This window comes from Lytechinus variegatus, chromosome 1 (genome assembly GCF_018143015.1).
Source record: "Lytechinus variegatus isolate NC3 chromosome 1, Lvar_3.0, whole genome shotgun sequence".
NCBI lineage: Eukaryota > Metazoa > Echinodermata > Echinoidea > Temnopleuroida > Toxopneustidae > Lytechinus > Lytechinus variegatus.
The window spans coordinates 44,637,275-44,709,363 of record NC_054740.1 but is presented as its reverse complement, the minus strand read 5'-3'; the positions used below and the strand labels follow the sequence as shown (position 1 = coordinate 44,709,363).

Genomic DNA, 72,089 nt, shown 5'->3' with positions numbered 1-72,089 from the left:
GAGGTAAAAATGGCAAAGATAAAAATGGCAGAGGTAAAAATGGCAAAGGTACAAATGGCAAGAGGTAAAAATGGCAGAGGTAAAAATGGCAAAGGCAAAAATGGCAGAGGTAAAAATGGCAGAGGTAAAAATGGCAGAGGTAAAAATGGCAAAGGTACAAATGGCAAGAGGTAAAAATGGCAGAGGTAAAAATGGCAAAGGCAAAAATGGCAGAGGTAAAAATGGCAGAGGTAAAAATGGCAGAGATAAAAATGGCAGAGGTAAAAATGGCAGAGGTAAAAATGGCAAAGGTAAAAATGGCAGAGGTAATAATGGCAGAGGTAAAAAGGATAACACTTGAGTTGGTATTGTTTTTCCTGGAATTCTTTTCCTGACGTCACAGATCAAAAACTCAAACTTCTAATAACTTTCTTAATCTTTGATGGGTTTTCTGCAAACCTTCACCAAAATATTTTTCTGCTATTTTTACAGTAAACCATTTGTCAGGGTGAATTTCCCCTTTAAAACAGGTCGATAGAATGGTACCTAAGAAATACCTAGAAATTTAAATCCCTGATTCGCTACACATTTCAAAATTCATGCGGTACCCGTTACCATAGAAACTAGTTAAGGAACCTGGTATCCACTTGGACTAGCTGCAATGAGGTATTACTCTGAAAAATGAGCACTAGTTGCTATTATTATATAATTTACATTGAACTAAAATACGTATCACATCAATATCTATTCGGATCCATTATGATGTTGAATTATGAAAAATTACTTTTATTACAGAACGTTTTGTTATTTTTCTGTTATCAAAGTTATGCAAGTGGTTCAAAGAAATCTCGAACTCGTTCATTTCACTGTGTTAATGATAGCGCACAATGGTTGGTGTTTACATTTCAATTTGGTATGTTTGGTATGTTTGGTATGTGTGTTTAAGTGCTGTTCCACTATACGAACTGGCCAAGATAAATCCTTTCACTCACTATGGAAATCATTTTGGCATGAACATTTTTAATAATATCAACGATATAAAGTATAGACCTATAGTGATGAAAAAAATTTTGAAAAAATATCTAATCAGTTCATAATACTCATTTTGTCGATAGGAGTCCATTCAAGGTGAATAATTACGACTGATATTAACTGGAAAGGCTCTATTTTTGTCCTTGCTGATCTAGCATGTCATGATCTTTACCTCTGTCATTTTTGCCTCTGCCAATATTACCTCTGCCATTTTTACCTCTGCCATTTTTACCTCTGCCATTTTTACCTTTGCCATTTTTACCTCTGCCATTTTTACCTCTGCCATTTTTACGTTCGCCATTTTTACCTCTGCCATTTTTACCTTTGCCATTTTTACCTCTGCCATTTTTACCCGGCACCGGTTTCGCTTCGCAGTTTTCCAGCTGCTTGTATATTCATTTATATGTTGTTTAATACTGTTCAATTTTTATTCATTTTTTGATTGATATCAAATGTTAAATGATGATTGAATTAATTGTTAATTGTTCACATAATGTTTATTATTTCATGTTTGTAACTGTTAGTGTTACTGTTAGATCCGTATTAGTATTACTACCGGTAACTAATTTTTACAGTTTTCCATCAAATTCAATAGCTCAAGGAAGAATAAAGTTGATCAAATTTGAACAGAATCGGCCAGGGTGACCAGATTACACAAAATGAAATACGGGACAATCGACAAAATAAGATCAACAAAGAAGGCTACAGTGTTAGACTTGTGAAAAAAACATAAATTGGAAGGGAGGGTGAACAAAAGAATAAAGGAGAGAGAAAAAAAGATGAATTGAGAAGAAAGAAAAAAACGAAGGGGAAATGAAGGATAAAAGAAAAGAAAGTTAGAATGAAAGAAGGATGAAAGAAAGGATAAAAGAGAAAAAAGGCCATTCTTTGAGTTGAATATAGAAAGAAAGGAAGAGAAGTTAAATAAATGTGTGAATTCAAAGACAAAATGAAGGAGAGAAAAACAGCAAGAAAAAAGGAGGAAAGAAAATAAAGGAAAGTCATGTTTCCTTCATTCTTTGAAATTAAGAAACAAAGAAAGAAGTAAAACAGGAAGGAAGGGAAAGAAAGAATAAGGGAAATAAAGGAAAAGAATAAGCGAAAAATAAAATAATTTATGAAAGAAAGGAGGAAAGAGAGGGAGGAGAGAATGAAAAAAGAAGAAAATAATGGAAGGAGAGAAAGAACGAAAAGTAAAGGGAGAGAGAGGGAGAAGCTAGGAAGCAAAGAAAAGTTTAAGGAAAAAAATTAAGAAAATTAAAAAAAAAGGAGAGAAAAACAGTAAGAAAAAAGGAGGAAAGAAAAATCAAGGAAAGTCATGTTTCCTAATTCATTCTTTGAAAGTAAGAAACAAAGAAAGAAGTAAAACAGGAAGGAAGGAGGGGAAAGAATAAGGGAAAAGAATAAGCGAAAAATAAAATAAAAAATGAAAGAAAGGAGGAAAGAATGAAGGGAGGAGAGAATGAAAAAAAGAAGAAAATAATGGAAGGAGAAAGAACGAAAAGAAAAGGAGAGAGAGCTAGGGAGAAGGAAGCAAAGAAAGAGGAAAAAATCAAGGAAATTTAAAGAAATGAAATTTGATAAAGAAGGCAGGTAAAAAAAGAAGGATAGAAAGAAAAATGAACAGAGAGAGAGAAAAAAGGATCAGGAAATAAAGATAGATGGAACAAAAAGGGCAAGCAGGAAGAATGAAGATAGAAGGATAGAAAAGAAAGAAAAGATCGAACAAAAACAATCCGATCATCTAATAAAAAATCATATTTGGTGTTTTTTAGTACATTTAAAAAAAATGTTTCAGAATTGAATAAAATTTCGAAGTGAGGCATTGTCAACTTAACAATTTGATGACATCGCGGCATGATACACAACGAAAGCTTAAACAACTTGATCTAGTTATGAAAACTCATAACTTGTTTCTCCGATTACATCTCCAAATCAGTAACCTGAGAATCAATAATATACTTATATAAATTTCCCGCCGATTTTTTTATTATTTTGGTCATTACGCGAATCCTGTGTTTAACCCCACCAGCTTACAACACAGGAACTCCATTGCCTTGCATGTTGTGTCAATGGGAGCTCAGGTGGGGTATTTGAAACCCCAATTTCAGATTTTGGGAGAGCTCCCGTTTAAACTGGGGTGGGGTTCATCTGACTGCTGATAATGCCTTGCGTGTTAGTCAATGGGATCTCAAGTGGGGTATTGACACCCCAATTTCAGTTTTTTGGGAAACATATCAATTTGTTGTGTACAAAAAACGCTCCTTTTATAAGGCATAGAAATGGGACGTTTAACGCACAGTCACTAATACGCGCCGCTGTCTTCGCATCGTGCAGGCAATCTACGTGTATAGTGGCGGGCTGCTACATTGCGGTGCAGGGGTGTTCAACTTACATATCGTGAGCGCACTCAGCTGCGTGTTTTCACTTCTTCTCCTTTCTCTCCTTTTCTTATCATTTTTCCTCGCATTACTTGTTTTCATAAATTTCCTTCTCACTTTCCTTGTTTTCTCACTCCCTTCAGTTTTGTAACTCTTCTTGATCACTTGCATTCATTGGCACACCCCCGGTCAAAAATGGTACGGTCCTATCCAACATACACTCAAGTCGTCGCTATACGAATAATGAAAACGTGCAAAATTCTTCACGCGTTGCGTTGCCTAGCTATGCGTGTGTACTGTGTACACACAATGCCATCGGCTGAACCCGCCAAACTATAGTGACCAATTATTGCAAAAGCTTTTGCAAATGTGAAAAGTGACAGAGGTTTTTTTTATCCAATCAAAATAATTCTTAGGTATTCGCAATCTACAGCATTTTCTGCAAAATGTCTTTTTTTGATAGGGTCTATTGTGACGTATATATTTTTTTACAACAATGTGAAGTCGCACCAAACGTTTCGTTTCCTGCACTTGCCCATTGGCTCATGTACAAATGGATTTCCAAAATCATCAAGAAAGGTTCCAAAAACCTCAAAAGTAACAAAAAGTGACAGAACTTAATTTGACTAAAATTAAATGAAAATCATATCATGTTCAAGGTGAGAATCTGCTCTATTCTATTCTGTTTTGATAGATCACCTTGTTGACTCGTTTGGGAGATATCTTAGCAAATCCGTCAAAAAGGCGTATTTTTCTATTATTCTCCATAGGGAAATAATTTAACACGCTACGCACTGCAAAAAAGGAGCGCAAACAAATTGATATGGTTGCATTTCTCGCGTTTAAACTGGGGTGGGGTCGATTTAGTGACTGCTGCTGCTGATAAGAGCCGATAACACCAATGCCTGCCACCACAACAGGCTGATGAACAGCATGGAGTGGGATTGCAGCTGTCCTTGTTACGTAATAGTATAAACAAACTCTTCAGAGCTTCCTGGCTGACATTAATCTTGAAAGAATGAATTTGTATTCTATTTGTTTTAGGACATTAGCATATCTAAAAACGATTTGGAATTTAGATGAAGATCGACATGAAATTTTGAACGATGCAAAATGACCTACAATTGCCGAAATAACGATAAGTTTAAAAAAATCAACCCCTCTCTCTCTCTCTCCCCCTCTGCCAGGCCTTATGAAGGTCACTTTTCCTTGGGGGAAGGTGGATTATCTGGGAGAGTGCGTGGTTGTTTACTTAAGGATGAACATTCCTTGTTGATATCGGGGGATGGGAGGGGGGGAGGGCGAGTGAAAGTAGCTTGGAATTTGAAATTGGGGTGTCAGATGAGATCCATTTTTAAACACAAATTTTCGTAATGGTGGAAAAACTGTTTATCATATCATTGTTTGCACCATTGAGAATCTGCTCCGATCCTAATTGCATTGCCAGTTCAGAGGCAGGAGGCCAGTTTGCAATGTATTGGGTACAATTTAGCAATAAATTCACCGAAGAACTTGCAAAGGTTTAGTTATCGATTTTATTGTTGTCTCTGCTTCGTCATATGTTGGTTACTTAAAGAAAATTCGGTCACCCTGGAATCGGCACTTCTTGGAATCCCATTAATGATTTTCAATCTTGATAAAGAATAACCCACTTGAAATTATTTTGTTGAATATTCAATGCACTGCCTGCTGACGTTCAGTTAGGCTCGTCAGAAAATCCAATTCATTTCACAAATTCACATGTTGCGCCAGCACAGTCAATAACATCCATCTAAGCGCAAGTCATGCATTACCCAACAGAATCACAAGAACAGTCAATCACCGTAACACACATCGAAGTACAGGCCCGGGGGGGGGGCACTCAGTATATAATGCATAATGGGTATGTGCCGCGGAGGGGACCCCCATTTTTACACTCAAATTTCCGTTCCTAGGCATAGCATTTTTGCCTTGTTGAGAAAAAGAACACAGAAAGCCGCTCCAAGGCATAGCATTTTCTTCTTATCGAGAAAAAAGAAGAGAGAAATCCGCTCCAAAGCTTCGCATATTTTTCGTTACGCCGCTCCGATCGCGTTGAATGAGCTGCAATTTTGGTGAAAAGCGGCCGCAGAGCTCCCCGGCGGAGGCCGCGCTAGCTGCATCATGCACGCATGACCGTTCCTTAGGGAGGCATACGCGCTCACACGCTATGGCGATCCGTTCCAAGGACCCCCGTTTTCACAAACATTTGTCGTTCCGAAGCCCGTTCCGAGGACCCTCCTTTTTACAATAAGCCCGCTCCAAGGCCCCCGTTTTTTGTCTCGCCCGCGGCACACCCCCACCACTTTTTTGGTCGAGTGCCCCCCCCCCCGGAGTACAGGTGCTATCACTCACCCAAAAAACCCGCCGAAATACAAATTTACGTCATTAAAATTGATTTTTCTGCGCCATATTTCCAAAGCACGCGACGGATTAGTTCAGATTCAGGAAGCGGGGTCCCCGAAAATGCACTAAAAATGAAGAAATCTGTGATCTTTGCAAACTTATTTGCAAACTTATTTTTTCTCGCTAATTTATGATGGTATCTTCAAAATTCCAATAGAAAACCAAATCAGATTTTTTTTTCTTGCAGTTACGGCGATATTGCAATTGTTTTTGAAGTTACGAGAGAGATCCCAAAGCACGTCATAAGAGCAAATCGCTTGCCAATTTTGTGATTTTTTTTGCGCTATTCAGCAGCCATAAAGATAGTAAATATCAAGAAAATTGATGCTGCAATGAAAAAGGGACATCACAATTTTTTTCTTTAGCCATGCAATTTTTTTAAAATAGTATATAAACAGCAAAAATTTCCATGTGGCGGCCAAAATAGATTCTTTTTTTTTTACTTGGCCTAAAATGCAAAGACAAAAAAAAATCATACACTTTTCCATTAAAAATCTGACAATCCCCCCAAAAAAGTTTTCAAGAGAAAACAGAGTTCATTTCTTCGGCTGTAATTATTATTATTTTTTACAAATTAAAGGTCCTCACTTTCAAGGGAGGGGGGGGGGGCACACTTGAGCAAAAGCAGTTATATTACAAATTTTGATTATGGCTATCAAAAGGGGGAGGGGGCACGGGACGGCCGTCCCCCCCCCCTGGATCGGCCAGTGTAACTAGTAGTCAATTTGGACTTGGGCCACATATTTGAGGCCTCTATCACCAACAATTTACCCTAAAGGTAACCCGACACATGCTCTGGCGACGATTGCTCCGATGACAAATGCTCCCCAAAATGCGACAATTGCTCCGCGACATTTGCTCCTCGACATTTGCTCCGCCGACATTTGCTCCGCCGATATTTGCTCCGCCGACTGTTGCTCCGCCGACAGTTGCTCCGCCGACTGTTGCTCCGCCGACAGTTGCTCCGCCGAATGTTGCTCCGCTGACAAGGCTCCGCCGACAGTATAACTCCGCCGACAGTTGCTCCGCCGACAGTTGCTCCACCGACAATTGCTCCACATTAAGCGACAAATGCTACCCGAACAACACATACTCCGGCGACAATTGCTCCTCCAATATTTGCTCCGCCGAAATTTGCTCCGCATGTACGGACAAATGCTCCGCTGATAATGGCTCCGCCGAAAATGCCATCCACCGAAAAATTATTTTATTTTTTTTTGGAAAACTTCTCCACTGAGCTGTGTGGTCATTATCATTATTCTATATATTTTTAACATTCCTAATTGAACTGTTCAGCGGAAAGAAATAGTTTGGCTCAAATTAAATTTCCCTCAGCGCTTTTATTTTATCTCGATTATTTCTCCCTTTCTTTTCTTGAAAACCACTTTCTTCCCCGTCCCTCTCGATCTCCTCCTGTTTTAATTTTTTTCTCTCTCCCTCTCTGCATTCCTAGTAACTTCTGGTCCTATTTTTTTACAACCTCTCCCTTCTCCTTTCTCGCTCTAATGCTATTTTGGCCTGTTTTCACTGTTTATTCTTTTAACTTTTTCCTACCCCCTCTAACGGAATTGAAAACTAATAAAGTTTTACAATCTTGTTAGAAGTGCAGTGTGAAAACAACTCTCCTCTTGAAGGACATGTCCACCCCAAGAAAAAGTTGATTTGAATAAAAAGAGAAAATCAAACAAGCGTAACACTGAAAATTTCATCGAAATCGGATGTAAAATAAGAAAGTTATATTTTTAAGTTTCGCTTAATTTCACAAAATAGTTATATGCATATCCTGGTCGGTATTCAAATGAGAGAAATGATGACATCACTCACTCACTATTTCTTTTTTATTTCATTATAAAAAATATACAAAATTCAAATTATCTCCTCATTTTCCTGTGAAAAAAGTTTTATTTCTCCCTGAACATGTGGAATTATCATTGTCTAACATTTCTTTGAAGAGGTAGTCTTAATAGTCATTTCTTAGCTTATAAATCAACATAATATATCATAATCCTTATTTGAATGTGTCCTCCTTTCCAGTATCTATCGGTACAATATGTATAATTTACCTTTATTCTGTAATCATTATGTATTTTCATAATTTCAAATAATTGCAAGTAAGTCAAGACTTTTTTTTCTTTCTTTCTTTCAATGGTATAGAACTCTGGGTCATTTGAAATGTTCGAATTGTACTGAACGTATACCAAATCCACTCATGTATTTCTTACTGTTCTGTTAATTTGTACCCTATAGCCTGTGTCATCCTGCCTGAGGAACTTATACTTTTATTTGTAAACATCGATCGGTCCTGGGTTATATATGTTCTTCTTTATCTATGGATGTTGAATGGTTTTTACAATAAAGATGAATTAATAATAATCGCGAGAGCGAACAATTTTTATTTTTTTATGTGTTTTGCCCTATATTTGAACATTCTGGACAATGATACCATGAAAAGATGTGTATGCAACTGGATAAAAACTACGAACGCGAAGCGCGAGCAGAAATTGTTAATATACGCTTTGAACTGATAAAAAAGGTACCTAACATATCAATTTGTTTGCGCTCCTTTTTTGCAGTGCGTAGCGTGTTAAATTATTTCCCTCTGGAGAATAATAGAAAATACGCAGTTTTTGAGGGATTTGCTAAGATATCTCCCAAACGCGTCAACAAGGAGATCTATCAAAACAGAATAGAGTAGAGCAGATTCTCACCTTGAACATATGATTTTAATTTAATTTTAGTCAAATTAAGTTCTGTCACTTTTGAGGTTTTTGGAACCTTTCTTAATGATTTTGGAAATCCATTTGTACATGAGCCAATGGGCAAGTGCGGGAAACGAAACGTTTGGTGCGACTTCACATTCTTGTAAAAAAAAATATATACGTCACAATAGACCCTATCAAAAAAAGACATTTTGCAGAAAATGCTGTAGATTGCGAATACCTAAGAATGATTTTGATTGGGTAAAAAAAACCTCTTTCACTCACATTTGCAAAAGCTTTTGCAATTGGTGACTATAGTTTGGCGGGTTCAGCCGATGGCATTGTGTGTACACAGTATAGTACACAGTACACACGCATAGCTAGGCAACGCAGTGCGTGTATTCGTACAGCGACGACTCGAGTGTATGTTGGATATGACCGTACCATTTTTGACCGGGGGGGGGGTGTGCCAATGAATGCAAGTGATCAAGAAGAGTTACAAAACTGAAGGGAGTGAGAAAACAAGGAAAGTGAGAGGGAAATTCATGAAAACAAGTAATGCGAGGAAAAATGACAAGAAAATGAGAGAAAGGAGAAGTGAAAACACGCAGCTGAGTGCGCTCACGATATGTAAGTTAAACACCCCTGCACCGCAATGTAGCAGCCCGCCACTATACACATAGACTGCTTGCACGATGCGAAGACAGCGGCGCGTATTAGTGACTGTGCATTAAACGTCCCATTTCTATGCCTTAGAAGAGGAGCGTTTTTTGTACACAACAAATTTATATATAAAAAGTTTGCCTGCAGTTAGCTATGGAGTTACATGTTTTATCATGCAAATAACGCAAGCGCGAGCTGCAGGCAAACTTTTCGAGATTAAGACTTAAAACGAGATACTCTATTCACGTTTTGTAAATTATGTAAAGGATGAGTAATTGGGATCTTCTTAACACTGATAATGCGATCGAGCGCAAAGCGCGAGCAAATTTTTTTTTATATACCTTTTGAACTGATCGAAAAGGTACCTGTTAAGGACTGCTTGCAGTTAGCCATGAAGACTACATATTTCAGCAATCAAATAATGCGAGCGCGAAGCGCGAGCTGAACATTTTTACCTTTCTACATGAAGAATGAAAAAAATCAATCAATTTCTTTAATCATGAACAGGATAGCTATAAAACTAAACGATTGATGCCAGCGCGAAGCGCTAGCGACAAAATTTAGTCCTAAAAACGGGACACTCTATTCATGTTTTATAAATCATGAATAGGATGAGTTATAGGGGATCTTCCTGTATTAATAATGCAAGAACAGAGTACGAGCAGAAAATTGTTGATATTGTAATCTGAAACTGGATAATGATTCAAATAGAGAACAAGTTGCGTATCTGATGAAACATGCTCGCGTGTGTTTCATATTTAGACCTAGAAACTTGGCATTCTAAATATATCTTTTATCATGAAAATAAAAAAAAGGTGCATTTCAGCTCTATATTTCGAGCACTTTGTAGGAAAATTGTGAGGTGTATATGGATCGTACTTAAAAAAAAACACCTAATATTTTTCATTATTATTACTTTAGGTTTTGACAAGAGACCGGGACATCATTAGGACAAGTCATCACATGATCTTCCTATTCCTCTTGCTAAGTGCGAGATGAAACAAAAGGGACAATTTAATTATAAAATTATTTATCTTATTTATTAAGCTAACATGCTTAAGTAGGGCACGAAATTATTGCCTGAAAACTGGACATTTCAATAACTTTGGTAATTATGAATGAGATGCATGAGTAAATACATTTTTAGCGCAAATCGCGAGCCGAAACTTTTAAAGGTGTCACGAAATGTGGATTTTAAGAAGTTTGATGTATAATCGATATTGAGACATACATCATTTGCCAATCAAAATGCGAGCGTGCAGCGCTAGCTGATACGTTTTGACAATCAGATCTGCAAAAGGATATTTTGAAAACACTATGGAATACACGAAAATAATAAAGGTAACTGATAAGTTAACATTTGCAAGCGTGTAGCACGAGCAGAAAATATTAATGTTCAGATCGTAAAACATTTTTAAAAATCACTTTAAAACAATCAATTTGTAAATCAAACAAAATAATGAAAGTTCGATTTCCGTGGCGAAATATATTTGGCATATTGACCTCCAAACTTGATATTTAAGCTCCATATTAAACAAGATATGTAAATCAACTAACAGGCAATTCGAGCACGAAGTGCGAACGAAAATTTTATATAGTGAAATATGAGAGATTCTTTTTATTTCCAAGTCTTTCACTTGTCTTCCTCTTCTTTTTTCTCTCCTTTCCCTGTTTTTTTTCTCTTTTTTTTTGCTCCGCCAATAAGGGGGGACCCGGGCCCCCCGCCCCCTGGATCTGCATATGATATAAAGTGGCACAACATCTTGAATGGTAAAACAAAACAATACAAAAGGAATGTAACGCAAAAGGATATAACAAATATTTTCGTCATGGCAAGTGTCTTGCCTTCTAGTTTTAGGCCTAGTAACTGTCGGTAGAACAATCGTGAGCAGAGCAATTGTTATTCGAGGAGCATTTGTCGCACGTATTTTATTTGGGTCTTATATTATTTTTTTAAGCAATATGCCGAGAAACTGTCGATGGAGAAATTTGTGGACGGAGCAACTATTGGCGGAGCATTCGTCCGTACATGCGGAGCAAATGTCCCTACATGCGGAGCAAATATTGGCGGAGCAATTGTTGCCGGAGCATGTGTCGTTCGGGTAGCATTTGTCGCCGGAGCATTTATCGCTAAATGTGGAGCAATTGTCGGTGGAGCAACTGTCGGCGGAGTAACTGTCGTCGGAGCAACTGTCGTCGGAGCAACTGTCGGCGGAGCAAATTTCGGTGGAGCAATATACAGTCGGCGGAGCAAATTTCGGCGGAACAATAGTTGGCGGAGCAAATATCGACAGAGCAAATGTCGGCGGAGCAAATGTCGGCGGAGCAAATGTCGAGGTGCAAATGTCGCGGAGCAAATGTCGCATTTTGGGGAGCATTTGTCATCGGGGCAATCGTAGCCGGAGCATGTGTCATGGATTCACCCTTACACCTTCAACTTTCCAAGTTGAAGGACTCGTCTCTCAAAAACTTAAAGAAGCTGGAAGGCAATTTCCTTCCACCCAAATTTTCATACCCTTTATTTCAATAGGCATTGTTCACTCATGCATGAATAGTTCTCCAACTTTTTGGTATCATTTGAAAGTCGACTCTATTGGCTTTCTATACATACATATATATGTATATATATATACAAGCCTTGCCCCCAAAACGGATATATCTTTATTTGGCAGCCATTTCAAAAAGTGTATAGTTTTTTTTTAAACGCGCTGTATAATACTGTCCTCTCTTTCAAATGAGATTGAATTCATGCTATTCAATTTTGAGCAGAGAATACAACATGATACAGCCGATAATGATGAACATTTCTGTGTTAGGAGTGAGCAGAAAAGTCCCTCCAGAGAGTGTGATCACCCCTATTTTGTGAGAATGTATCTTTCTAAACTTGTAAACATAGTCAGCTGATCACACAAGGTCCCTCTGTGACCTGTGTGTGTTCGAAATGAGTGGATTTTGTAAAAACAAACGATTGCATCCAATCAAGATCATGATTATCAGATAAAGCCGGTGATTGCATTCAAGTCATGATGATTACCAGAACAGACAGGTTATTGCATCCAATCCAAATCATGATTTCCAGATAAAGCAGGAGATTGCATTCAAGTCATCGATTATCAGAACACACAGGTGATAGATAGATAGGAAGATAGATAAATAGATAGGATAGATAAGATTTATTGACTCTATCGACCCCCTCTCAGGGTATGAGAGTACAAACATAGAAACATATTTACAAAAGATATATATACAAACATAATAGTATATAAAAATATTCAGCCTATATTGAATACAGAGTAAATACAACATGTAATGTACAGGAATGATATAATACAGAGCATAAGAGTTTGATATGGATTGCATCCAATCCAAATCATGATTACCAGATAAAGCAGGAGACTGCATTCAAGTCATAATTATTACCAGAACACACAGGTGTTTGCATCCAATCCAAATCATGATTACCAGATAAAGCAGGAGATTTCATTCAAGTCATGATTACCAGAACACACAGGTATTTGCATCCAATCCAAATCATGATGAAAGCAGGAGATTGCATTCAAGTCATGATAACCAGGGGGGTGTTTCATCAATATTTTCTTCCGACAAGTTGTCAGATCTGACAACTTTCCTGGATTCTGATTGGTTGAGAAGCATTGTTACTATAGTAACTGTCGGAAAAAACAGGACTTGTCAGATAAAACGTCTGACAAGTCCTTTCATGAAACGCTCTCCAGAACACACAGGTGATGTCATTCAAGTCATAATGATTACCTGAACACACAGGTGATGTCATTCAAGTCATAATGGTAACCAGAATGCACAGGTGATGTCATTCAAGTCATAATGATAACCAGAACTCACAGGTGATGTCATTCAAGTCATGATTACCAGAACACACAGGTGATTTCATAAGACAAATTCTCTTTAATGTCTCATCAAAATAACAATTTCTTCTTATTATATTTGCAAATAATCTTTGACATATCAAACATTATTTTTTTCTTTAAAGTTCATTTTTGGACAAAAACAGATTATTTAATGGGAATGCATAGAGCTTCATAAAATCACATCCCTGGACTGATTCCTGATAACAGATGCAAGTCAAACCTAATCCCCAAGTTCCTTACAGAGTCAACAGGAGTAATAAAAGAATAAATTAGCTTTACATTTGTAGTATTCAATTCTGGTAAAATCCACATTCACCTAGACTTTAAAATGTTTAACAGTGAAAAAATGTTGTTATAAAAAGTTGCGAATTGTTTTATTCTATTGACTCAAAATGCCCCTAAAAAAGATGAAAATAGACAGCACTGTCACTATGAGTTTTGGCCTTCTCCCTTTGACACAGTGTGAAATATCATTTCTGTGCAAATCGATTTCTGCGAGATGTAGAAAAATTGACAGAGCTCACTGATGCATTCTGCCACAAACTATTTTTCTAGTAGATGGGATCAGGGCAGAATATAACTGGAAAATAAGTGTAAGTGTAAAGTGTAAACTTTTATTAATATGCATAAAGTAACGATGCAGCCACAAGCGACTGGTATTAAAGTGTTGGATAAGTACATGTACATTGTAATAGAAACACGATATGCCCTTTAAGTAGAAATGCAACAAAGACCTTCATAAAGTGTTCAATGATATGCTATTCTAATCACCAGGTCTATGCATTTTTTTAATCCTGCTATGTCAGGCATGCTCATATATTGGGTCAGATGCATAAAAAAGTAGCAATTGCTTTTGCTAGGCTTTTGCTTGATTCTGTATGCATAACTAGTGGAACGCCTCTGGCAGTCTCGCCTGCATTACGCGATTTAATATAGCAGCAGTGCTAACTTTGAAAACTACTATAAAATAATCATTCACAAAACACCATTCATATAATGACATAATACCACGTTCATTGACATTAAAGGACATTTGAACGGTGACTTAAGACTTGTCAACTACACCCATGTCCACATTTCATTCACTCTATCCATAAACTTTCAAAGTTATGATGGCAATTCAACAATTACCCCAACATGGCCAAACTTCATTGATCTTAAATGACCATTGACCATTGCCATGTGACCTGAAACTCGCACAGGGTATTCAGTGGTACTTGATTAACCTAATATCCAAGTTTCATGAACTAGATCCATAAATTTTCAAAGTTATGATAGTAATTCAACAAATACCCCAACTTGACCAAAGTTCATTGACCCTAAATGACCCTTGACCTTGGTCAAGTGACCTGAAACTCGAGCAGGATGTTCACTAATAATTGATTAACCTTATGCCCAAGTTTCATGAACTAGGTCCATATACTTTCTAAGTTATGATGTCATTTCAAAAACTTAACCTTTGGTTAAGATTTTGAAAATAATTCTCCCAACATGGTCCAAGTTCATTGACCCTAAATGACCTTTGACCTTAATCATGTGACCTAAAACTCAGGCAGGATGTTCAGTAATACTTGATTAATCTTATGTGCAAGTTTCATGAACTAGGTCCATATACTTTCTAAGTTATGATGTCATTTCAAAAACTGAACCTTAGGTTAAGATTTTGAAAATAATTCTCCCAACATGGTCCAAGTTCATTGACCCTAAATGACCTTTGACCTTAATCATGTGACCTAAAACTCAGGCAGGATGTTCAGTAATACTTGATTAATCTTATGTGCAAGTTTCATGAACTAGGTCCATATACTTTCTAAGTTATGATGTCATTTCAAAAACTGAACCTTAGGTTAAGATTTTGAAAATAATTCTCCCAACATGGTCCAAGTTCATTGACCCTAAATGACCTTTGACCTTAATCATGTGACCTAAAACTCAGGCAGGATGTTCAGTAATACTTGATTAATCTTATGTGCAAGTTTCATGAACTAGGTCCATATACTTTCTAAGTTATGATGTCATTTCAAAAACTGAACCTTAGGTTAAGATTTGATGTTGACGCCGCCGTCGGAAAAGCGGCGCCTATAGTCTCGCTCTGCTATGCAGGCGAGACAAAAATGAGCAAGCAAATGCTTGTGCTAGTGAGCTCAAGCAATGGCTAACTGCCTGCTTGTATTTGATTCACAATTAAGCCATTGCTAAAAAGTGTATGCATAATGCGAACATTTAACTTGTGTGTTCAAACACTTGATTAGGTTTTTTTTAAAGCTCCTTTAGAGCAGCTTGTGTGTTTGCTTGATCAGGGAATTCTCAACTTTTTGTCATGTTTATGCACCTGAGAGAGAACCCCAAGGTGTACCATAACCTACATGTACTTGTGTTCTTCCAAAAAAGTGCAAATCAAATGCCAAATATATAAATTTATCAAAAAGAAACTTAGCTTGACACGTCTGAGGAAGAGGTGTTATAGGAGAGAAGCAGTAATTTGCACTGCCACACCTTTGCGTTCAACTCTGCCTTTGCTGTGAGTAGCGTTCAGACCAGGGAGACGTCGCTATTGTTCAAACCGCTAGCAATTGCTTTCTAAAGGCAAGAAAAGGTTTCAAGCACTAGCAAAAGGTTATGCATATGAAATAAAGCAATTGCTGAGGTATGATCTTTTGCTTGGCTAGCTATTGCTTGTGTTTGAAGCAAGTGCTTGTCAGCAATTGCTACTTTTTATGCATCTGGCCCAAAATCTTGCTTTGAAATTTGACTATCCTAACGAAAGAAAGGAAAGGCAATTTGAATAAACTTGCCCATGAGATAACTCTGAGCTTAACTATTGATTTGAATTAGCATTTAAGTCATCGTAATTTTCACAATCATGGACAAAGTTAATAACTTCCTTCAATCACTCAAGTCAATATTCAGCTTCTTCAGTACATACATGTAGAAGAATGAGGTAATTATTTAGATTTTTTTATTTGTCATACACAGGATTAACTATTCAATGAAATTGATGAGCCAACTACTGACAAACTGGGCCATCAATAAAGTGACAACTATTTGTTTATACACTAGTAATAATCATATCTTTTAAGTGCACATACCATTCCAAGGAATGCTCGAGGCGCCTAACCGTTTAACATAATACACAGTAAAGAAAAAAATATGAAATAAAACATGAATACACAACACAAATCATTGGGAGAGGAAGTTTACGATATTAACAGGCATTAGGTTTTAAATTTAACTTGGAATCGGATGAGATTTGAACAATAATAATTATAACATGCAACATTTACATAGCGCTTAATACAATTTTTTTCTAAGCGCTGCATACTATTATCCTGGCTTTAGCACGGCTACCCTGTTCAGGGGCATCGAGCATTCAAGAACGTCCTTCCTACTGGGTAACCACTTACTACCCCTGGGTGGAGAGTAGCAAATGCAGGTAAATGCCTTGCCAAAGGATGCACATGTTGCGGCAGGATTTGAACCCCAGACCTTGTGGTTCAAAGTCCATAGACTTACTACATGAACATTTATGATAAATTAATTCAGGTCTTATATCAGTCCAAGGTCATCCAAGGTCAACACCAAGATGTCCTTTTCATTGACCTTGAAGATTTGCTGAGCCCCGTTTTCTGTTTTGTAATATATAGGTGTACCCTAAAGAAAATGGCCTTGTCCTTAACTTAAAATGTTGAAATTCAAGGCCTGTTAATTTCAATAAAAAGTTTGGTCACAATTTAATCTGGCATTGACATTCTGTTCATATCTATTTAGGTCAATTAACAAATTTACAAGTTACCTGACAGAACGATTCTTTCCCCAATACATTTGATAAATATCATATATAGCAAAACATTGCATCAATACATTTCCTTCTTGATTAGTCAACATAATCTTCTGTCGTTTGAATGACATTCTTAACATTCATACCACAAGTCCAAGTTACTTGACCCTAAGCTACATGTATATCATTTTCCTTTTCTGAGATACTCAAAGTGCTCTACTGTCCTTTGAATGGCTTCATCCAGACTAACAATAGGCCTGTATCCTAGGAGTTTCTTGGCCCGTTCACAGCTGTAGTAATGGTAGGTCCCTGCTATAGCCACTTTCATTGGTGTGAAGGTGACATTGATGTTAATGAATGGCTTGAGTAGGGTACAGATAAATTGAATGATGAGAGAGATGTAGTAAATGAGCCAGAAGGGGAGGTGGTACTTTGGAGCATCATAGCCAAGGCCGACTAGAAAGCGAGTCATGACCGACCAAAATGGAACAGGTTCATCATTGGTGATGAAGAATGACTGGGGAAAGATATGAAAAAAAAAGCAGAGTGATCAAATATGATACATGCACTTATAAATAATTGTAAATAAACTAAAATGATGTAGATCTATAAAGCACTTGAACGTAAATTGTGAGCAGTACATTTACATGATGAGCATGGTTTGCAACTATACAAATATGTTCAGAATAAAGGAGGAATAAAAGGAACAGGAGGAACAGGAAGAAGAGGAGGAGGAAGATAAGGGGAAATTATTTGCCTTCTTCATTTTAGTACAAAAAATAAGCTAAATGCAGGTGACTCTATCTATCAAGGTCAAGTCTCTTGGGGAAACAAAAACCTGTTTGGCTTGGGAGAAATTTGATTTACAAGAAAAAAGAACACGTTGTTTGCAAAATTTAGTTAGGTTAAATTTCTCAAGTTCGGTGAAAAAAATAGCTTACATAAAATTGGCTTTTGCATACTGTATACACACTTATTCTTCAATTTAATTTTATAATTTATTGTACAGGTACTTTGAAGAAAATGGCTATTTTTTTAACTTTCAAAATGATGTGAAATTGTGTGATGAATATTAGTATTCACAGGGTTGCTACTGTAACGATGGGATTGCCAGGCTGTACATACGGTACGTGTAGACAAGGAGTACCATTGATCATTACTGGAGTTATGCTGATCAATATGAATATCAGCATGCACAAAAGGGCCACAAGATATGAGGTCCTGGAGATTTTGTATACTGCAATATTAGTATAGGCTATAAATAATAACAAGTGGAGCACCTCTGGCAGTCTTGCCTGCATTGCGAGATTCAAAACAGCAGTACTGACTTTGAAAATGACTATAGAATAATTCGTCGCAAAAAAACACCATTCATATGACAATAAAATACTATGTTCATTGACCCTAAATGATATTTAACCTTGTTGTGAGCAAGACGATCAGTAATACTTGATTACCCTTACATGTCCACATTACATGAACTAGATCCATAAACTTTCCAAGTTATAATGACAATTCAAAAAATACCCTGACCTTGGTCATGTGACCTGAAACTCACACAGGATGTTCAATGATGCTTGATTACTCTCAGGTCCAAGTTTCATAAACTAGATCCATATACTTTCAGAATTGTATTTAAAAAGCTTAACCTTGGTTAAGATTTCGTTCTGATTCCCCTAACATAATCTAAGTTCATTGATCCTAAATAACATTTGACCTTGTCATGTGACCTAAAACTCACAAAGGATATTTAGTAATGCTTGATTACTATTATGTCCAAATTTCATGAACCAGATCCATAAACTTTCAAAGTTATGATGGAACTCAACAAATACCCCAACATGGCCAAAGTTCAATGACCCTAAATTACCTTTGATCTTGGTCATGTGACCTGAAACTCAGGCAGGATGTTTGGCAATTCTTGATAACCATTATGGCCAAGTTTCATGAACTATGCCCATATACTTTCTAAGCTATGATGACATTTCAAAAACTTAACACTCGGTAAAGATTTGATATTGACGATGCCGCTGCCGTCAGAAAAGCAGTGCTTATAGTCTCGCTCTGCTATACAGGCGAGACAAAAATGACGAAACACAATCTTTACTTACACTATTTCAATATAAATTGTGATTACCATGGAACATATTAAAAATGTACATACAGTAGGATTTATATACTAGGATGGAAGTGATACAGACTAAATAAGCAACTATTTCTTTATATTGGCAAAGATTACAGATAGATTTTTCTTCCACACTTTTTTAAGACTGTGAAAGTAAAGTGGAAACCTATTTGCATAAATTCAAAAATCATGGTAGGTATCATAGATTCAGTGAGACTATAAAGGAGATTTGCCCCCTCCCTCTGATTTTTTTTTCTGGAGGGAATCAGTTCCCCTTTGATTTTCAAAAAAATCGGTTTCTTTGATAAAGTGTTTTTCGTAGATTTTGTTTAAACCCACTTGTCTAAAAGATAAATGCGATGAAAATAATATTAAGCTTTTTAATGCTAGAGGGAGGATTAACAGTTTCCTCTGCTTTTAATATAACATGAATTCAATGAAAAAGAAAGCATGCATGCACTATAATAAACATACTTTGATGATTATCATGCGTGCTGAAGGAATTTACCTCAGCTTGTTATAAAATTAAATTGTCACCACTGGTAGGTACATTTATTTGAGGCAGTAAAGCTTACCTTGCCTCCTACACTATCTGGATGTAATAGAAGCTTCTCAGCGGCCAGGATGTGACCATGAACAACATTATCCACGTAGGTGAAGTCAACCAAGTTTTCACCATTCCTGTAAAATACATAACCAATCAGGGATAACATTGATGGCATGCAGAAATTAAGTTTGAAATAGGATGTAATACAAATGTGTATATGTGTAGAGTCTGTAGTGTAAAAGGTTTGTTACATCTGGCTCACCAAAGAATTTAACTCAAGTTCAGAATATTGGACTACAATGTTTTTTAATTCATGTTATACTTCCCAAGAGCTTGGCCTGTTGCATGAAGGTTAATTTTAAGCTCACTTTGCCAATTGTCATCCAACCATTACTTCAATGCAATTCTTGATTTTGACTGGTTCTTAAGCATTGCCAGGGCTCTTCTTGGCATCTGGATGGTGATTTTTCTCTCCCCCGCCCCCTTCTGTAAGTTTTTCCCCCTGATTATTACCATGGAAGTAATTGTATTATAGTTACCTATGTACTCACCCAATCATACATTTTGTTTTGCCAGCTTTAGCAGTCTGGACCAATGTTGGTACCATGTGTACATCCCCAGGTCCAAAGATAGAGTGTGGTCTAATGGCTGCTGTGTAGAAATCATCAGCTGGGTTGTTCGCTTCCAATACAACCTCAAACAACCATGGAAAGAAAAAAAAACTCTTGTATATTTTACATTTAAAAATTACTGTTGTTTTCAATGCCAACACATACATCCCATGGCAATGATCAAGAGGATATGATTTGAAAAGATATGATCATCACATACAGGTATAAGCTATAGATCTAAATGGGCAATAGGAATAAGGTCGTGATGAGGAATGAGGTTGCTATGTTGGGTGGGTTTAAAATGAGAATATCACACACTTTCATGAGACGTGTGAATTGAAAGGAACACAAAACTTGAGTGATATCTTCGAAATATTTTCTTCCTCAAAATGAAACTTTTTTTTCCAACGACCATACAATTTCACAATCTTATCACATTTCTGTAAAGCCATGTATCTAATGAAGATTACTTGCCTATTAAAATTGTTACACACCTTTTCCTGAAGTATTTTTGTTTCTGAGTAGGCATCTACAAAATCCTTTGCATATGGTAGAGACTCATCACCGTTCTTGATATCAGCACCCTCATATACCACACTAGCACTGCTTGTTAGTACTAATCTCTGAAGAAAAAAAAGGAGAAATATTTACAAAGCAGTTGGAGGTACAATTTCACCCAACACAATTGATACAGTTGTATTATAAGGCTTGTCACACATTTCAATGGGATGGCAATAAAATTTTCACTATTTATACCCATTTTGTGAAACATGGTCCTTCATCATTTTATAATAATCTTTTTCTATCTTTGATGGATTTTCCTCAAACATTCACATCTTATTTATTGTTTATTCTGCTATCTTTACAATTAACTTTTTTCAGGGTGAACTTTCCTTTTTAATAACTTCTACATTCTTTGTCAGATTTTGATGAAACTGTCAGTGTTTCCGTTTTTGCTTGTTGAGTTTTACTCTATTTATAATCCTAGAAATTACCAGTAGACATGATTTTTTACGACCTGAAGTAAATCTTTAAAATATAGAAATTAAAAAGAAAACAACATACATCAATGTTGCTCAAAAGAAAAACAAATCAAATAAAGACTTATTATCAAAGCTGATACCTTGACACCAAAGTCTTTGCAAGCTGATATCACATTCTGGGTTCCAGTATAATTCACTTTGTAGAATAGCTCTCTGTAGCAATAATAAAATACATGTACATACACAACAATTAATGAAGTCTTATGCTATCTGCAAGGGGCTGATAACAGATAAGGCTCAGCAAAGACAATCAAAATACAGAATTATTTGGTAATTGCAATGTTTACCATCACTTGTAAGTATGATGAATGTGATCTGTTAGTAGATGGAAAGACTTTATTCCTAAATTAAGAGTGATCATTTTGAATACTGATCAAATATAAAATGGTTCCTTTTTTGAAAAAGATTAATAAAACTGATGAACATTTGTATTGACAAGGAAGTGATGATATGTCTCATCCAAACAAAATGTCATTATTTGCTTCATATTCCACAATGACATTATCTTAATTGAAGAGATGAAAGGAATACTTTGGCCTATTTCAGATATTACCAGCAAGAGTAGTGCTATCAATCACCAATGGTGATCAGTAATGATGTCCTATCACCACTAGCAATAGGTTACAATATGTTCCATGCTCCTCATTGACATCATTATGAAATACTTGTATAACATAACACAATGTCAATGCATATTGTCCATGGTAAAATATGACATTACTGATACCATCACCCAGCAATCCAGTTACTCTACATGATAAATTGTTTAATGTATGCTGATGATCTTGTTTTCTTTTAAAATCTCCTAAAGGTATGCAAATTAGAGAAATTCACCAAATAACAGATATCAATAATAAGAACATGTTTCTTTCGTATACATAGTGCAAACAAATTTGAGTGTACAAGAGTACACAGTCAGATGGAGTCAAGTGCAGTCACAATGTGTCAATTGTCATGATTGTAGCAAAGTGAGATCACGTTGTATAGCCAGTTGGTATTCATATTTCGTTGAGGATTTTGGAGTAATTTCTGTTGCTGTTCTGTGCTCTGTTGTCTTTGCTATGGATACCTTTTTTTGGCTGTGATCTGTAGGCTACTATTTGTTGGTTTTGTGATGTTTTCTGTTCACTCATTTCTCTTTGCCGTGTTCATCCTCATGTCATCTATGTGGTAATGTGTACCTATATTGATGCACTGTGCATTTTGATGAAAAATTTTACGCTTTTCGTGATTTTCCGTTTGAAAAGTCACTTTAAGTTTCAAAAGGCTGTTTCAGTGAATTCCGTCCATTTTCTGCGATCGCGTAAAATCACTCCTGGTCCCTAAGACTGCCATCGTTTATTGGAAACATAGTTGCTCTTAGGGGTAATTCCTGATGATAATGATATCATCATAATAATAACACCTGTCAATATTGTTGCATTATGTTCATAGGTATTGTGTGTGAACAAGCTTATATTTTGCTGCATGTTCAGATGTACTGTAATTGAACATGCTTATATGTTGTAGCATTACTAGTACTGTGTGTTCATATGTACTGTGCGGGTGTGATATTGTTGTTTTATGTTCATATGCACTGTGTGGGTGTGAGCATACTTTAATATATTGTTGTATTATGTTCATATGTACTATGTTGGTGTGAACATGCTTATATTGTAATGTGTTCATATGTACTGTGTATGTGTGACCATGCATATGTGTGAACATTATGTCCATATGTAATTATGCACTGTGTGAACAAACTCACTGTTACTACTCACTGTACATATTGTTATAGTATGTTTATACATACTGTGTGAACATATGGTTCTATTACATACATATTCATATGAACTGTGTGTGAACGTGCTTATACATTGCATTATGTTCATATGTACTTTGAAAGTATTTACAAATTTTATGCATTGTCCAAGTTGGACAACCTGCTTTAAATTTTGTTTTCACTCATATCCTGCTCTTCTATGAATATCTATAATTGATCTAATTTTTAATGTTTGAAAATCGCTTGTCTTACTTCTTTTTTCTCAAAAAAATATTTTCAAATTATATATATCTTTTATGTATTTTATATGGTTCTGTACTGTTTTTTTTTATTTGGGGATAATATTGGCAAATGCTAATAATGAGGATCAATAATCTTAGTTCGATTCATCACAAATAGCAAAGTGTATACGTATTACGCACAATCTACAAGCTTTGCCCAGCTATCACTATTAGTGATAAGCAACATCTCATTCAGACGTTATTTTAAAGGACAAGTCCACCTCAACAATAGCTTGATCTGAATAAAAAGAGAAAATCCAACAAGCATAACACTGAAAATTTCATCAAAATCGGATGTAAAATAAGAAAGTTATGACATTTTAAACTTTCCCTTAATTTCACAAAACAGTTATATTCACATACTTGTTGGTATGCAAATGAGGAGACTGATGACATCACTCACTCACTATTTCTTTTGTATTTTATTATTGAATATGAAATATTCCAATTTTCTCCCCGTTGTCATGTGAAACAACAATTAATTCCTCCCTGAACATTTGCAATTAGCATTGTTTAATACTATATGGCTCAATCAAGTTGGTCCTTATTGTCAAATCTGTAAAAAATGAAATTTTGTGTAATTCAAACAATAAAAAACAAAAGAAATGGTGAGTGGGGACATCATGGTCTGTCTCATTTGCATGTCACTGAGTTGTGCTTATTGCTGTTTAGTGAAAAATAAGCGAAAGTTTTAAATGTCAACTTTCAGCATAATGCTTGTTTGATTTTCTCTATCTATTCAAATCAACATTTTTCTGGGGTGGACTTGTCCTTTAAAGATACTCATAGAAGAGCAGGGTATGAGCAAAAACAAAATAATTGTCCATAGCAAAACATAACAGTTGATATAACAAGTATAAACCGATGAGATTAAAGGTAATGATGAATTATATCTGGGATATTAATAAGAACATGATATCTGATTTGTGTGTTGTGGATCTGTAATGTTTAAGAGACAAGTAACTGGTAAATATCCCCATTGGTTGAAAGTGAGAATGAGTGTTAATACCTGTTATTACTGAGTGGTGATGGAGATGCAACATGGAAAACAACCTCTACATCCTTCAATGCTGGACTCAGATCCTTAGATAGAAAGAACAAATCAAACAAAACAAACATACTGAATACAAGTAGACATGTGTGTGGTCATACAAAGATTACACAAGGTCAAAGAGTGAATAAATAAAATGTCTTTTCTCTCACACAATATTAATTATAATAACCATACTATTAGTTCAATTTAGAACACATATTTGTGGAGTGGAATTCCTGAGTATGCATGTACATGATGACTTGAGGAAAAGTTTAATAAAAGTTTTGAAATGCATGACTTGCAATAAGTGGGTGGTTTACAAAATGAAAATCGTTAATTCGACTGAACACATAGACCTATATGACAGTTTTATAGCAAGTGTGCAGTATTGATGAAGATGTGGCAATACTATTTATGTATCAATGATTCTCACATATAATGATATCAATGCTGCATGTTGGTTGCATGAATACCACTCCCATATTCTCGCATACAACAAGATAAGGAATAGGCAGACACTAAAAAAAGTATCAGAAAATTGAACTACGTTTTTTTTTTTTTTCGGGGCTACTTTTTACAGCTTTCTGGAAAAAAATCTGCAATATGACAATAGCATCGAGGGGGGGGGTGGTTCAAATTGCCCCGAGACCCTATACAATTTTGTACGTAGTGCAATAAATTATGCTCATCTTCAAGAACAATCAACTTCTTTTTTTGCTTGAATCCACCAATAATTGTTCCAATTTTCTATCCTATATAATTTTCAACACACAGTAAAATTGCTTATTATTTGTAAACCCACAAAACCAAGATAAAAGATAGACCCCTCTATTAAAAAGCACTCCACTTCAATCTCTTATCCAACCATATTTTAAATTGAATGGATTAAATTAATGCCAATGAGTTTGAACGGTGGATAGGCAGACAGGGTATGACTGTACACTTACCTTTTTGCTACACAGGTCACCAATGAAGAATCTCACCTGGTCATTCTCAAAAGTTTTTCTGATATCAAAGACATTAACTGTGTGTCCTTTGACCAGTAGAGATTCAACTATGTGTCTACCTAAGAATCCACATCCCCCAATCACAAGACACAACATGATGATGCTCAAGACACGATCTGTACAAATGAGAAAGAATAGGATTCTTTGGCCCGAATACACAAAGGTGGTTTTTAAAACCCACAGTTGAGTCCATGGTTTATGTAGATTTCCTGTACAAATTACACTTAACTAGCAGCAATTACCCGTGGCAGCACAGGGGGTAGGAGTCATTTTTCTTTATCAAAGTGTGTGGGGGGAGGGGGTGACATTCTTGTATGTACAGCTAGACTGCCTATTTAAACTGAAAGCCGAGCAGTTTATTGATGAAATATATTTAGACAACTGATTTATAGCAGACTTCTCTTTCAATATAGATAGGAGGTTCAATTAAGTTAAGCATCTTGGGTTGAACTGGAGGAAGAACTTCAATAATCATTGCAGAGTGACATCCAAATCTAACTATAAAATGGAAAAATGTATTAGAACACGGTGTATTCAGTAAGCAGTCAAGAGGCAATTATTGTGATATAGAAATGTTATGATTACATGTATTGGGTCGGAAATAAATACGTAAGTACATTGCACATGTACCTTACAATGCACATTAGACTGCAGTTGTTTGTAATTTTTAAATTAAAGGTTGCTCAATCATATATAAGTATGGTAAGATGTCGAAAAGAAGTGAGAGTGAGAGAAAGGGGGGGGGGGTGATAAAATGAGTGAGACAGAAACAGTGGTGGGAAAAATGAGTCAGACAGTGAGGAAAATGAGAGACAGAGAATGGGAAAAATGAGAGACAGAGGGGAAAATGAATGACAGAGAGACAGAGGGGAAAATGAAAGAGACCCACACGGGGAAAATGAATGAGAGAGAGAGATAGTGGGGAAAATGAGAGAGACAGTGGGAAAATCAGAGAGAGAGATGAAGAGAGAGATTGAGAAATTAAAGAATACAAAAGAGCGAGATAGAGAGAGAGAGAAAAGGTTTTAGATGTTAATTGTGATAAAAAGATAAGATTTGTATGGCTTACATGGGCATTTTAATTTTTTTTCAGAGGTTTTAGATATCTTTTTTTTTTACTGGTGGATCAAATAGTTATGCATTGAAATAATTGATAAAAATCTTAGAAAGTACACTGTAAATGTAGTATGGAATTATTGTGTCTTTTAAAAGTTATATGGGCATCTTCACTGATTATAATTTCATTCAAATACATAACAATATTGATACGTGTATGTTAGATTATGTCTTTTTTCATAAAAATATCATGTTAATAAAAGGCAAGATATGCTACAACAGTATACAGATGAAAGGATCATAATATTTGAGATGGCATAATGCATAAGGTCCCGTATGTCTGTTATACACGGTATTGGCTGTTGAAGCGATAAACCATTTTTACACTGTATTATTCATATCTACATATGTACAACAGAGTTTTGTAGAATACATGTCAAACAAAATTTGTGTAGCAAAAAAAATGCCAGTGTTGCCAATTTGCAGAAGAAAATCTGATCAAATTTACCTTTAAATAAAAGGGTTAATAGCAAATCCGTTTATTTAAGACATTTTCAATTTTGGGTTTTGGAACTTAGCACTGAGTTGATTATCTGACTCAACCAAACAACTTCATCATATGTTGGAATTTAGATTTACTGCGACATCAATCATTCAATATAAATATTACATTTTACGTCAAAATACTAACCATGCACTGTTCAACTGTGTACAACAGAGCACTGGCACAGTTTGATTTTGGAGCGTTGAGTAGCAGGTAGCCCAATCTGTTAAAATATAGGATTAAATACAAAGGATGTGTTAATGAAACTGGGCAGAAACATTAGATGTAGACCCTCATCCCCCAGCAAACCCCCAGTCAACACTTGTTTTCAAAAAGCCAAGTCAGAATAGGGTTAACCTCTTTGTGACAACTGCCCACATTTTGTACGGTAACCACTGAGGACATCGGCCGATTACGGTATGTTGTTTACGTTTCAGCAGCGCTACACATGCATACATACATGCAGCCAGCGCATGAGTGTAAGTACGTACCGTATACCGTGCTTTGTATTTCGCTGACCCGAGAGAGGTAAAAGGGACTGGGAATACTTCGAAGCTATACTCAGGGCTGCGAAAAGGAATGCCAAAAAGTTACGAATTGTAAAAAAACTTTAAATAATGCAACCAAAATACCACAAACAACCCCCCTCATGACAATCTGTGAACAATTTAACCATGTTTAGAAAAAATTCCAGCTCGATTGAGTGGAAAACCACGGAGAAAAGCTGCTTCAAACAAACGGAAGGACACACAAGATTAGCCAAATTATAGTAAGGATTTAGCACGTAGCGGGTGCGTGTATAAAAAATTTCCGATGCTGATGCACGCTTTTATCACAGTGCGCCAAATTGACGCTTGTTACCATGGTTAGATACGCTATTTTATTCATTAGTCCACTGTTTGCTGCGTGGACTCCAGCAATCTCAAAACTGAAAGCATGGGAGAGGTAGTCACCATCAAGCCAGACTCCATAACAGTAGGGGAAGGCGGGGAAAGATGGGCATAGGGGCAAGTAGAGCCACCACCCCTAGGCCAATAATGAATGAGTCAGATTGGCAGGGGCACGCAAGTGAATTATATCGAAACTTCATTGTGAAATGACTGGGATGGAATAATACTTGTCATGAAAGCCTTGTACGTAGACTTAAATGTTGACCTGAAAATGACCTATGACCTTACCATGTGACCTCCAACTGCAGCATAACATGCAGGTCGCCAAAGTACATCTACCATCCCAGTTTTGTTGAAAAGTGACTTACAGTTGCGGAGTTAGGTGTGATAAGTCTTGCATGTAAACTTTAACGTTGACCTGAAAATGACCTTTGTCTTTACCATGTAACCTCAGACTGCAGCCTAACATGCAGGTCCCCCAAGTCCATCTACCATCCAAGTTTGGTTGAAAAGTGACTTACGGTTGCGGAGTTAGGTGTCATAAGAGAGTCTTGCATGTAAACTTTAACGTTGACCTGAAAATAACCTTTGAACTTACCACGTGACCTCCGACTGCAGCCTAACATGCAGGTCCCCCGAGTCCATCTACCATCCAAGTTTGGTTGAAAAGTGACTTACGGTTGCGGAGTTAGGTGTCATAAGAGAGTCTTGCATGTAAACTTTAATGCTGACCTGAAAATAACCTTTGAACTTACCATGTGACCTCCGACTGCAGCCTAACATGCAGGTCCCCCAAGTCCATCTACCATCGAAGTTTGGTTGAAAAGTGACTTACAGTTGCGGAGTTAGGTGCCATAAGAGAGTCTTGCATGTAAACTCTAACATTGACCTGAAAATAACCTTTGAACTTACCACGTGACCTCCTACTGCAGTCTAACATGCAGGTTCCCCAAGTCCATCTACATGTACCATCCAAGTTTGGTTGAAAAGCGACATATGGTTGCGGAGTTAGGTGTCATTAGAGAGTCTTGCATGTAAACTTTAACGTTGACCTGAAAATGACCTTTGTCTTTACCATGTAACCTCAGACAGCAGCATAACATGCAGGTCCCCCAGTTTATTTCCCCCCCCCCCCCATTAGGCACTTATAAAGGTTTTTATAAAGAAAAATACTAAAAATATTAAGAAATATCATGTAAGAAGATGAGCAGATACTCATCAATGATCTTGTCGCCATACATGTATTTCCTAGTTACAAGACGCGTATTTAAGAGAGGGCGACGATATCATGAGCAGTGCCAATTAAAAAAATAAACTTCAATCGACCGATGATAATCATAAATTGTAAAACACTTGCATTAGCCATTTAATATTTATGAGCTAATGAAAGTATTTTACAATTCATGATATTCATCAGCCGATTGAAGTTTTTTTTTTTTTAAATTGGCACTGCTCATGACACAGAGAGCCAGACTGGTTTGGGGATTCAACGTTTTTTGCCGTATTTTCTCTTTTTCTTTTACCCCACAGGAAATGGCTAGAAAAAGGCTCAAAAAACGGCGACAAAAAAGTGTACCGACTATGGAAAGCTAACTGTATGCAACAATGATTTTCCTCAGAATAAAATAGCGAATAGCTTCCTTGCGGAAAACGGCTTCAAAATGGCTAATATTAAGCCCCTTTCACAATTGACGTACGACCATTTGTGACCTTTTGGTCGTGCGACAGGCTGCAACAGGCATCAATCGCTAGTCATCTCATAAGATAGCACAGAGGCTTTCACAGTTGCAACAGCTGTCGTACAACAAAAACAACTAGTTAACCCCGTTGCACGAGTAAGTCGCATGTGCTCTTATTGTGCTCGTGCGATCATAAGCGAGTGTTGCACGAGGGATTGCGAGTGGAACGGTCGCATCAATGCCAATGAAACAGTAGTGCAATGTTGTAAGCCGTTGCGATCGGTCTTGCAACAGTCTTATGGCCCATATATTATCGCACCCTGTTGTAAAAATCAGGTCTCTGTACATGTAGGTCGCTAGCAAATGTGCAAGTGTTGTGCGACCTCCAGTCAAGTAAATGTGACTACTTTATAGTCGTGCAACCTCTCGCACCAAGTCGTACAACGTTGAACAACACTCGCAAGATGATCGCCCGACCGATGGTACGACCCCGGGTACGGCCTGATGCGAGTGAATCGATCGTATTTGATCGCGTTGGGATTTTGAACATTTTCAAAGTTCAGTTGTGACCAGTCACGACCACCTCGAGTTCGTGCAACCGTCTACAACGACTGCGAGTGCTCACAAGACACCAAGAGATCGATCGTGCAACAACAACAGAAAACTGTTGCAGGCGGTCGTAAACTGGTCGGACGTCAATTGTGAAAGGGGCTGAATGGTCGCATACATGCAAATTCAACGGTAGTGGAATGGTGTAAGCCGCAATTTCGATCGGTCTTGCAACAGTCTTATATAATCGCACCCAGTCACAAGACTGGTCTCTGTAGCTCTCTAGCACATGTTCAAGTGTTGTACGACCTCCAGTCGACTAAATGCGACTATACTTAGTTGTGCCACCTCTCGCACCAAGTCGTACAGCGTTGAACAACACTCACACGATGATCGCCCGACCGATGGTACGACCTGATGCGAGTGAATCAGTCGTATTTGATCGCGTTTGGATTTTGAACATGTTCAAAGTTCAGATGCCAGGGTTGGCGGATTTAAATCACGTTGATTTAAATCGCGATTTAAATCACCATGATTTTTTTTTTTAAATCATTGATTTAAATCACTTCCATTGAAAAATGTACAAATCATGGACAAAGTATTTGTTCAATGCAGTTTTAATTCTTCAAGTCAACTGAAAAACTTTTAATTAACTTTATATCAATAAAAGATCAACAAAGTCTTCATATCTACTTAAAACAAATTAAAATCAAATTAATAAAATCAGGTAATTCCTTAAAAACTACAGATGTATGTTGTCAATAGGTACTCATTTTTGTAAATTATGTCGAGTTTTTCTTCTGAAGTTTTACATTCTTTGTCAGTTATTATTAGTCAATTTCTTTCTTAACATAAAGTTTTCACATAATCCATAGACTTTTCAGAGAGCAGTTTGTAAAAAAAATATATAATATATAAAAGTCAATGAGAAAAGGTTTGTTGGCAGTTTTCCACTTTTGATCCTTCGCCTACACATAACTACTTCTAGCTGTCATGTAAAATAAAAAAAATGATACCTGCATGTAATCAACATATTTAACATGCCTCTTATTTCGTATTGTTACATTTATCATACATTTGATGTTTTAAATAACATAATTATAAAAATCACATTAACAGAATGTAGTATAGTCACCCATTGACTAAGCTATCTCCTATATTGTTCTCCAACACAGAGTTTTGCATCTATATCTGTAGCAAGAGAAGAGCTTTTTATCAAAAAGATCCTAAACATATACAGTTGTAGTCTCTCTTTGACTATTGTAAAGCTGTGACTAATTGAAAAAAATCATTGATTTGAATTATTTCTCTTACAATATACATGAATACTAGTAATTGGCAAAGGGTTTGTTGGCAGTTTTGATAAGGGATTTTTTCTCTTGGATTTTTTAAATATTTGAATGAAAAATCCCAGAGGGGAATTTTCTCTACTCACTGGGAATTCCCTATGGAATATTCCTTCATAGGCCTATGTATGATAGAATTAAGTTCAGATACTTCCTCAAATTTATTTTTAATTGTCCATTTTCACTGGATTTTAATTACAAAATATGTGGTTAAGAACAATAGTAGGGGTGAAATGTATAACATCAATATTGATGTCATTGTTAGAGTAAGGGGGGGGGGGGATAATTACCCTTTTTTCGAAGGAACTTTAAAAAAATAAAAAAAACCTGATTTAAATAAAAAAATCTGATTTAAATCAAATAAATCCGATTTTTTTGATTTTTTAAAAAAATAAAAAAAATCGCCAACCCTGTCAGATGCGACCAGTCACGACCACCTCGAGTTTGTGCGATCGTCTACAACGACTGCGAGTGCTCGCAAGACACCAAGAGATCGATTGTGCAATGACAAGAAAAAACTTTTGCAGGTGGTCGTAAACAGGTCGTACGTCAATTGTGAAAGGGGCTTTAAGGGCGAATACCTCCCTTGTGGAAAACGGCTAATAAAGGGCAAATATCTCCCTGTGCGGAAACGGCTACAAAACGGTTAATATAAGGGTGAAACTGTACCTCCCTCGGGGGAAAAAGCCTTCAAAACTGCTAATAAATGGCAAAAGGCACAAAAGTAATAATAAATAATGGTAAGACTAAACAAGTACAAATCAGCATATAATGTTGTACCACACATGCGGGGAGTGTACAAAATTGTGACAACTTGGAATAACATTGATACTACCGTAATGTATAATATATATATATATATATGTATATATATATATATATATATATATATATATATATATATATATGAGCGTGATCGGTTCATCACGGACGGACATTTGATAGATTTTGAAAGTTTTGAAGCCTTGTAACAAATTAGGAATAAGATGAACAAGGTTCCTTTGTGTTTTGTAGTGAAGGGTAGGACAAAGTATGCTGAATGATGAAAAAAGTTTGTTGTCATGGTTACCTACAAACATAGGTATCCACTAAATGTGCCATATCACAGACGGACATGATAGAAATGTGGTTTTTAGAATTTTTGTACATTTTTATTGTTTCTATCTAAACAGCTTAACATGGACCAATAATTGTTAATGCAACTAACACTCGGGTATGTTAGCTTCTATGTTCAGCATATTGAATTCTTAACCAATATCAAACTTCTGAGAGAATTGCAAATATTTTCCATCACGGACGGACATCACGGACGGACACAATCAAAATACATTGGAAGTACCCTGTAAGAAGTTCTTAATACTTTCTTGGGGAAACAAATGCTATTGTATTGATGATTTGTACATATCTTAATATTATTAAACATTATTAGTTGCACAATCAAGTTGCTACAACTTTAATCAAGTTGCTGCAACTTGATTTAAGATGTATAGCAACTTGTTTTCTATGCTAGACGCACAGTATAATCTAGACATATGATTGCTCTAAACACAGTTCTTGTCAAAGAATGTCTTTTTAAATTGTAGAATACTAGGTTCCAAATCAACAGCTAGTTGATCAATGATCATATTGATACAAGTATTTTTATGATCATGATGATTTTTTAGCATTAATTTTCCAAGAGCAAAGAGGGGTTTTTTTAAGGTCAAAAATCTAAATCGAAAAGATCAACAGGTCGCTGATCCTTATGCTTGTTTGTTGGATCAACACTTTTGGGGGACTCTCTTTAAATCCATCTTTTGCACATATCAAAGTGGAGACACCCCATAATATCAACAGCCCTCATGTATTTAGGAACTTACCGAATACAAAATTGAAATTGATATATCAATCCAAAGCTTATTAAAACACTGCAGTGCAAGTTTTATGCATTTTCACAGTTTACCAGATATTAAGCGATTTGCTTAAAATTAGCTCCATAATGGACTTCAAAAAAAGGTATTCATGTAATTTTCACAAGCCTCAAGACTGTGATGTCATGTTCTGTTAGAAGCATTGTGAATCCATAGGTTTGTACATGAAAAAATTGATTTTTCTGCTAATATCAGATTATGCATTGGATTCTACTTCTTCTCCATCACTTTCTGCAAGCTTGAATTGATGAAATCTACAGCTGTGTACTTGTTCTTGCCTTATTTTATTTCCTGCTTTTTTGGCGTATACATGTACATGCAGCTTTCCAACCCTATCTGGAGTATCTGCATTCCAATAATGTTTAACAATTTTTCCTGACAAAAATATAACGGCCAAAGATATCACAAAAAAATGTGACGAGTTGAAGGTAGTTACTCCATTTGAGTTCTGAATAATTCTCAGAGCCACTTCTCACTGCAATTAGAAGCTAAAATTATATTCATAATCTGCTCAGCAAAGTTTCTCATTTGCATATATGAATCTTTCCACAAGTATTTCACTCGTCCGTCTGTGATGAAATGTCCGTCCGTGATCATTTTTTTATTTATTGTATGCATAAAATGTATGGATTTTAGCTATGTTCAAATAAAATGATATACAGTGTCCAGTGAAATACTTCTACACAATTTTATTTCTGTTTCTATTCTGATAAAGAATAGAAAGCTGAATCCATAGACATTATCCTAATAAAAATGATCCCTGACGGACATTAATTTCATCACGGACGGACAGAAATGTTAACATCTACAAGGAAAGTTTACTTCCCATATTTTTTCCTATTAATTTATGTTTGATGATAGATTAATGTTCAGAGTGCAAGACCATTAAAAAAATTGGAGTAACTTTGAAAACAATAAAACTAGAGTGAATTGAATTTGAGTGAATTAACATTGTCTGTCCGTGATGAAATTAATGTCCGTCCGTGATCATTTTTGATTGAGTTTATGATATGGATAAAATGTATGGATTTCAGCTATGTTCAAATAAAATGATGTACAGTGTTTAGAGAGATACCTCTACACCTCTATATTTTTATTTCTATTCTGATAAACAATAAAAAAACTTTTCAACTTTTTTTCCATCACGGACGGAAATTTCAAAATGGAAATGTTAACACCTACCAAAAAAAATTACTTCCCAATAATTTTTTCTACTATATTATGTCTGATTATAGAGTAATGTTCAGAGTGCAAGAACATCCAAACCAAATTAGAGTAACTTTAAAAACAATAAAACTAGAGTGAATTTAATTTGAGTAGAAATGTCCGTCCGTGATGAGAGGTAGCAGCACCCCCATGAATAAAATGGACTATTCCGGTACTTTCGGAATCATCAATCTTCATGAAACTAAGTTTTTTGAAACCTGAGATATCAAAGATTATTTTAAAAGCAAATTTGATAGAAGTACCTAAAAAAAAAAATTTTCACCTCAATGCGAACCCTTAACCGATCATGCTCATATATATATATATAATACCGAACAATCTTCATTTTTTTCAATCATATCAAACCTTTTCTTGAAATTCATCAAACTTCCATCATAATGTAATCACAGATGCCTACTAAATATTAAGATTTTGAAAATGGCTGAAAAATCAATCGGCCTATATCTGAAAAAAAAACTTCTCAGCTTCCTATTGCGCCCCTCTTCGTGTGTGAAATGATTTGTCACTTGTGGTTCGTATACCAAACATGTTTTTTGCTGTCATAATTTTCACCATATTTTTTTATTTTTAGAAAATAGATACTTCATAAATAAGATATTTTTTCATCATCTTTCTTTTGGAAAGATGTTGCAAAGTGCTAAATGTATGCAATATACTGTACTCTACTGTATTATTTTCTTTATCTTCTTTGGCTTCTTACGATCGTTGGTGTTTGTGGAGTGGGGATGGCCGCACCCTTTCGAGAAAACCAGAATAGCTTTTCTCGAAAGCGTGGGTGAGAGAGGGGAGTCAAATAAACACACCTCATCAACAACACGAATTTATAAGTGACTGGCATTGTTATAAAGCTTACATTTTTTTCTTCACTATATTATGATAATTTTAATGACGTAATACTCATTGGCTATTCGGTAGCATATTACCGAACATATAAAAAAGGGCAATTCCATGGTAACGGAATTACAAATCAGAGAAATTTTGTTGATATTTTTGCTCACAGCATCCAGACATCTCCATATTTTCAAATTTTCTGTACCTAATACTATGCATGGCCACTAGTGCTATATACTGAACCAAGATTTTTAGAAAACCCCTCACACGTTCAGATGTGAATGACGGATATGTGCTATGGTAACGGAATTACCAGTGAAATGAGTCATTTTGCAACCCAAAGTTTAGTAAAAGTTTCTCTGAAATCTACAACACACTAGCTCCAAGTTAATGTCTGATTCAATTCATTATAATGTCAACTTTATTTTGAAAGTAATTTATTCACAAATATCATCAACAAATTTTCATGATTGGTCTTTCTTTAGGGCAAGTACATGGTAACGGAAAATTTTACACATAATGGTAACGGAATTACGCCTCTGACATTTGGGAAGGAAAATGATATTTTTAGGCATTTAGGACTGGTGAAATGCCTCAATAAAGCTTGTTTATACATTCTTCTCTAATACTTAACACAATCTAAGTACTTCAAGTCTCTAATATTAAATCAAATATAAGTATATAGTACGTAATAGGTGGCTCTACCATGAATAAACATGATTTTACAAAATATTAGGGATCAGTGGTAATTAAATTTTAGTTCATTTTCAATTTTAGGGGTATTAGGACTTACTAGCCACTTTTTGCCTCCTGTACTGATGGAAAGAATTATGTAAAGGCCAAAAATCATCACTAGTATTCATGGTAACGGAATTACATGGACTACAGCCATATGTATACACATTAGGAATTTTACAAAAACTGAGGACAGCATGTTATCAGATCTGCATATTTAGTCAAAGATTTGTGTAGATGATAGTTTAAGATATTCTAAAGTATTTGAATACTCAAAAGAAACATAGTTTCACATACAATTGGCATCTTTAAACAGTTAAACTGAAAACTTTCTATTTGGTTGTTCAATAAATGATTTGAAAACAAGAAACAATGCTGAAACCTCATGAAAATAGTGTTGACATTTACATTTTGAAAAAATGTTGTGGACAACTAAGCAATAAATTGGTTCTTAATCCGTGCACCAATCTAATTCTAAAGGTAAGGATTCATTTTCTGTCTACATGTATATGTAGCTCACAGAGGACTGCAATTATAGCAGATCTGAGTATAAAGTCAATATCGGACATCTTCCTGACAGATGTATTTCCCAAATGTGACCCTAAGAAACTGCAGTGATTTGATGATCTTATGTCATATTCATGAAATTAGTGGGTTTTCTTGAGCCATGATTTTTTTTATTGTATTAAAATTTCTTAAAAATCTTTTATATAAAATATGAAAATTTATCCGAGATGCACTTTTATCTTCCGTCTCTAAAGATATGTGACAAAGCAGTGCCTAGGATATAGACATGTTAATCGCGTATCCAATCATTGCATCACAGATGATGTGCCTGCACCAAATTTCCTTTGAAGAAAAAAAACTGCAAATACATGTAAGGTGGAGGCTACATGAATTCTCTCTATACATTTTCAATTTCAGCAATATTTATAGGTCAATTCGCTCAAGACTTTGAAATAAGAATAAAGGAAAATGATAAATAATTTAATCATTAGAGTACTACTATAACATTATTCTTGTAGATTAAAGAAATATTTCAAATAATTTTATTGACTAATGTTGTTTATGAAATGAAATGAAGTACAAAATGATGTGATATTGACTTCATATTTTTGTTCATTTTTTCAATTAAATCCCTGTAGGCACAGAATTTGATTTTAATGCCATCTCACTCATTTGCCAAAACTCATGGCAGAAAGGCCTTTAATTGGTTGAATGAGATTAGTGCTAGAAAAAAACAGCCTTTCTCATTACAAATTGGTTCAAAAATAGGTTTGTGTCACAGAGATAAACAAAGACAAAATGGTTATTGGAATACCACTTCGGAACGAATTTTAGGTGATTTTATATCACTTATTTTAATAGAGATAAAATATTTCATTTTATATCAGAATGTATATGAGAATACTACCACTGTCTCTTTGCATTTCTCTCACAGCAGAATGCTGTACATGTATATACATTTCTACCCATTTCAAACTGAGTTATGTTGCTGTTCTCAGATGTTTTGTTATTAATGACTTTGTTGGTCTCAATATTATCACCATCCTCTCCTTAGAGAAGTGTTCACATTCTGTGTATCATCCTCACTTGAAGGGTCATCGTCGTTACTTTATCCGTGAAGCAGTGATTATTGGATGATGCTGACTTTGCATGTTTCTGAGCATCTATTGCATACATGTAGGGGTGGAGCACATTATTGGTTTGGTGCTAATTAAGGCATCTTGAATATCTGTCAAATCCACCTTACTTTTGGAAATGTCATCTGTATAAAGATTTAGTATGATTTTTTGGCATGTGATTCTTGTAACATCTGTAAATTATGGATCTCACTACAAATCTTCAATCTTTTCCACTCATTACTTTTTACTGCTTGCTACACTGTTCGCCAATCAATGCCAGAGTCTGGTCCCTCACATTGGCTTGTTGCAAAGAATATCCAATCTTCCATTGCAAGGACAGTTACATGTACACAGAAAATATCGCTTAAATTAGTAGGCGGTCCCTTCTGAAAACTATACCCATTTCTTTGAAGCAGAGAAATACTCCCAGCTGTCCCAGAATTTCTTTTGCTGAAAAGTTCACTAAGTCTGTTGAGGGTGAATTGATCAGAGGCAATTACAAAAAAAAGGAATGCCATTATTTTCCAAGGCACACACAGTGAACATGGTCACTTCGTGATTGTGCGTCCAGTATTTTGGATCTCATTAGAACTGGTATTTGGCAATGACATTTTTTGCAAAATCAATCTGAATGAAAATTTTGTTAAGATCATCCTGCATAATCATTTTTCTACTCCTCCCCAAGAATTGATTGCCCATTAATCCTTTGTAAGGCATTCACCTACATTGTATGCTCCATCAATATACTTTATTGATGCTAATGTACATTTATTATCTTGCCCTTTTTCTGAATGTTATACTCAGGCTATATTGAATGGGACTTGTTGTCAAGTAATTGTATAATTTCATCCTGATTTGGAGTGTAATTACTAATCAGAAGGCTTTTAATGTTATAACTGTGATCTACAGCTAAGATATCAACATGCCATTGGAACAAAATTGGCTAACGCACACCCTTTTAAATATATGATAATGGTAATTCCGTTACCATGTAATTCCGTTACCACAGTTACAGCAGAATTAGAAATGATATTTCAAAAAAATGTTGCTCAGTCTTTAGCAAGTCACATGAAATCAGAGAATTCAGAATTATATAAAATTCAAGCAAGTATTTAGTTCATAGGAAAAACTTTTCAGTTTCATGGTAACGTAATTACATCCGTTTTTGTAGTAGATTGCAAAATTTTCTCTGAGAAATTTGGAAATACCCATGATAAAGACATTTGCTACTGGTAATTATTACACCTTCACACACAACATTAGATGATTTTGAACCAAAATTGTAAAATATTTTTTTAGTTATCAAATTTATCCAAAATAATGTAAAATACATGTTCTCTAATTGAAAATGGCCATCAAATTCAAAAGATTGCTCCGCAAAAACCGTAACAGATATTTGAAGGTTTTCGGTTCCTTAAAATATAAGGTTTTGTGTACAAAGGACATTCACATTCAGATGCATAATATTAATTTTGAATTTTACTGTTTTTACCCTCTCCCATGTGGAATTGCCCAGAAGCATACAGCTTGTAAACATACAAAAATAATTGATTAAAAATTAAAGCAATGATTAGAGGTGATTCAAAAGAGTGAAGAATAAATAAATTATAGAGGTCTACAGGACAGTCACTTGAGTATTAAAGCTACACTGTACAACTTTGCGACTTGGATCTTTTCTCAATTTTGTTTTTCTAATGAAATAGACTGTGGGATGGACAAGGAAAATGTCTCTAGTTTTTCATTTCCGTGGGGCGGCAAATACAACCACGGTTCTTGGACTTGATAATATCGTCGGTCTTATGCCAAAAGGGCCTTAACCCGATTTTAGGGGTTCTGAATATTTTATAATAAATTTAACACATTTCATGTAAAACTTAATAACTTAACACGTTTATCGAAATTGGCTTCAAAAGCAAAAAAACGACCACAAACTTTTGATTATTAGAGAGGCCAAAACCTTTAAACGCCATTATCTCGGAATGGCCAAAAGCAGTTAAGGCCCTTTTGGCATAAGGCCGACGATATGTAAAATATTATGAGTGAATACATGCACAATGTTGCCATCGGTAAATTTTGCTCCTGACCTCAAAATTAAAATAATAATATGCAAAATCGTACCATTGACTCGACTGGAAATTCCGCCATTCACCCCGTGTGTTAAGGACTTCCGTGAACGCGCGCAAGCGTGCACAATGCATGTGACCTCGTTCGCGTTTTATTTTTTTTTATTCGCTGTACATGATATACCGTACGTTATATACAGAATATACGATGGCGGATAAGATGTCGTCGTCTTCATCGTGTTTTGACAGCGAAAATGACGATTTATCACTAGCAAATATATGCTACATGCACGTCTTACCCAAGGAAAAAGGGCCAGTAAATTCCTTTCAAGTAAAGAGCTAGAACAAATTTAAGCCTTTGCTGCATTTGTTGATGTAGACTACCTGGGACTTCAGAATAAAAATAGCTATTCGTGCAGCAGAGAAGTTTGCGATTGACTTGCATGCAACCCGGCCCATCCCAGGGAGCAGTGGCTTAACAGTGCAGGGGGGGGGCAAGCTATCCCCCTGGCGGAGTTCACCGGGAACTTAAAGGGGAAAAAAGAAAAGGGGGAGAATTAAAGGGGAAAAAAGAAAAGGGGGAGAATGAAAGGGAAAGGGGAAAAAGAGGAACTGGAAAAGGAAAGAAAGAAGAACAGATAGATTGTCATGAAAAGGTGATTTTATTTTTTTTAAATAATCATGCAAAATCATTAACGAAATCTTGTTTACCGTGGCGTACAGACCAAGAAAAAAAAAGGAAAAGGAAAGAGAGAAGGGTGAAAAATATGTCTTCTTTAACATTATGTCAAAATCTGAAATTGGATTTTTGTAATAAAAATGTATAATTTTTTGCTCACTCGCATTGTTTTTTTACCCGATACACCATATCGCCCCTCAAAATGTTGCCTCATGACGCCATTGCCTCCCCCCCCTTTTGAGAAGCAAAATACTAAAATTTGTAATGTAAATATGCCATTAAAACAAAGGTGTGCCCCGGCCCTCTTTTGAAATTGAAGACCCTTTTTCTCGTGTACGAAATATACTTCATTTGTGGGTGAAAACCTTTTTTTTTTGGCTTGTCAATTGGTTGAAAAACTTTTTTTTTTTTGGGGGGGGGCTGGTCGAAACTTTCCTCTGAAAAATTAGCCCCCTTTTGGAAAATCATGGATCTGCCCCTGATAAGACTGCTCTTGCCCCTCCTGCATGGCCACCGACCCATTACGCTCCTGCCCAGCCCAACCAGCATTGCAGCAAGATCCGAATGGATCAAACTAACGTTATAGATGTAACGCGTTACATGTTGCTCAGAGCCAGGTCAAACATCGTTCGTATCACCAGCATTCCAGCAATCAAGCTATCGAAGGTGAAAAAGATACAGAGGATGATTTTGAGATGGTGATCCTTGTTATAGCGATCTTTGTCCATGCCAAAATTGTTTCACTTTGTGCTTTTGCATTTAATTCTCTGCAAAAGTGAAGCAGTACAAGCTTTGATGACTTTTGTATAGGTCTAGATTTCTTAATTGAATCGATACATAATGTGACTCATGTCATTACTTACTTCACCGCCACATTTACAAGCCTATGAATAGAAGACGAAGTAAGTCATGAGTCACATTATTCATCGACTCAATTAAGAAATCTAGATGTAGACCTATACAAAAATCATCCAAGTTTGCACCGCTTCACTTTTGCAGAGTGAAATGCAAGAGCACAAAGTGAAAACAAATTACCTTCGATCGCTTGATTGCTCAATGCTGGTGATATACGAACGATGTTTGACCTGGCTCTGGGCAAGATGTAAACGCGGTAGCCGGTAGGCCTACATCGAACATCTATATTTATTTTGATCCATTCGGATCTTGCTGAAATGCTGGTCGGACGTCGGGCTGATCTCCCGGGGCCGGGCTGCATGCAAGTCAATCGCAAACTTCTCTGCTGCACGAATAGCTATTTTTATTCTGAAGTCCCAGGTAGTCTACATCAACGAATGCAGCAAAGGCTTAAATTTGTTCTAGCTCTTTACTTGAAAGGAATTTACTGGCCCTCTTTCCTTGGGTAAGACGTGCATGTAGCATATATTTGCTAGTGATAAATCGTCATTTTCGCTGTCAAAACACTACGAAGACGACGACATCTTATCCGCCATCGTACATTCTGTATTATAACGTATATCATGTACAGCGCGCGAATAAAAAAAAAATAAAACGCGAACGAGGTTACATGCATTGTGCAGGCTTGCGCGTGTTCACGGAAGTCCTTAACACACGGGGTGAATAGCGGAATTTCCAGTCGAATCAATGGTACGATTTTGCATATTATTATTTTAATTTTGAGGTCAGGAGCAAAATTTACCGATGGCAACATTGTGCATGTATTCACTCATAATATTTTACATATTATCATGTCCAAGAACCGTGGTTGTATTTGCCGCCCCACGGAAAGTCACAATTTTAGCGACCATCCTACAGTCTAAAAGATCTATTGAGTACTTTCCATTTGTCCATGTGGGTCTTATTACCAAAATCGTCTATAGCGTCATTTTGATAACCCGCTTATGCAAAATCATTAACCATAACGCTCATTGTATAATCACTGTATCAATAATCATATAGGGGTCAATCCATGTCAAATCAACCAATTTTCAGACAATTTGTCACCCGACCCCCTTCGATTTTCTTTAAACTCGCACCAAATGTTCCCCCAAATGTCTGACGGAAAAATCTGAAATATTTTGCCCCAAGGTCAAACGGTTGCTAAGATACGGCCTCCCTTAGCAACCAATGCGTGGCCAAACAACCAAGTTTTAAAAAAATTTGCTATTTTTGATCGACTGCTGCAACCAAGTTTGATGAGGTAGAGTGCTTATTTTCTAGAAATTGGAAGAACTTTTTAGTCTTAACATGCACAGTATATTACGGCATTAATGTATTAACTAGAATTTAATTCGTCATGCGGACGAATTAGGTGGTCTGTCATGATTTGTCATTCAATGTCGGCTAATGTATGAAATGAATAATTTAGATACATTGATAATCTTGATCGTAGACAACCTAAGAATAAGTTTTGACCATTGCTAAATGTGATTATTGATGTGGTGATGACAGTCGTCAGACATACATCTTCAAACAGATACATACAAGATAGATGATTATCTATATAGATGGATGGAGCGACGGATGGATCAAGTGATCGATTGAGAGATAAATGATAGGTGGTTATATTAATAAAACATAGACAGACAGACATGTAGATAGATAAATAGATAGATAGATAGATAGAGACAAATAGATTGATATAGATAGATAGCCAGACAGACATACATATATAAACATAGATAGAGACAGGCAGATAGATTGATGGATATACAGAACAATAGATAGATATACATATCTAAACAGATAGATATGTTATATTAGACAGAGAAAATTTGGGCGAAAAACGATCTATATTTGAGAAGTTACAACCGAATTCGCATAAATTTGATGACGTCATTTTTGAAAAAATGAAATATTTAGTTTAGGCGCCATTTTGATGACGTCATGATCAAATTGAGGGACAATGGTGACATGAAATCAAATCTACAACTCATACTCTATCGATATATGAAAAAAAAATTGGGGGTCAATGGACTATTTAAAGAGCTACAGTGATTTTGCGATAGGCATGTTTTTGCCCATATATGGCCTATAGTGAGAGCTCGCACGCACACGTGCTGCAAATTTTAACGGGTGTTAATTTCGTTATCATTGGTCATAGAGAGCTAAATTGGGTATCAAATTGTTCAAAATTATATTATCGATGCAATGATGTAAAAAAAACGGTGTTTTTGCACTGCGTTAAGGCAATGCGCGGAAACGCGCGCGCACATGTGTGCGCACGCAAATTTTTGAAATGATTAGAATGACCTAAAACGTACTCTATTTTGGTCAAAAAGTGATTTTGAGCATTTTTTAATTTTGACGCGCGCGTCGTGACCTCCAGGTGACTTTTGATGTCATGATTTGATGACCCTTGACCTTAAGTTGGTATGATGTTAATTTGATTGATTTTTTATAATTGATAATGGAGATATGATTGATAATGTGATTTTACAAAATGGCGCCTAGATGACGTCATCATAACCTGATGACCTTGAAACTAGATTCTTGGGTGTCCTTATTGACGACAAATTATCCTGGAAGCCTCATATAGATAGTATATGTAAAACAATTTCTAGAAACATTGGAATTATTAATAAACTTAAACATTTTCTCCCTTCCCGCACTTTGTTAACATTATATTACACACTTATTCTACCATATATTAATTATGGAATTATTGCGTGGGGATGTGCAATACAAACACAAATAAATAGAATATTACTTCTCCAGAAAAAAGCTCTAAGAATAATTTTTCAAACACACTTTAGATCACATACTGATATCTTATTCTTTGAAAATAACATTCTTAAAGTAAATGACGTATATCTTTTCGAACTTAGTCAATTTATGTTTAAATTAAGCAGGGACGATCTCCCCGCCATTTTCTTTAATATGTTCCGTAAAAATGCTTCCGTACACAGCTACCCAACAAGGCAACGTCTATGTTATCATCTTCCTTTAACAAGAACTTTATTTGCAAAAAACTCGTTTGTCTTCTCCGGGCCTGCCTATTGGAACTCTCTGCCTCAAGATTTCAAAGAATCCCCTAATGTTAATATTTTTAAACGCAAACTGAAAAAAATGTTAATTCTAAAATATTCGTCGCAAACAGGTCAAGCTGAATAACTAAAATAACTAATTTAATTACACTCAACTTTTATGTATATGTGTTTATATTATATACATATAGTCATGTATATTATTTGTTTTACATTCTTTTTTCTTCTTAAAACTGCAATTAGCCAAGTACCTGCTCCTGCTGCCTGCCATATTTCTTTTCTACTTAGTGTATTGCACTGCTCTGTCCCGTCTGTCCCCCCCCCCCCCTCACCTCCCCCTCTCTTAAAATATTGTATAACGTAAATATTTCTTTACATGACCCATCAGTTACGTTTTTTCAAGTGCACAAAAATTGTATTCATTTTTAAACAAATTTATTATTACGAACCAATATTTATTTGTTGTAGTTTTATATTGAAACTAAGTTAGGGGCTTGCCTCCTGTACAAGCTTTGCTTTTTTCGGCAAGCCCCTCCGTTTTACTTTCAAATACAAATGTCATTTCAGATAAATTTATTTACTCAATTGTGTTCTTTAAATTTATGATTATTTATGTATACATATTATATTTCGTAGTATTTTCGACCTTGTTTTGTTATGTTTATTATATTATTGCTATGTTCATTATACTATTGTGAAACGGAAATAAATAAATCAAATCAAATCAAATCAAATCAAAAGCTTATTCTGACGTGTCCATGACAGATCCTATGTATGACGAAAAATTCAGCAAAATTGATTCAGCCGATTCGGAGAAAAGTTGGCGACAAACATAGGTGCGAAAAATAAATCAATGAAATGCTAACAATAACAATTAAAATACTAGAATTTAATTCGTCATGCGGACGAATTAGGTGGTCTGTCTTTATTATTGCCATCATGATCACTATTACCATGTTCATGCAGATCAATGTGATCTTCATGATGACAACTGAATGTTGATTATGGATAGAATGCTTGTGAAAGACGGGAGATGATAAAGCACTGTAAAAGGGTCTCTTTGATGTATGACAATACATGTGATATGAAAAAAAGTAATTATAATCTGTTTTATCTTGCTAAATTTTAACTTTCGTACCTTTAAATTATCATAAAGGATCTTGTACGAGATGGTAAAAAGAAAAAAAAAATGGAAAAAAATCATCTTGTTTACCCCAGGATTCGAACCTGCGCCCCCGAGAAAGCAAGTCAAATGCGTTATCCATTGAGCCAGGATATTCCACATAGAGATTACACGTAAGCAAATTTGAGAATTACAATTCCAATTTTGCAAGCGAAATACGGGCATAATCCCGGCATCTGATCAAAATATGGAAGGCATACTTTCGAAAGCTTAGAATCTCGGCTACAACATACTAAAAGCTCAGGGAAAACTGACAAGAAACAATGGAGATATAGCTCACGAAATAGAGGAATGTCGAATCTAGTTTTGAGAAAAGGTCATGTCCCATAGAGATTACACGCAAAATACATGTGATATGAAAAAAGTAATTATAATCTGTTTTATCTTGCTAAATTTAAACTTTTATACCTTTAAATTATCATAAAGGATCATGTAAGAAGCGGCAAAAAGAAAAAAAAGTGAAAAAAAAATTCATCTTGTTCACCCCAGGACTCGAACCCGCGCCCTTTAGAAAGCAGTCAAAGCCACGATATTCCCCATAGAGAATACACGTAAGCAATTTTGAGAATTACAAGTCCAATTTTGCAAGCGAAATACAGGCATGATCCTGGCATCTGATCAAAAATTGGTGGGCACATTTGCGAAAGCTTGGAATCTCAGCTACAACATACTCAAAGCTCAGGGAAAACTGACAAGAAAAAATGGAGATATGGCTCACGAAATAGAGGAATGTCGAATCTAGTTTTGAGAAAAGGTCATGTCCCATAGAGATTACACGCAAAATACATGTGATATGAAAAAAAGTAATTATAATCTGTTTTATCTTGCTAAATTTAAACTTTTATACCATAGAGAATACACGTAAGCAATTTTGAGAATTACAAGTCCAATTTTGCAAGTGAAATACGGGCATGATCCCGGCATCTGATCAAAAAATGAAGGGCACATTGCGATAGCGCAGAATCTCAGCTACAACATACTAAAAGCTCAGGGAAAACCGACACGAAACAATGGAGATATGGCTCACGAAATAGAGGAATGTCGAATCTAGTTTTGAGAAAAAGTCATGTCCCATAGAGATTACACGCAAAATGAGGAAAAATGACATGCCTCTTTTCATCGCTGTTTTACGCAATGATGCGTTTCTCAATACGAAAATCCATGTATACTCAATAGAAAGAATACATTCTAAACTACAACATATCGAAATCTGGGCGAAAAATGATCTATATTCGAGAAGTTACAACCAAATTTGCATAAATTTGATGACGTCATTTTTGAAAAAATGAAATTTTTAGTTTAGGCGCCATTTTGATGACGTCACGATATAATTTAGGGACAATGGTGACATGAAATCAGATCTACAACTCATACTCTATCGATATATGAAAAAAAAATGCGGGTCAATGGACTATTTAAAGAGCTACAGTGAATTTACAATAGGCATGTTTTTGCCCATATATGGCCTATAGTGAGAGCTCGCGCGCAAACGTGCTGCAAACTTTAACGGGTGTTAATTTCGTTATTAATGGTCGTAGAAGGTTGATCAAGGTATCAAATTGTTCAGAATTTTATTATCAATGAAATGATGTAAAAAAAACGGTGTTTTTGCACTGTGTTAAGGTGTTACGGGAGGAAAACGCGCGCGCAAATTTTTGAAATGCTTAAAATGACCTGAAACGTACTCTCGTTTGGTAAAGAAGTGATTTTGAGCATTTTGAAATTTTGACGCGCACGTACGTGCGCGTCGTGACCTCCAGGTGACCTTTGATGACATGACCTAATGACCTTTGACCTGAAGTTGATGTGATGTTAATTTGACTGATTTTTGATAATTGATAATGGAGATATGATTGATAATGTGATTTTACAAAATGGCGCCTAGATGACGTCATCATGACCTGATGACCTTGAAAAGCTTCACTGCACGTGTCCATGACAGATCCTATAAATGACATGAAATTCAATGAAATTGACCAAGTCCATTTTGAGATAACTTGGCGACAAGAAAATCCGTAAAAATAAAGAAAGAAAGAAATAAAAAGAAAATTCTGACGAAATTAAGAGGTGATCTGTCAAAGACAGACCACCTAATTAAGTGCAAATGGCAGGCACTTACTTATTTGCCGTCCTGTATTGGTCCTTCAAATTCCGTCCGGAGAACTGTCGTAGAATGACCTGCACGTCCGGCACTTGAACTCCAACTGATTGACCTTGACACTGACTCTTAATTGGTCATTGGGGTACATATTTGGGGGGTATTGTGGGCGCGCCGTGCGTAATGTTCATTCATGCACGGAGGTGAGTGTAGGGCTATTAATTGTCTATATGGCCGGTTAAACCCAGGCGACATTGTTTAACGACCCTTTATGCAACACACCCCCCGGCCCTATAGATTGGCAAATATTTTGAAATTGTGAATTCTAAATTGCCAATCTCTAGATATAAAATCGAATAAAAACAAACCAAATCAAAACAAATTCACACAATCCCCAATTGTAAACAAAAACAAAGTTCAATGCTTTTATATACAATATTTACAAACATACAATATTTACAAACAATGACATCCTCCTCAGTTTCCCTGAGATGGATAGAAAATAAGTGGAAATGCCTGTAATTTACATATGATTTCCCCTGTTATGATCAATCGGATTAATTATAAATATCAAATTGTCCGTTTCTTGTTTACTTGTCATGCTTGTTGTGACATTTCTTTAGCCTGCCATGATTTACAACGGACGTGGAATTCCTATATGAGTTGCAATAGAGGTAGGGAGGGAGTTTTTAAGCAAGCATGGTCGCCAGGCCTTTCCAGGGAGGAGACAGTTTCTTTGTCTTCCCCTTTTTGAGTGGCCGTGTTGTGTAAGTAAATTCAGTCCCCCTTTATGGAATTCATAACAATAAACTTGACATCTTATTCTCTTTTTAAGCGCTCCTGGATTGTCCGGAGCTTAGTCCTTGCAGTTTCATGGGCTTGGATAAGAGTCTGTTTGAGCTGAAAAACAAACTCCTCCGTTGAGCCTGATTCTACTGCGGACGGAAGATCAGATCCGATGGCTAGCTCGTCTTTCGGCCAAGCATGAACATGTTTGGGGTGGATGTGATAGGCATTGCTATTTGGAAGACTTACTTTTTCAATTGACTTTCCAATGGAACACCTTATAGCCTGCATGAGATTTTGGTTAAACCGCCCAGCTTGTCGGTTAGCAGATGGCCGATAAGGTGTGATAAGGTTGCGCCTCATTCTTTGTTTGATTGGCGCTACGTTTCCCGTGTTAATGTAATTTTCTATTTCGGTAAATCTCCCGAGGTCAAATTTATCTCTGGCAAAGAATTCTAACAGTAATTCCTTGAGAATTCGATGGACTGTTCCCAAAGACCCTTAAAGTGAGCAGGGATTGGAGTCGGCGAAGATAAACCGACACCCCGCACTTGCTTACTGTCCTAGGTTGGTGGATCCAAGTCTGGTTTAATGGCGGTAGATCCTAAGGCTTCCCCAATTACCATGCCTTATTTCCAACTTAGGTTTCGGCCAGTGGCATTAAATACAAAAGCTCAATGGCTAGTGCTGTTTCATTAACTGTGATCAGATTTTGGTTCAGCTGGTGGGGGCCATGGAGGTAGCACCCATGGGCAGGTTATACTAGATGAAGGCTGTCCCTTCCTTTCTACCAGGGTAGACTGCAACTGAGTATGTCCTTGGAAGTCTGCACCAGTATTACTCCTTGACCCTTCAGTTACCTTTGCTGAGGAAGCAAGAGTAGGTGAAGTAGAGGTGGGGCACACTACCGACTTATATTCAACAGTTGCGTCAGTCACTTTATGTAAGGCAGGGAATGGGGGCACTCCATCTTTCTGGACTAGTGTACGAACCTGCGAAGAATTCTGACTAGTGCCCTGGGCTATGTGGATCGGGGTCGGGCTAGTTCCTCCGATCCCAACTCGTTTCCCGGTTCGTTACCAACAAATGAAAAAGTCTTCAATTGTTCAACTTCTGGACAGTCCCGTTTAAAATGGCCGGATTTGCCACATTTGAAGTAGGGAATGTCTGGGCCAGGTGACCTCAGTTTTCCTCTGGCCGGGGACGTCCTTCCTGGGGACGATCTGGGTTTAGGAAGGTCTCTTCTCATTTGAAGGGTCGTGTTGAGCCCTTGCACCATAGAGTGAAGTGTTCCCACCTTCGCTTCGACCGAGTCTAGCTGTCTTTTGACAGAGTTCTGAAACAAATCAAATTTCTGTTCCAGTTGGGAGACTCGAGTTTCGAGGCTAAGATCGGAACAGTGAGAAGTAAGTGAAGATGGGACAGGTATTTCCATCTTCCGCACTTTCGTCTCAAAGGGGTCTACACAGGTAGATAATTGTCTGATGTCCTTCCGAGGTTTGCCTTGCATGGCCTGTCTGGCATGCTGGAACATTCGGGAAACTCGTAAGGCATCATCAAGATTTAGGGGTTGATGATTTAGTGTGTGCTGCCCCGCTTCTCGATCAGTTGATCCCTGACAGAAGCGCAGCACAAGCTGCTTCTGCACGTAACTATCGGGCAGATTGGGGAATGCCTGAGATGCTAAAGCCTGTAGTCGCTCGGCCCACTCTACACATGATTCTTCGGAAGTTTGCCTTGCATAATTAAAATGCACCTGGGCGACTTCCGGGAGTTCCTGTGGAGCAAATCGTTTCTCCAACTTCAGAACTACATCATAGTAGCTTATGGCCGGTTCACGTCTAATCAGTGAGGCGTAGTACTCGCTGGCTTTCCATCTAATGCCCAACACAGTTGGTTTTGCCTATGTTGTTGATCCCAATTACTATCATTGGCAAATGATGTAAACTTGGCAAAAAATGCGTGCCAGCTCCCTGAACCATTAAAAACAATTGTTCTAGATAAATATGTCCTGGGAGCGGGCTTGGGAGGCATTCTTGAATTTCCTGAGGAAATGGTGGGGGGAACTATCTCGGGCCGGTTTGAACTATGGCCCTGAAGTTTGGGTGAAGGCCTTGGCTCTGGCTGGTTGAACTTTGGAACTGTAACGGAAGAGACGTTCTTCTGTCGGGTAGGGTCCAGAACCCAGCTTAAATTGATTGGACCTAGGAGCCGGCTTAGGAGGCTGATTCAGTTCGGGATGAGGCAGTGGTGAGAGCCGGCGAACAGGTGGCGGCGACACCTTTACTGATGCTGAATATCCCCTCTGGTTTCCACCCTGATTGGGGTAAATATCATCATCCCTTAGAGCATGAGTTCGGGTCCGATCATAAGTCTGACGAGTATGATAACAATCACGATCGTCAGGGAGATATCGATCACGAATATGAGTACATCGATCATAATAGAGATCATCCCTTGGTCTTCGGGGAAACGACCCATTAAATTGATCCTCTTTCAGCTGCCTTGGGGGCACTTCCATCTGAAACAGAGAAAGTAACTCTCTCAAAAGATGTGAAGCCTCCTGGATGGAGTGCTCCCTTGGAAGGCGAGACTGTTTTACAGTCTGGAAGGCAGATGGACCAATTGGCTCGCCATATGAATGCAGTGGCTCGTCCATGGGACCACTTGGCTCGCCATACATATGCTGCTGTACCCCGCAATCGGGGATTGTTTCAAGATGATCTCTCGGCACGCCCTGGGTTTGCCTTCCCCCCTCTCCCATTAAGGGCTGTTCAACCTTATTCTGGGGTGTGGAGGCTCCTTGCTGAGCACCCTGTAATTGTTTAGCTATTGTGGCCCGCGGTGTCGCAATGGGCCTAGTAGCTTGAGGTCTACCGATGTCAAGTGGTAGGGATTGTCCCTGCTGACCATATGACACAGTAGAGTCAGAGAGTCTTATCGGGAGGGATGCAGCCCTAGGATGTCCTGGTGCCGGAAAACGATCATAAGGATACGGGGCAATAGGCGGTGGAGGAGTTCTCCTCCGTGCCTGAGGCACCGGTGAAATATGCGCGAGTGCATCTGCACCAGCAGGTGTAAAATCAAAAGCGTCTATCACTTCGTTTAAGTTACGAATATGCGGGACCGAAGCTAATAATTCGGGAGTGATGTTTTCGGTAGCTTCGCGTAACGCAAGAATGCATTCGGCAGTGGCAGAGCCAATGCCTGATACTCGTAACAAGTCATCCCTATCACAAGAATTAATACGGATCTTATCCATTGCGAAGAAAATTAAAATTAAAATCCGCAAATAAAATTAGTTCAAAGACAATTGATGAATATTCGCTAGAAAATTGTGGAGAAATACATCAATTACATTCAGCAATAATCATTTAAAATTTATCCACTTAATTCAGCAAACCAATCGCAAATTCAAATGATTTGCAATTTAACAGTTAATCAATTATTTGCAAATTGAAGCTGTAAGCATTCATTCAACTATTGCAAATACAAATAGAAAATTACATCCAATTATATTATCAATTATTTGCAAGTTATGAAGTTAACATCAAATAATTGGTGACAATAGAGCGGATTTTCCAATTGCCAATTATCTGCAATTATTTCCTAAAGTAGAGAATTACAAAATAACAATAATTAATTGCAAATTTCCTATCTATCATTCATCAACTTATTTATTGTAATCTTTCTAGTGCAGTGTGATAAATTGATCTTTACCACTGCCAATGTTTCCGATTTAGAAGTATCAGGAAACAATATTGATTCCAAAAATAAGAGCAAATATCATGAAATGGAAACAATAATCGGGTCACAAAATTTAATTGCAAAAAGAGAACAATTAAATGCTAAATGAGACTGCCTGTGATAGCAGAGAACCTAAATAAGCATAAGGAATTTAAACTACAGTTTTTCCTTTTATATTTACTTATAGAGAACAGTAAGGGAAAGTTATATTTAAATTACTCGACCAATATTAAATTTCATTTAAAAGGATGCCAATATGAGAAAGGGCAAAATTTATTTAACAGATTTACTTTGCCTATAATTGTAAATTGGCAACAATTATCATTCGAGCCGCGTTTTTTACCGCTGGCGCGAAATTCGAATCATGTGAGTCACGCCCGAATTCAATCACAGAAATACAATACACGTAGAAGGATTGTTGTCATTCACCGTACACACACCACGATGGCCCCGCTCGAGCGCACACGCCGCCATCTTGTGTAGAGCAAAGATCCCCGGGCGTCTACTGTGTGTGCGCTCACAGCTAGCTCATCATGAAACGGGCATTTATTTTTATTTTTTCTCTCTCCTATTTGCCACTTGTTAGTTTTTTCTGCCTTCCCCCTTCTTACTTCTATCTAACAGCTCTTCTGTCCTCTATCTACTAGCTATATCTGTCTGTTTGACTTGGTAATTATTTCTTCACTTTTTCTCTTGATTCTCCTTTATTTTTATCACAAATTTTCTGCCCACCCTCTCCCTTATCCTTCTTCCCCTCTATAGCCATCTAATGGCTCTTGGAAATTATTTTTGCCCCTTTTTCTCTTGAATGTCCCCATTCTCTCTCTTTAGTTTCATCCAACATTGCTTCTGCCCACCTTCTCTCTTTATCCCCATCTCCCTCTCATGTCATCCATTAAATAATTATTTCTGCCCCCTCCTTTCCTCTTGATTCCTCTCTCTCTTCTGCCAATTCTTTTTCACCCATCTCTCTCTCTCTCTTCATTAAGTGCTGAATTTGTATTCGCTCACTTTGCTCGGAGAATCCAATTCACTTTCCAATTCTGCCTTTCTCACTACCTCCTTATGTTTTTAATATCTTTCTCCTCTTCTGCCTTTATTTCTATTTGCTAATAATTAATGTCAATATGAGCAAGTCAGTAAATGACATAAAAAATTGATTCCATGGTTTCAAGAGTTTGATGTGAACAATATTTATTTCTGAGCTGTGGCAATAAGAAATGTGATAAAGATTCTTGTTAAAAATACAAGAAATGATAGATAAATATACTGCAGAACAGCACACAAACAAAATAGTACTGAAGTGGTGTACAATACATGTATATTTTCAGGAAATGAGTTGACTCCACAAGATCGCAAGTCGTCCATAAGCCAAACGTTATCTTTACGAAAAACCAATCTGAAGCTGAACTTCATGCAGTTACAGCAATAAAATCAACTGATTTGTGTTAATTAACTGCATAAAATCATTAAGGAATACCGTCCATCGAGAAGTGTGAAAACATCTAGATTTAATTTGCATACTGTACCTATCCAAAATTTCACAGCATGTTATATGTATGCTGTATTAGTATGAGTTTGAGCAAATATTGAATATCGTATGAAAGAATCAACATAGGAGTACAAGGATTCAGAAGTACATGTGTGTATTATTGTGCACGAAGAGTATACTGTAGTTTCCTTTAAACTTTGAACATATTTAAGCTTAAGTACAGAACATTAATACCCCACCAATAAAATCAGTTAAATAAAAGAAAAATCATACAAAACATAGATTGTAAAACACTAAAAGAAATCACTTTCCATCATAAACATTTATCATGTTTATAGGTACATCCTGGTTAGTATGCAAATGGGGAGCATTTGCCTGTGCTAAAGTACTTCAAAATATAAAAATGATATCTAATTAATGAGCACTAATCACAAGAAATCTAAATCAAAATGTGATTAGAAAAAATAATTGAGTTATTGAATTCCAAAGTTTGGCAACTTTTTCTGAAAACAGCTCTTTGCATGCCATGAAGAATAAGCAATAGGTGGGCTGTACATGTATAATTTCTGTGGTTGTATTCCTCTTCCAACACTTATATAATTTTCAGTGTTTTGTTTGTCAGATTTGCCTCTACTTTTTCACATATTTTTCAAGCGTGGAATATGTACATGTATTACTTAAAAATCAGTGAACATATACATGTAAATTTCAAGATATGTGTAGACTAATACATGTAGCTGCTTTCAAATTTTCATAAAAATAAAGAATTTCTTTATTCAAAACACAAAAAGAAAATGTGTTGCAGATTTAGAATAACACAGGAAATATATTATTTCTCTAGCATTAGGTAGCATACAAAATAAATGACATGGCATTTACCCATACTGTACATATGACATTTTTTAATCATCAACAATTATATGTATTCATATTGCAATAATGAAAGAGACAAAATATTGCAACCACTATTAAGGCAAGTTTTGAATAGATATTTTGGCACTGAACACATAATCAAGGCTTAAGCTAAAAATTTACAATTTTGTGTGAGACATGCACACTATACATGTACTTGAATACACGGTGCTTGAATGGTTAGACATCTTGTGCTAGCTGTCTTGATAAAATTCTTTTTTGATTATCAGTATGTACATGTATTGATATTGCAATAATGAAAGAGTCAAATGAAATGTAAATATTGCAACACTATTAAGGCAAGTTTTGAATAGATATTTTGGCACTGAACACATGATCAAGGCTTAAGCTATAAATTTCCAATTTTGTGTGAGACATGCACACTACTAGAATTCATGGTGCTTGAACGGACAGACATTTTGTGCTAGTTGTCTTGATAAAACCATCAGTCCAGACGGATACCTGGTAATAGTTCATATTGTAATGATAATGAAAGAGTCCACTGAAATGTTTATATTTTAACACTAATAAAGGCATGTTTTGAATACACATTCCAGTAATATACACATGATCAAGTCTTGAAGTTTTCTTGTTAAGTTCATTCATCAGCCTGGATGGATAACAATGATTAAGATTGCAATGATAAGGAAAGTCAATGTTTTAATAATGCAACACCATTAAGGCTACATATTTACAAATTTGTGTGAGACATGCACACTTTTGGTGTTTGAATGGACAGACATTCTGTGCTGGTTTCCTTGCATCAGTTGCATGCTGGCTAAACTTCTAATGGCATGAGCATGAATTACAATTTTTTTCTGGAAAGATGTATTTGGGAAGTACATGTACAATTTGTAGCATGCATAAAACAAGGGAAAGTTGCTGACACTTCCATTCCCAATTTTTTTTAGCAATCTGGTAAAAAAAAATGCTTTGCCGGTGGAATTACAATATATGTATCTGATTAAAAACAGGTCAACACTATGCAAAGTAATAAGTCATACGTCAAACGAGTCCAAAATGACAATTTATGTTAATATATTGGCGTATATGGTACTGGTATGGGAAATATTTTTGTGCAACAAACAAACAATTATAATGTGAGTATAAAATGTGAATGCCGTCTTCAAACTCCACTCTCATATTCTCCAAGTGAGATTCACTGGTGTTTGAACAATATTAATTTAGATAATTGTTTTCTTACAACAGGTCCACTCAGCTTCTCATTTTTCCTTCTGGCAAGATGATGCATTCTTATCTTGATGTAAGATAAAGCAATACGCTTGATAAGAATATAGATATGATTATTGTCAGCTTCACAATCAAACGTATGGTCAGACAGGGTATTGAAGATGACATGGCAATTGACCTCTCCTAGAACAGCAGATGAAATGGCATTAGTAAGTCCTGACGTCTGAGGAAGGTCTCCCCTTGTTACATTCAGTAACCTCTGAAAGCACTTCTCTGTTGTTTCACATACCTTAACAACGTCAGGAGAAGGTCTAACCAGACCACCTCTATTTTTCTTTTCGAGCAAGCTTCCTGCCATGATCTCTCCTGTAGTTAATGCAGCAATGCACTCTTCACAAGAAAGATGTTTTTCAGACATCTTTACAACATATCCAGCAATATATCCTATCACACAGTTCTTATAGTCAGAAAGAGTAGAGACGTTGGGTAAATCTGCATAATCATGATCCGACTCAAATGGGTTCCTTAAAGTCAGGTCATACTTCCTCATTAGGAGCATGTCACTATCATTGCGTACATTGGCAGCTCTTGTTGTTGCACTAGAAACATGAAGAATGCTCGTCTTGTCTTGGGCTAGGCAATTCCCATTCACTCCTTCAATTTCATGGCGAACAAGCATCTTCCTGTATGATGTCGAAAACTCTCTAGCAGTAGGATTGTTGTTGCTACCCAAGGATGACCGCATGGCACAGAAGAAAAGTTCCAGATGGTCCTGACTCATCTTATAGGTAAGAAGATACTTCAGTTTAGGCTGATCTGCTGCAACCAGTTTCTCATACATATTCTGCACACTCTTTATGCCAACTAAGAAACCAATGAATGGGGTCTTTCGTGGAGTGGTGAACATTTTCCTGCCACCTGCATCAGTTAGCTTGGCGACGTACTCATAGGCATCTGACATGAATGGTTGCCACACGGGATAAGTTGATTGCCTAAGTGGTCCCTTGAAGCCTCTTGCTTTGGGGTTCCGTGAATTGAGGACATCGAACAGACGGTCGATTGTGCGGATGAATTTGATGGTGGCATCACAACCTTGAAATTGTGGAAGGCCTTGATCTCTCAAAAACTCAATGGCATCTGCAACGCTAGTGCTTAGTGTTTGGGCTGCTAAGTTCACTTTCATTTTCTGCTTTTGCCACTCCATATGTGCATTCTTCAATTTGTTACCCAATCGGAGCCCTTCATCTTCTTGGATATTGTGAAGCTCTCTGATGTACTGCCACTTGATTGAGTTCCCTTCATTGTCCTTGATTATACCATATGATGCCAGAGTGTTCCTCATCAATTTGAGCATATGACAAATATCTAAGAACACCCGCACTTGATGACTTGGATTCTGCGGATGTGGAAATGACGGTGAAAGGTCTGGGACTGTCATCTTTGCTCCTAGTGTTTCCAGCATACTGAAATGGCACGATGGGCCATCACACGTGAGAGACTCGATCCATATGCCAATATCAGATAGCTTGCTGATGCATTGCTGTACCAAATTTGCTCTTTCCTGCCCTGTCATTCCATTAATCAAAAAATATCCAACAGGAATCTTCCATGCCGCATTCAGGGGGACAACCATAAATACAAGTGCCTCGGAAGCTATGGGATTGGAGTCATCATTGCAGTCTGTGCCCATATCAACATATCCATGGAATTTCTTTCCATCCCACTGCACATGTTTTTTTATTGCCATCTCATCAATCATCAGACTACACACAAGTTCATGTCCTTTCTCTTTAGCCACCTTGGCCTCAGCTTCAAGAGAGGAGAAAGCTTCCGCTGTGAATCCTGGCTGCCCATCTATAGTTGAATACCACTTCCGAATGACAGATGGATGGGGCAACTGAAGATCAAATGTTTTGCGAACAAAACGATATGCCTTTGCTGAATAAAAATTCAGCGTTAAGGCAAACGCACGAAGAGCTGGAGGATACTTCTCCTTGCTGGGACCACCTTTGTCTTTTGCCTTCACAAGACGCTTCATCAGTGCGGAGGGGACATTGCAGGATGATTGGAGCATTTCAAGTCCACGCTCAGACACCAGGTTTTTATGTCTCAATGTTTTTACAACAGTCTCCAGAGTGTCTACTTTTTTGCGAAGTCTACGTGATTTCCGTTGAGTATTTTTGAGCCGCTTTTGTAACGAAGTGACCGTGTCCTGCATTTTCTCCAGCTCGCGTTTTACACTCCTTGGACTTTCGGACACACAGTAGGTATGATCATCATGTCCACCCTGCTTGATCAGAGTTGTAAATGTACATGTAGGATTGGTAGATGTACCCGCCATGCAGTGTGGTGCTTCAGTTGACGCTCCAGTTAATGCTTCAGTTGAGGTGTCCTGAAGATTTCTTGGGTGTGGAGGTTTGCGTTTTTTCAAGGTCTGAAAGGAAATCAGATACAAAAAAAAAAATAGTAACACAAAAATAAAAATTATATTTCCTAACTCGTTACCTTGTTACTTCTTTTTTCACATTGTCAGATTGAATTACCTCCATCCCACCCCAAACGATAACAATCTACTTGCTCATTTCAGCACTTACTAATTTCACCAATACATATGTGAAGCATACTAGTCTAACACTAAAAAAGTTACATTGAGCAGGATAATTACCGATAACAATTGTCGCATTCATGTATCCATCTGACATGTAACTCCTGTAACAGTCAACACTCTTTGTTATCTATGCTAAATAATTTGCCGTTCCAAACTCTTATATAGTGTATGTTCACATTCATGAGTATTATAATCATTCATAGCTACATAGCTTCACTTATTCCTACTGCATATGATCGAACAAGAGATTGTAAACATACATGTAGGAGAAGCTGTGGTATTATATTAAATTAGGAAAATGAGAGAAAAGAAACCAAAGTCATTTACGGCCATGTGTCAACTAAAACTTTGTTCCTTAAATTTGACAAATAAATTTATTTACCTTTTGGAGATGATCAGGGAAGTTGAATATGGTTGGAATTGCACCATGACGGAGCCTGGTTGTCTGGCCAGTGCGGTCAAAGCACTCTGCTTCAAAGTGGTCTGAGCACAGGGTGGCATACTTGCTTGGTGTCCACTTGTCTCTTTTCATCTTGACCAGCCAATCCTTTAGATGGGCTGAACCAGCTTTGGGAAATCTAAAAATGGATAGAGAACAAAATAAAATGATTTAATCACTGTTTAATGTATTTGGCAGATAAAATAAAATAGAGTACTAACCTCGCACTAGTGTGCGTGGTCACAACTAGCCCGGAGGCTCCTAGAGATTAAAGTCATACCACTGACGCGTGTAATCTCCACGGAGCCAGGGATGACATACCATTGCACTACACGCACCGCCATTTTCGCACAACTTAGTCAAAATCGAAACTTTTCTCTAGGGTTTTGAGCTAAAATTTACATGTATTTTTACAGGTACTTTTACTCCCCGGACGCACTAATATTTATTCAAATGAAGTGTTAAATAAAATAAAAATAATACTAGAACAGGAGTGTTTACTCAGTCTGTTAAGTGTTATTGTTGCCATCATGTCTTCTTTGTTATGTAGCTTAGCTTCCAGACACGTATAGAGGGCGGCAAAATCATGAGCGGTGCTAGATAAGAAATGTGTGCACTTGCCAATAAAGATAATGAATCTCACCTCGATGCTAAATCGCACTTCAACTGGTCTAGCGTGCAGGACAATTTAGCATCGAGGTGAGATTCATTTTTATCGGCAAATGCTACATTTTATATCTAGCACCACTAATAATTTTGCCGCCCTCTATACGCGTCTGGTACATGCATCTAGGCTACATAACAAAGAAGACATAACGGCAACAATAACAAACTGTGAGTAAACGCTCCTGTTCTAGTATTATTTTTTTAATATAACGCTTTATTTGAATAAATACACGCACCATTTAGTGCGTGCGGGGGTGAATATTGTAGCCGATTTACATAAGTTTGGGCTCAAAACCCTTAAGAAAAGTTTTGATTTTGACTACGTAAGTTTAGTTTAATCGTGGGAAAAATGACGGTATATGTAGTGCAATGGGATGCCATTCCTGGCTCCGTGGAAATTAAGCACGTCAGTGGTATGACTTTAAAAGTTTAATCTCAAGTCTAGTCTAGTAGGAGCACCCTGGCTAGTGACATCACAACAAACGCGGGACTCGTCCATGAAATATTAGGCAGACATGGGTACTCTCCAAAATGAGGTAGAATGGGGTCACAAATTCGCAATAGCACTCCAAATAAAATTGGAAAAAATAAATTATGCACTTACGTCGATTACTAGTATATGGATAAATCATGAAGGTCTATCGTGACTAGTCTCGAGGACGCAATGATGACTTTAAAAAATAATGACATATACTTCTTCATCATTGACGTCTTGACACTCTTCCATTAGACGCATAAGAGAAGGACCAAAACAAAGATGGATTTCCCTAGGAAATTTCTCTCCATTGGAGAGAAAAATTACGTGAAGTTTATGAATTTTAAATAAAAAATATCATAGAAGGTGCAAAATCAATAAAATTCATGAACTTCACAGAATTTTTGTCTCCAAAGATGGATTTCCAGGAAATCCATCTTTGTTTTGGTCCTTCTCTTAATCTTATGCATCTAACGGAAGAGTGTCAAGACGTCAATGATGAAGTATATTATATGTCATTATTTTTTATGCCATTTTTTGAAGTCATCATCATTGCATCCTCAGGCTCAAGACTATATCGTGACCAGCGTGATCGTGACATAGAATCCTAATATCGAGGCACAAACTGGAGTCTGGACCCTCCCTCAAAAGACAGGAAAGAGGAAAAGTTAGACCTCTAGAATCTATGTAGCCTACGTTCTCGGTATCGATCAGCCATTTTGTTTTAAATTTTGAAAAAAGGAGAACGAACGAGACAGAACTTTCCTTTTTTTGAGGGTCCAGTTTGTGCCTCGAAAACTAAGGCTCGATGTCAGGTGACTGTGTCACGATATTTAGACCGTCATCCTTATTATAGGATGACGGTCTAAATATCGTGACACAGTCACCTGACATCGAGCCTTAGTTTTCGAGGCACAAACTGGACCCTCAAAAAAAGGAAAGTTCTGTCTCGTTCGTTCTCCTTCTTTCAAATAATCGAGGAAAAAACATTTATTTGAACATGACACAACCAGCATGACCAGTATTCATTCTAATTATGTTCATCACTTTCACATGCACAGCCACAGGGCCAGGCCACCCACCCAGGGAGAATATCTCGAGCTCTCTCTCTTCATTGTCACTCGATAATAATATTCACACAAACACACAACATAACGGATGGGACCGAAGGTCAGTACTGACTAGTACTGGCGTGCAATGCGCGATGCGTGAATATAAATCGAGTAAAACCTATCTTTTAACTCTTATTTTAACGATAATTTGTGATAAAAGTACCACTTACTTGTGAAATGTTTTTCCTGACCCTTTCACGAGTCGATTAGTACAGTTGATTGCGGCACATGAAGGCATTTTGAAGGATGATAGTGATAACTTTCATTGTAAACATGGTAAAGCACGTACGGTCGGAAGCTAATTCTCTTCTTGCGCTATCCAAGATGGCCGCAGGCTCGCACTGGAGGAGCCAATCAGCGGCCTTTATAATCCTTCTACCTAGTTAACAATTCGTTGAATTCAATGGGCTATTCACAACGGACAAAGGCAGCCACACGTGATGGCGGCAGCTACGTTAGGGCGGAATGTTTTGCGTTTAGATAAATAGCTAGTTTAAGCAATTTACGCCCTATACCTAGCCAGCGACAGCAATAACTATTTAATATGTACACAAACTAATTATTATTGGCCTACTACTAACGTACCGTATTTATATTAGATCCTACCTAACTCCTAAGTTCCTAACACAAGTTTTAATAAGTATCCGGTATCCCGTGCAGAAAACGTGTTCCTTATACGGGTTCAAAATGGTGAGCAGTGTTTAACATTTGATCACCAAAATGCTGGAGCTGCTCGGACAGCGCCATTAATGTATTAATTAAGTGCAAATGGCAGGCACTTACTTATTTGCCGTCCTGTATTGGTCCTTCAAATTCCGTCCGGAGAACTGTCGTAGAATGACCTGCACGTCCGGCACTTGAACTCCAACTGATTGACCTTGACACTGACTCTTAATTGGTCATTGGGGTACATATTTGGGGGGTATTGTGGGCGCGCCGTGCGTAATGTTCATTCATGCACGGAGGTGAGTGTAGGGCTATTAATCGTCTATATGGCCGGTTAAACCCAGGCGACATTGTTTAACGACCCTTTATGCAACAGCATGGATCTGACCAGCCGTTATTGCGCATGAGGTCGCCGAAAATGGTGTTAAGCATCCAAGTCAGTGATTTCGGGTGCATGTTTGGAAGCTCATAACTTCCAAATTCAATTAGCTTCTAGCCCAATATCATGCATATTTGAAGACTATCACTTGCTCAATAGACCTACGAAAAATTGGCCCAAACGTGCGCGTCGATTTCTTGTAGGGCGCCCTCAAAGTTGGATTTTTTCTAAAAGTTGCCAAGTTCAAGGTCACGGATCACCCCTCGTCCCAGCGAGGAACAACACCAATTTCTGTATACTGATAGACAATTACCTATATTTTCATGGGATACTTAAAATTTTTTGTGACCGAAATGTTTAATAGCTCGTTTACGCATTCGAAAATGGTCGTAAACACCCCAAAACCAATGCAAAACGATACATACAGGTTTATCAGCACACTTCACATTGCAATAAATCTGAAATGAAAAGCCAACAAACACTGGTATTGTCTGTAATGGTAGTCTGTAATTAGTACTAAAAGGATATGCATCACAAATAGTTTGACTTCTTGGCAATGACCTTGAAAAATACAACTGAAAATCATTATAAACAATAAATCAGGTCAATTTTCCGTGATTAAAGGGCAATAAACTGTATTTACACGTACTTTCACTTGTGTGTCATTTCAAAACAAATGATGATTTTAAGCTGATAATTGCAAATCCTGTTCCTTTCAGGTTGTACATAAAGTCACATCTTTATCTTTTGACCTTGACATTGATCTAAAAATAGCTGAAAATGCCTTAAAATTAGCATATTCACAACACCCGTGAGTTTTACAACACATTTCAGAATTGATTTTCTCACAGACTAAAAGCCTGATCATGTTGATATTTGCAGTACTGGTAGTCCATAATGAGTACTTGGATGATCTTTTATCAATTCATTCTTTTTCACACCACAATGACCTTGAAAAAATGGCTGAAATTCACCCAAAATCTTTAATCCGCCAATATCCCACCATAAAAGGTTGTTTATACCGACTTTCACTTATGTGTCATTTCAACACAAATGATGATTTTAGGCTGATAATTGCAAATCTTGTTCCTTTTAGGTTGTATTTTAATATCCAAATGATACATAAAGTCACATCTTTATCTTTTGACCTTGACATTGATCTAAAAATAGCTGTATATGCCTTAAAATTAGCATATTTACAACACCCGTGAGTTTTACAACACATTTCAGAATTGATATTCTCACAGACTTTTGAAATGACACACAAGTTAAAGTACGTGTAAATACAGTTTAGTGCCCTATAATCACAGAAAATTGACCTGATTTATTGTTTATAATGATTTTCAGTTGTATTTTTCAAGGTCATTGCCAATAAGTCAAACTATTTGTGATGCATATCCTTTTAGTACTAATTACAGACTACCATTACAGACAATACCAGTGTTTGTTGGCTTTTCATTTCTGATTTTTTGCAATGTGAAGTGTGCTGATAAACCTGTATGTATCGTTTTGCATTGGTTTTGGGGTGTTTACGACCATTTTTGAATGCATAAACGAGCTATTAAACATTTCGGTCACAAAAAATTTCAAGTATCCCATGAAAATATAGGTAATTGTCTATCAGTATACAGAAATTGGTGTTGTTCCTCGATGTGACGAGGGGTGATCCGTGACCTTGAACTTGGCAACTTTTAGAAAAAATCCAACTTTGAGGGCGCCCTACAAGAAATCGACGCGCACGTTTGGGCCGATTTTTTGTAGGTCTCTTGAGCAAGTGATAGTCTTCAAATATGCATGATATTGGGCTATAAGCTAATTGAATTTGGAAGTTATGAGCTTCCAAACATGCACCCGAAATCACCGACTTGGATGCTTAACACCATTTTCGGCGACCTCGTGCGCAATAACGGCTGGTCAGATCCGTGCCGTAATATACTGTGCATGTTAAGACTAAAAAGTTCTTCCAATTTCCAGAAAATAAGCACTCTACCTCATCAAACTTGGTTGCAGCAGTCGATCAAAAATAGCAAATTTTTTTAAAACTTTGTTGTTTGGCCACGCATTGGTTGCTAAGGGAGGCCGTATCTTAGCAACCGTTTGACCTTGGGGAAAAACATTTCAGATTTTTCCGTCAGACACTTGGGGGAACATTTGGTGCGAGTTTAAAGAAAATAGAAGGGGGTCGGGTGACAAGCATTTGTTGATTTGACATGGATTGACCCATATTATTTCTTTATGTGTTTTATTGAATTAACAAAGGTATCAATAAAATCACGATATATACATGCATATTGTGATCAGAACAATAGAGACAAATCAAACACAAATATGAGAAAAAACAAAACAAAGATAATTTACATGTATATATTATATGCATCTTACCCATATTCTTACAGAGAAAACTTTTTTTTTAATTTACACTCCATGATATGTTTGTTCAGAAAAGAATTATGTTATCGTCATCATAATCACCGCCATCAAAATCATTACCACTACCATCATTCTCGTCCTCTTCCTCCACCTCCGTTATCACCACCATCATTAACATCACAAATACTACCATCATCCTCGATTATCATTCCGTTTTCACAAACGCTGACTATTGTAGTAGGTCCCTGATCGGACAATGTGGTTCGGGGGATTCATCCGGGTTGAAGAAACGCAACGAGAGATCATAAGAGATCATTGCATAACTAAAGTTAAAACGGATTCTTCCTATTGTTAGGTGTTAACTGCAATTTTCACACCTTCATCCATTGTTCACAAAACGTGTGAGACGGTGTAATTAATTGACCCCATTCAAGTCGCTACAGCTAGGGCGTCCACTCCAAAGCTTCTGTTACACATTTTAAGAGTTATCTTTCCTAAATGAAATGAACTCAAGTGCATTTGGGTCTGTAACACTGTAAAACACAGTTTTGACCAATATACCAACAAGAACCAGCTCATGTCATCATAGAGGCCTTGTTCATTGAATGAGTGCATAGAGGCTGATGTATGCCTCCCTTAAGTAATTTAAGTATAAAGAAGTTGTTTATACAGTGCGTCCCACAGGGTCCCATTTCATCTGATATTATTACTTAGATTATTTCTTATTCATGCATGAGTGAGCAAAAACAATTTGAAGAGGGGATACCAAAAATTAATTTGGCGGGCTGTATCTGGGTTTCAAAAAGAAAACCACATTTATTTTAAAAAAAAATATATATCTTTAATTCGATACCTCAATTACAGAAATCGCGGGATTTGCGTGCTGTCGCCAAGCGGAAGACAAAGAAATCAAGATGGCGACGTTAACACGGAAGTAAGCTCTTTCCATCTTTTCAAAACAAATCTCTCGTTTTTTAATGAATTCTTCTTTAAAAATGAAATCAATAATCGCAGAAATGTTGGAAATGAAGTTGGACCCCATGTACATGTTTTAGGGCTAGATCTAAATTAGAGGGAAAGTAGAATTCTCGGGGGCGAAAGTTTCTGGTCTTGTACCCGTATGTGTGGAAATATAGGTAGGGCTCCCAGGCGTTAGTGGGGAGTGACCATCGTACAGTATATAATTTTCACTCCCCATAACGCCCCAGGCTACGCTGATCCAGAGGCATCTACGTGAAGATCACGAAAAAATGCTTTTATTTTATTAAAAAAACAGCAGAGAAGTCAACAAACGATCCATATGGTTTGGTGTTACACAATAGCACAATTAGAATCCGTAGCTAGTATGATGTAAAGTCAGTTATTTGAGCTAAAAAGGTGTGAAAGATTCGCGTGTACCATACCAGGTGCCACTCATTCAATGAACAAGGTTATAATATATATTGTACAACGCCTACTTAGCTAGTTGTACGCGATCAAATGGGAGGCTGAACGTCACACATTCGTACCGTTGCACACAAGACGTACCATCCAAAATGTACCATTGCACGGCTTTAGGAGGTGACGTCACAATGCGATTTAATTGAATAAGGTGACAATGCGCGTACAGCTCGCTGGCTAAATGCGCAACGCTGTCCAAGGTCATGTGCGCTTGTGGGCCCGGCTTGTGGGATTTTGCTTTTCGCTTTCAATATTTTTGCTCCCTTTTCATAGATTACTGGAGGGAAAAACTCTTGTTTTTTCATATTTTCGCTAGATTCCGAGGCGTTGTACAACACAAATAGCGAATATTCTTATTCGTGCAATGGTGCGAGATTTCGCATTCGGTGAAAGAAAGCTCTATTCAACGAGGCGTTAGCCTTTCTTTCACCTCATGCGAAATCTCGCACCATCGCACTCATGCCTATTCGCTATTTGTATGATGGTGGGCCCCAAGTCTGCGCACCCGATTATTTTGAGTTAAGATTTAAAGTGAATTTCTTTTTATTTCACAAAATCTTTCAGTTGATAATGTTCCTTACATCATAATGAGTTAGTGTGCCAAATATCTCATAAAAATTTGAAAGAAATATATGATTTTCCTGGAAAAAAACCTCGGGCTGTCATTTTCAGATTGAAAAAAAATGGTACCCCATGTCTGCGCACTCATTCACTTTGCACACGTTTCGGGGATTTTGATGACAAAAGCTACATTTTGAGGCTGTCGCATGAAACGCCCTGAATTCATTATTTTCCACTATTTTGAGTCGGATTTTTTTATGAATACCTGTCTATGTATTGCATGTGTAAAGTTCGTACTCATTGCGTATCTTTTTTTACTAGAATCACGCAGATACGCGGGTGCGCAGACTTGGGAGACCGCGCAGACATGGGGTAACTGACCATATAATAATAAGGTGCATATGAATCCTTCACACACGAGACGATTTGAAACCATGGGTGGGTTATTGGAGGCACTCAGGACCCACTGGGTCCTGAGTGCCTCGAATGTATTCTCACCGGAGTGCACCGATGCACTAGATTAATCCCTAAATTACCAAAACATAGATGATGAAAAGAAACCAAAATTATGACAGTTAGGACTGATCTTACCTAAACAAACTAGGTTCAAGATACGTTCTCCTTAAAATTACGAAAATTCGATGGAATCGTACAATAGAGGATCAATTTTCGGATTTTGCACGAATCGCCATCTTGAAGTAAATAAAAAAACATGTATGCGCATGCGCAACATGAACATTTATAAGATGTCGTCACTGTTAAGGTTTAATGAATATGCATTACAAGAAGAGATAAGAAAACTTCGGGCGAATCACGAACTTGCTTTTGAAAAATAAATCGCGATTTAGGTATTTCAGTAATAAATGGATATCATTCTTGCTTGCATTTAACATAGAAAAAAATACATTGTTTAAAGAAGAAATAATTTCATCAAAATTATATTTATCTCAATCTATATATGAACAAACATGACTGCGTTTACAAAATACATTTTTTTTAATTAGAGATGTAATAAGTTAGAATCTTGGTCAATATCGAGTCGACATCGACGTTGCAAAATATGGAGGAAATCGAAGAGCAATTCAGATTAAAACTAAAGGTGCCCCAAAAAAGGCACTAGAGGAGGCCCAAATTGGAAAGGACAGCATGGTTATTCTTCCAACAGGATTTGGGAAGAGCACGTGCTTTGCCCTCCATCATAAAATATGCATACATTCATAATTCCGAAGGTTCGGTTATTCCGAAGGTTCGTATTTCCGAAGGTTTGTAATTCCAAAGGTTCGTAATTCCGAAGGTTCGTCAATCCGAAAATGAAATAAGTTCGTAATTCCGAAGGTTCGTTAATCCGAAAACGAAATAAGGTTCGTAATTCTGAAGGTTCGTTAATCCGAAAACAAAATAAGGTTCGTAATTCCGAAGGTTCGTTAATCCGAAAACGAAATAAGGTTCGTTAATCCGAAAACGAAATAAGGTTCGTTAATCCGAAAACGAAATAAGGTTTGTTAATCCGAAAACGAAATAAGGTTCGTTAATCCGAAAACGAAATAAGGTTCATTAATCCGAAAATTAAATAAGGTTCGTATTTCCGAAAATGAAAATAATTCATTTTGGTAACAAAAACGATGTTGTCATTACAAGATTACACGATATTATGCAATGATAGTAATAACGATCGATGATACATGCGTGTGTTGGGGCCAAAGCATGTATTTCATTAAGAATATAGGCGCCCTGATCAAGCATAGGCTAATTTCGATTTTATCTGAGCAATTGCTGCCTATAAGCAAATGGTTTAATTAAAGATGCAGGGGATCAAGTGTGTTGGAAGCGTGCGAGCAACCTCTAGATAATAGGATTTGTATTGGAGGGGATGTCATTTTTAATAACAGCTTCTGCTGGTAATAAAAATAAAAATAATACTAATAATGATCGTTGTGAGATGTTGAAAGCGCGAATCGCAAGCTCAAACTAGTAGACATTTCATGTAACAAGACGTAAAGTGAGCATTCGGAGCATTTTTTGTAATCGTGAGAAAGATGTGTATCTTTCTAAAGAATTAATGCGAGGGCGAGCTGTAATTTGTTTATATACTGACCTGGGGCCCGTTGCATAAAACTTTTTACCTGAGAAAACTCAGGTTGTTTTTACAAGAGTTTTGCCCTGTGCTAAAGTCAATGGCGGAAATCAGACTAACCTTAGTTTTCAGTTTTTACCAGAGTTTTCTCAGGTAAAAAAGTTTTATGCAACAGGCTTCAGAAAGTAATCTTTTAAGGACTGCATTTAGTGACTCATGAATAGAATATATATCTCACGAACTAAATAATGAGAGCGCGAACCGCAAGCTTAAAATTTGTGATATTCCAACCTGAAAACTGGACATTTCATACTTCTTTTTTGTAACCAGGAATAGAATGAGTCCCTCAATAAACAATACTTGATGCGAGCGAGAAACGTGAGCCAAATTTTTCCGATTTTCCAACATGAAAACTGGACATTCTAAGCATTCTTGTTAAAAAAAAAATAATAGCTGGGAGTATTAATAGTTTTCAGAACTGAAGTGGCTTCCCTGGGTAAATAATATCTATATCAATATTATCATTCTATAGGCCCACATGAAATTTCCAAAAGTTTGAGCACGTGATTCGCTCGCAACATCTCACAAGGATGCCCTTTTAACAGTAATTGACCAAAAAGGTGAATTTTACATCTTCAGATTTGACTTTTTCCCCAAACCGCTTGCTCTCTACGCTCGCAGAAATGAAACGTTAATATATAACTTTAGTGATCACTTAAAAAATTGTGCTAAATTTAGTTACTACAAAACACACAACCTCTTTACACAGATGATAATCTAATGGTGAAAATATCCGTTTCCACCAAATTGCCCCTATTGGCCCCTTTTTTGCTTTGCCCCCCCCCCCCCAAAAAAAAAGTTCCGCCGCCATTGGTTAAAACACGCATCGTCTTTATGGCTAACTGCAAAAAGTTCTTAAAATGTCCCCTTTAGATCAAGTCAGAGCATATATATTTAAGAATTCTGTTCGCGCTTCTTGCTAGCAGTTATTATCTAAATTTAGTTACATAGGCATCTCGCTTTGAAGATCACAAACATATTGCCCATCATATTAACAAAAATATATAGCTCGCGCTCGCATTATTTAAAAAGGGTTTATCATGTTCTTACATATTTACTTTATTTTATAAGGATAAATCTGATTATTGACTGTTAGGACTACCCTTTCAAAGAAACAAACAAAAATCAACTTTAAACTGCCGATCAAGGAATATATGGCTAAAAAAAATTGCCCCCCCCCCCCTCTATTTGACGAAAGTTGGATCCGCCGGGATGGAGGCAGGGGGCATCAAAATGAAATAAAAAACAGGGGAATTAATATTTTCCAAAATGGGAAAGTTCCTTTTTCAAAAATAAATATGCCGTCTTTCATGCTTTTTTTTCGAAATATAATACTCTTTTTAAAGTATACAAGTTAAGTTTTCAGGCTGGAATATTGAAAATTTTCAGCTTGCGCTTCGAACTCTCATTCGATTGGTGAAATATGCATCCTAAAAAGGTCACTAAATGCTTTCTTTAACAGGTTCCTTTTCTGGTCAGTATGTTTAAGCTCGCGTTTTGCGCTCGTGTTAATTCTTTAGTTAGCTGCAAATCTTTTTAATGACAGCAGAAATCTGCTCGGATTTTTAAAAACTAATTTTCATTTTTTATTGAAATAACCTAAAGTTTTAGCTTGTGATTCACGCTCGCAACACCTCGCAATAATGCCATTTTAAGAATAATTGACCACAAAAAAAAGGTTATACAACTTCACCTTTGAATTTGTTTTACCAAGCCGCTCGCTCATATACTCTCTCCCGAAAAATATAGCCTAAATATACATTTTGCCATAATAAGAAGTCACTTCAAAAAAGTTTTTCTCTACTTAATCACTATCAAACACACAATGACTTCAAGCAGATGATAATCTTAAGGTGAAAATATCACCAAAGTGCCCATTTTGACGTATGAGTTTCAGTTTGGCTTTACCCCCAACGAAAATTCGTTCGGCCGCCCTTGCCTTCCCATCCTCATAATAATTGAACGGCAAAAGTGTCCCCCGCCCCCTCCCCTTGCCTCTGCTTTCCCGGTTTTCATTTTTCGGATTAACGAACCTTATTTTGTTTTCGGATTAACGAACCTTATTTTGTTTTCGGATTAACGAACCTTATTTCGTTTTCGGATTAACGAACCTTCGGAAAAACGAACCTTATTTCGTTTTCGGATTAACGAACCTTCGGAAAAACGAACCTTATTTCGTTTTCGGATCAACGATCCTTCGGAACAACGAACCTTTTTTCGTTTTCGGATTAACGAACCTTCGGAACAACGAACCTTATTTCGTTTTCGGATTAACGAACCTTCGGAACAACGAACCTTATTTCGTTTTCGGATTATCGAACCTTCGGAATAACGAATCGTCGGAATTACGCCACAAATGTTCGGATTAACGAACCCTTTTTCGTTTTCGGATTAACGAACATCGAGGTATAGACCAATTTCACGGCCGGTTTATGTATTTGGCCCTCTATCGGCGACGCCATTGCTGCGGTGGGCAAGTGCGCTGACCGCGATTGGCTCTATGTACAAATTCAATGAAAGATTACAGATAAGCTCTGATATTGTGTCATTAACTTCATTATAAATCAATAAAATAAAGCATGGACACCTGGGTAGACGATGTAAGACAATGGCCATATCTGACCGATGAAGGTATGATGAAATTTTGCACTTTGGCTACTTTTTCCCCTTAGTTTTGTCAGTAAAATTGAAAGTGAGTTGATGATGACCAAGAATCGCTGTTGGTTTTCATCAGGGAGCTCACTTCTTGTTGCTAGTAAATTGTGTTAGAGTAGTGGGAGAGTGAACGAGAGGGAGAGGTTCTGAGAGGGGGAGAGAGGATGAGAGCGGGGGAGAGGGGGGAGAGAGTATGTGTGAGAGGAGGGGGATAGTGAGAGGGGAATAGTGAGAAAGGAGGGGGGGTAGTGAGAGAGAGAGAGGGGGGGCTAGCGAGAGAGTGTGTGAGAGAGGGAGAGAGAGGGATAGTGTAATACAGAGAAGGGGATAGTGAGAGGGAGAGAGAGAGAGGGGGGGGATAGTGTGTGATATCTTTCTTAACTTTAAAGTCCTTTCTGTTGATGTTTTTATCCACTGGCGACGCATTCCTTCATCACGGCCTGGAAACCTATGCAGGGAGTACGGCTTCACACACAAACAGGCTTCATGAGTCCAAGGCGAGTGAATTTCACATTCACTTTGCTTCAAATCCTGAAGCTTTCTCCAATTGTTGTGGCAATTGAACACAGCACAGCTGCGATCTGAACTTCTCCGATTAATGTTCATTGTGAATCTTACAAGAAATCTGCTCAATTGGTCCAAAATAAAAAAAAATCGAACGAATGTACCAAATACCCTATTGACTTGTGTACTATAAAAGTTGATTCGCCCACCGCAGTATGGCGACCAGTCTGCTGCCCTCTCACGTTGTGAAATTGGTCTATAGGCAATTTACGTGTTTCGGAATTACGAACCTTCGGAATAAAGAACCTTCGGAATTACGAAGTGTAACCATAAAATAATGG

At 36.9% G+C, this 72,089-nt stretch overlaps 1 protein-coding gene across 2 annotated transcripts; it reads right to left on the bottom strand.

The window, feature by feature from the left end:
- Positions 1-15,334: 15,334 nt before the first annotated feature.
- Positions 15,335-47,708, bottom strand: LOC121415015 (sterol-4-alpha-carboxylate 3-dehydrogenase, decarboxylating-like). 2 transcript variants are annotated; one of them, XM_041608062.1, is made up of 8 exons: positions 47,633-47,708; positions 25,193-25,368; positions 24,222-24,295; positions 21,250-21,322; positions 20,621-20,749; positions 20,067-20,209; positions 19,544-19,649; positions 15,335-17,360 (listed from the first exon to the last, which is right to left on the bottom strand). In XM_041608062.1, exons 2-8 carry the CDS (start codon positions 25,346-25,348, stop codon positions 17,028-17,030), a joined length of 1,014 nt encoding a protein of 337 aa, XP_041463996.1. In that variant the 5' UTR covers positions 25,349-25,368; positions 47,633-47,708; the 3' UTR covers positions 15,335-17,027. The 2 variants fall into 2 exon arrangements, with proteins under 2 accessions (XP_041463996.1, XP_041463988.1); XM_041608054.1 differs by lacking the exon at positions 47,633-47,708 and adding an exon at positions 27,000-27,440.
- Between the last annotated feature and the right edge of the window lie 24,381 nt (positions 47,709-72,089).

Bases quoted from the DNA above. Each gene is read 5' to 3' on its own strand.
- LOC121415015 (XM_041608062.1), bottom strand. From the start codon at position 25,348: ATGTTGTGTCTTGTGATTGGGGGATGTGGATTCTTAGGTAGACACATA. The intron at 24,296-25,192 runs GTAAGTGTACAG...TTTCTATCTAAG, and splicing joins GTGACCTGTGTAGCAAAAAG to GATCTGAGTCCAGCATTGAA. The intron at 20,750-21,249 runs GTATCAGCTTTG...TTTTTTCTTCAG, and splicing joins GCAAAGACTTTGGTGTCAAG to AGATTAGTACTAACAAGCAG.